Here is a 57953-nt window from a genome sequence, read left to right on the forward strand (position 1 = left end):
TCTCCCATTCATTCTAAACTATCTTGATCTGCCAATAAGAAAACTCTCTAGGCTCCAACCACTTCAGCTTGAAGCCTGGGGAGGGCCTGGATGGAACCTTCCTCTTGCCACCACTCCATCTGTCTGGCAAGCTGAGGAGGGGGGAGGGATGTTTGCACAGATGTGTGGCCCAGGGTGTGCAGATAGCCGGGGGAGGGGTATGGTGCTGGTAAATTCCTGCTCCACTAGTGCCTTGGCGATTCTGCACCCCCACCTCATCCCCACCCCCAGCTTCCACATCTGCTGGAGGACTGGTTCTACAATTCCTGGGAAGCCCTTCTCTCTGTCTCACCCTCCTTTCTTCCAGTCGCCAGAGGCCTCTCCTACAGGACTAGAGAAATAAAGACCCTCCTGCAACCCCCACCACCCCCTCACTTCCACCCCAGGGGATCTCTCGGCCCCATCCTCAAAAATCCCAGTAATGCAGTGGAAATTAAAGTTACCTTAAATGTTCTAATCTTATAACAATTTTGCTTCAATCAACATCTAAATGTGACCACATGTGCCCAGACCACCCAGAGCCCTGGTTGGTGGCTTGGTGGGGGGAGCGGGGAGCTCCTAAAGGGACGGAGGGCTGAGGGTTGCTCTCAAGCATGGCCTGGCTCTGGAAAGGCTCCCTGGCGAGGAGGTCTGCAGGTCACTGGGCCCTCCCTCGGCTTTCTCCTGGCCTGCCCACAGGTGGGTTAATCCCTCCCTTCCTCACCTCTCCTCCAGCAGGCTGGGAAGCATGGCGGACCATGGTTGGATTCTGCTTATACTCTCTCCTGGGTATCTGGGCTTGGGGACAGCTGGGGACTCAAGGCGAGTGGAGGCCAGGGCTGGCTTCATGGGCATGCCTGCCTGCACATTCACACAGAGCTCCTTGCTCAGACAGGCTTGGTTTACTGCTCTGCGGGGTCACCTTGAAATTCATAATTTTTGAACAAGGAGTTCTACATTTTCATTTTGTACCGAGCCCCATAAATTAGGTAGCTGGTCCTGGTGGAGGTCCACATACCCCTCTGTCTATGGACCCTCTCACTTCATCCTCACACTCAGTCGGCATGCAGGCAATAAACATTTATTGAGCACCCAGTTTGTGCTAAAAAGTAGCACTAGATGCTTGGGGATACAGCGATGAGCACCACGGACACAGCCTTGAGTTCACAAAATTACTCTCTGCACACACTCAGACCCTCCTATATCCACAAGCAGTAGTTTTGCAAGACGGTTCTGTACTCGCAATCACGTTAACCATAACTGCCAATTAGGGAACAGCCAGAATATGCCAGGAAATTTACACACTTCTTGTTTCATCCTCAAAACAGTCCATAAGGCTGGCATTATTATTAGCCCCATTTTAAACCAGATGAAGAAACTGGCGCTCAGAGTTCAAATCCTTCACTCTTGTCACATAACCAGTAAGGAGCAGAACCCAAACTTGCCTTTGTCTCTGGTCTACAACCTCTTCTGTCCCTTTCCTCCTCCCCGCCACTACACACACTGCATTCGGCTGCTCCCCCATGGACGGAAGCTCCCAGCATCTCCCCAGCTCCCAGCACAGGACTCTTTTTGTTAAGCGAAAGAGTTCACATACAGACACACTCCCCAAGGAATACACAGAAACAGACGCACACTGAAACCCAAACACACATGTAACACATAATTTAGAGTGTGGTATCCAATACTGGATTGTTTGGGTTCAAGTCCTGAATCTACAATGTACTAGCTCAGCGTTCCTCAGTTTTCCCATCTCCAGAATGGGCATAGGGATAGGGCTATTGGGAAGGCTAAATGAAAAATGCATGTGGGGCGCCTGGGTGGCTTGTCAGTTAAGCGTCGGACTTCGGATCAGGTCATGATCTTACAGTTTGTGGGTTCGAGCCCCGCATCGGGCTCTGTGCTGACAGCTCGGAGACTGGAGCCTGTTTCAGATTCTGTGTCTCCCTCTCTCTCTGCCCCTCCCCCACTCACACTCTGTCTCTTGCTCTCAAAAATAAATAAAACATTTAAAAATTTAAAAAAAAGAAAAGAAAAATGCACGTGAAGCACTTAGACCAGCACTGACCAGTGTGTAGCCCCTCTTCAACAAATATTAGCTGTTGCTATGAATAACATTTGTCCGCGCTCACTCACACACGCTCTCAAGCCCTCACATCGTCCCCCCCGCCCTCCTCAGCCCAGCTCAGTCCTACACGTCCCCACCGGCTGACAGTCCAGGCGCCCAGAGCCAGGAAGGAAGAGCGGCTGCTTCTCTGGGCGTCCCCTGGGGTTCTACCTGGGCTGGCCCACGTGTGTGGTGCAGAGTGAGGGTGCCGCTCCTCAGCAGCTCTGGGCCCATCAGAGAGGGCTTCCCGAAGAGGCCTCTGCCCAAGCCAGTGGCGGCTTACCAGGCGAGGTAAGATGGTGCCGCCCTATGCCTTGGCTCCCTCCACTGTCCCTCACAACAACAACCCCCTAACTTCTTCTGCAGCGCCCTCCCTCCACCCCCTTCCCCACAGTAGAAACTTTCCTCTCCTCCTGCCAGGAGAGTAAATTGCCCCCAGGAATGCGCTGTGTCCCACAGCAACCCTGGCAGTGGCCCTCGGCTGTCCTAGGGTCAGGCCTGGCTCTACATCAAAGGCTGGGGAGCCGTAACAGCGAGGCTCCTCGCCTGCCGCCACCCTCCCCGCACCCCCCCCTGCCCCCACCGGCCCTCTGGCTTCCAGGGAACAGCACATGGTAGCACTTAAGCTCCGAGAGAACCAGAAGATGCCTTTCCTGCACCAGCACCCCCAACCATCCACAATGAACTACTTGTTAGGAGACTATTTTACTTAATGCAATTTCTGTCCTGGGCCTCTGTTGCCACCTCCTTCTCTGGATGCCTAGTACAAATATAGGGGAGGCCAACCCACCAGGGGAAGGTATAACCTAAATATGGAAATGTCACGCGTGGAGGTCTAGGGCAGGAATAGGACTCTCTTACATCAGGGGAACAGTGCTGGTGCTCTGGTCTCCACTTAGGAAGACGAGGGGTTGATGAGAGGAGGGCTCAGGGCTAGCCTGTGCAACTGAGGCCAGCATGAGATTTGGGGTATGCACAGGGGCCACACACTTCTTTGCCAAAGTGCTTTAATGCCCTGGGTTCAGTAGCTAGGCCCTCGCCCTCACTTAGCCTGGCACGCGTAAGCTTTGCTGTCAGATCCTGTGGGAGTGACTGGGGAGAGGGGGGGAGCGCATCCACGTTCTAACCAGCTTCTGAGATTTGTCCATCAGGTGCATCTTCTAGCAAATTATGAAAACCAGGGGTCCAACGGTCACGCTAGGACAACAGAGTGGTGATCTGGAGACCTCTGGTGGCCAAAGGCTGAAGAGCAAGGCCTTTTCTTTGAGCTCTGCGGAGCCAGTGCCAAGCCCAAAGGCCACCAGCATGGACTCCGGCCCCAGGCCCCAGAATTTCGTTTCAACCCAGGCTGCTGACCTCATTATTCAGCCCCCCTGCCGTAAAGCCAGACAGACCTGCCCCATCTTGCTTGGGAGGGCATGCCGGTACATCCTGGAGAACGGGGAATGGCCCAGCCTTGGGGGGGGGGGGGGGGGGGTGCTCCCAGCCTCAGTCAGAGTAAAGGTGAGGGATATATAATCCACAATAAATTAATTCCAGGGGTGGGGATGTGGTAGGGGACCTCGAAGCTAGGTTTCTGCGACTTGTATATGTTTGGCTCATTTGGAAGAGATGATGAGGTGATGTTCCCAATAGTTCCATAGTCCCCACCCCCTCCCTTCCCTCAGCCTCTGGGTGCACATCACACAATTGTGGGGCTGCCACTGGGAAAAATCACTGAGGGGGCTTTGTTTCTACAGCTTGCCGACTCTGTAATGCTGCCCATGTTTAACTCTGGGAAAGGAAATATCTAAAACCTCATACCATACAAAGGGCTGCCGGGAAGTGGGGGTGGTGCTACAAGAGGAAGAGTGAGAGCCCCCTGGAGGAGGGAAGGGTGCTGTTCACTTTCCTAGGCAGGGCCCAGGCACCGCACAGCGCGTCCACATCTGGGCCCACATTCATTCTCTTTACCTCCTTGATTCACTCAAACTCTAGGGTGACTGGACCCAGCCCTATACTGGGTGCTAAGGATACCATTGACCAAAATGGGGTGCCCGCCCTAGGGCCCTAAATTGTATCTGGAGGGGGAGGTAAAGAGGCTCAGAAAAGACAGGATCCCAGAGGGAGCCTCCTTATACTTGGGAACACAAAAGTGACACCCCCTCCCCACCCCTGCTTGGTGGCCTAACCCAACTGGAGGAGGCAGGTCGTGTGCAAACTGCCTCTGTTACTGGCGTCCCAAAACCTTGGTTCTAACCGACACAACCAAGACAAACTTAACGCACAATGCATCACCTCAGGCCTGTGCACTAACCTTGAGAAAAGCCCAGAGGCCCCATTTCCCCCCAACAACCTGAGTATCAGGACCTCAAGGCCCTAGGCTGTCTCCAAGAACAGTGCTACCAATAAGGCCTGACAACCTCTGATCCCTCCCTTGAAAAGCTATCCTAACTTCTATAAGGCTGGGAGAGGGGCCCACAGGCCCGCTCCCCTCCCAACTCTCCATGTGAACCAGGCATCACAGTTAATATGGGCTTTGTTGGGAATGCAAGCTGGTGCAGCCACTCTGGAAAACGGTATGGAGGTTCCTCAAAAAACTAAAAATAGAACTACCTATGACCCAGCAATTGCACTACTAGGTATTTATCCACGGGATACAGGTGTGCCGTTTCGAAGGGGCACATGCACCCCCATGTTTATAGCAGCACTATCAACAATAGCCAAAGTATGGAAAGAGCCCAAATGTCCATCGATGGATGAATGGATAAAGAAAATGTGGAGAATGTACATACACACAATGGAGCATTACTCGGCAATCAAAAAGAATGAAATCTTGCCGTTTGCAACTACGTGAATGGAACTGGAGGGTATTATGCTAAGTGAAATTAGAGAAAGACAAAAATCATATGACTTCACTCATATGAGGACTTTAAGAGACAAAACAGATGAACATAAGGGAAGGGAAACAAAAATAATATTAAAACAGGGAGGGGGACAAAACAGAAGAGACTCATAAATACAGAGAACAAACTGAGGGTTGCTGGAGGGGTTGTGGGAGGGGGGATGGGCTAAATGGGTAAGGGGCATTAAGGAATCTACTCCTGAAATCATTGTTGCACTATATGGTAACTAATTTGGATGTAAATTTTAAAAAAGAAAAAAGAAAATTAAAAAAAAAAGAAAAAATATCAATAAAGCAAAAAAAAAACAAAAACAAAAAAACAAAACATGGGCTTTGTGACCTAGCTTCTCCCCTTAATGGCCATATAACTTCAGGCAATTTGTCGTCTTCCCTCTAAAAATGGACTTATTTTGGGGCACCTGGGTGGCTCAGTTGGTTAAGCGTCTGACCTGTGGTTTCAGCTCAGGTCATAATCTCACAGTTTCATGAGTTCAGGCCCTGCATCAGGCTCTGTGCTGGCTGCTGGTCGCCTGCTTGAGATTCTCTCCCTCTCTCTGCCCCTCCCCCACTGGTGCTGTCTCGGTCTCTCTCCAAATAAACTTAAAAAAAGTTTAAATCAAAATGGAGTTATTGTGAATAATGGAATTATCGTGGATTAGGTAATGCAAAGTGCTAGGACAACGTCTGACACACGGTAAGCACTCAAAAAATCGTACCCAACACCAGAGGTTTAACTTTCCTTTGACTTCATATCACCCTGTAGACACTAACCTACTTCTTAGCTCTTCTTTACAGCAAAACTCCTTGAGGGGCGTCTGGGTGGCTCAGTCGGTTGGGCGTCTGACTTTGGCTCAGGTCATCAACTCACGGTTCGTGGGTTCAAGCCCTGCATCAGGCTCTGCGCAGACAGCTCGGAGCCTGGAGCCTGCTTCGGATTCTGTGTCTCCTTCTCTCTCTCTGCCCATCCCCCACTCGTGCTCTGTCTCCCTTTGTCTCAAAAATAAATAAACATTAAAAAAAAAACTCCTTGAAAAAAAAATTTAGTACTCTTAGTCCTCTCCCTTTCATCCTCTCAAACCTCCCATCTGGCTTTCACCTATTTTTATTTTTCAGTATTTATTTTGAGAAGGAGGGAGAGCACGCACATGTGTGCACGTAAGCAGGGCAGGGGCAGAGAGAATCCCAAGCAGGCTCCGTGCTGTCAGCAGAGCCAGATGCAGGGTTCGATCCCATGAACCATGAAACCACGACCTGAGCTGAACTCAAGAGTCAGAAGCTCAACCGACTGAGCCACCCAGGCATCCCTATTTTCAAGTAAACTCTATGCCACACGTGGGACTCGAACTCATAACCCTAAGATCAAGAGTCACATGCTCTACTGAATGAGCCAGCCAGGTGCCCCCTCCCCATTCTTAACAAGGTCTCTCTAGCCAAGCCTTCCAAATTAGTGGCCAAAAAGCTCAAGGTAGTCCATTTTAGGTATATCTGCGGTAATGGTCTGCTTCTAGATTTTGCTAGATAATAAACCCAAAAGTGACTTTGAAGGAGTATTTGCTCCCAGGCTTCCCAGACTCTCTAGTCTGTGGGGAGAAGCCATTTCTAGACCAGGTAAAAGCAAGGCAGGGCCCAGGGATTTAGCTGGTCTCCTCACTCCACTGCAATAAAATTCCAGAAAGAAAACAGAACATGATTAGGATTTCACTCAAGAATGTGTCTTTATTGAAGAATTTGTAAGAAAAAAGGATGGACCCTCTGTAAAAAGAGGAGATGTTGCCTCCAACCAGCAGGGAGGAATGAGACCTGGGTGGCTTCCCAGAAGTCAGTGTTTCCAGCATGGCTCCCCTTTCCTGGCAAGCACTAGAGTGTGTCACACCATGACTAGTAATTCCTGTCCATCCCTATCAGCCTCTCCTCCCCCGTCCCACAACCCTGGATTCCCTACAGCCATTTACCAATGGCTTTCTGAAGGCCCAGGAATAGATGTGGGGTAGGCTTGCCTCTTTAATGGGATCAAAATGGGTTTTGCTTTGGAAAATTCAAACAGGAATGTAAAACAGTTGAGCTCTTTCTAGTCCAACCAGAGATGACTGCATCCAACCCCTCTGAAGGGAGAGGGAGCAAAGAGTTTCCCTCCTGAATGTGCACACTTGTGGGGTAAACGGACTAGATTGCAGTCTGCTCTTTATTAGCATGGAGAATGGAAACAGAAAAATATGCAACAACCATGTTAAAAGAGTCACTGAGTTCTAGAGGGCAGAGGGAGCTGAGGCTTCTGATTCCAACAAGTGCTCCTTCCTGTTAGCTACCCTGAAGTCCTGGGGATGGTCACTCCTCTCCAGCTGGGAGATTGTCCTCAATCCGCCTGATGAACCTCATCCGGATTTCTGTCACACCGTCTCCTTTCAGGGTGTCCTGGACAAACTTGGCCTCCACAGCCATCTGGACCTGGGGGACAGTGGGAAAATGAAGGGGCGGGTGCCTAGTTGCAGCCTCTGGGGAACCACAGGGGACAGGCTGTAGCTGACTCATCCATGGCAGTCCCAACAAGGGGGCTGGTTTCTCGCAAGGACAGGATTGCCAGTTCATGTCCCCTGTAGAAAGCAGTGACCCCGATCTGTAAGGCTGACTTAACAAAGAGCACCCACAAATGAGACCTTTACCCAAATAAGCCAATCTGGGAATTTCCTGGGCTTTGGGGGCTGACAGCACTACTATCAGCAAGAATCATCACCATGTAGAAACATCCACCTTGGATCCTATGCTCAGCAGCGTCACATCTCAGGTAGCAAAGTGCTGAGGGGAGCCAAAGGCCTTTCTTTTCTCTCCTTCTCTCATTCCTTCAAACCTTTATCAAGCCCCTACTACATTTCAGGTGTCCCAGGAGGTAAAGAGCCGCACTCACCATTTCCAAGGCTCCCCGTAACACCCCACACAAGAGATTGGAATAAATAAGGGATGAGTGGTTATCAGGAAGTTCCACAAAGTCCACCAAGGGATTATTTTCCAAAATGAGGGAGAATTCGTCACCAGCTGGGCTCCAATTGGTGATGCTTGGAGTGATGCCCAAGTACATCTTGAACGCCACCTGTCAGGAACACATGACAGCACTATGTGGAAGAGGAGTAGGGGCCGCACACCAGGGAAGGTGATGGGACTGGCAAAGGAGAACTAAGGGGCTTGGGAACAAAACTGTGGCCTTTGCAAAACACTGGAGCTTTAGGCATTCAGGGCAAAAAAGACAAAGCATCTGTGCACAATTCCACACCCCGCTCCTTCAAGGCGTCATACAATTAGGCAACTTGCTGCCCACCTACACTTCTTCTGACGGGGTGGCTTCTCGGAACCAGCACATGAGAGGCCCGGTCCACTTCCTCGTCCTCTGTGCTACCTGAATCCTTCTTGAAAGCAACTATGAGTCACTGTGGCAGAATTATTCTGAAGACATCCTTCCCTCTATCCACCCTCCTGATTCCAAACCCTCACACTGTCTCTTCACTATCAGCTCTCTGTAGGATTGGGGCCGGCATGCTCTACAACAGAAAGAACCAACCTTTAGGCAACGGACGCCACAAAGCTAAAGGCGTTTTATCATTTATTATTAATTCTACCATACGTAATGTTAATATTATCAATAGTGACCATTTACTATAAGCACACTAAGTTAAGTGTATTCGTTTTAATTGAATGCTCATGCTCATTATTTCCTTTACTTCTTACAATCACTCTGTGAGGCAGCTCTTATTTTCCTTTTTTAAAGATGAGGTAAGTGATAATTAAAAGGTTAAAAGCAACTTACCCTTAACTGGTAAGTACTGGAGCCAGAATTTGAAGCCAGGTTTGTCTGAATCCAAAGTCTGTATTCTTAACCCCCAGGCTGCTCTGCTACGTCTTCACAGTCAAGGAGACCTGGCTTTGACTTCAGTGGGGCTTTCACCCACACAGATGATCCCAACCACTCTTCCCTTTTCATAATCTGTGCTATTCCCAAACCACCAGGAAGACTCCTTTGACCAGACAGCTGCCTAACTAGTATTTTGGAATACTAAGGGCCTCTCTAAGGGAGATGGAGAGTGTGGTAAGCAGTGCCTCCCAATGACATCCCTCAGCACAACAAGGTGGCCCAGGATAATGACCTTGGCGATGACGTCTGCAGTTTCCCGAAAGTCGTGGCACCTTCCAACATTTGACCGTGCCAAGAAATCTTCTATCAGTCGGACTCCAATGTTATAGCCCCTGGGAAGAAAATAAGAGAACATACTGTATTATGGAGTGTGAATGTCTTACGTCTGAACATAAGGCTGCTGGTGGTAAAGGGAAAATAGGGGACAATTCCAAAACATCTCAATACATGAGCTCAGTGGAAACTGTATCCAAAATATTGGTTACAAAAGAGAATCCTGTTCTGGGCTCTAAAGGACCATGCGGATTGTGCACTAGGGAACCCCATTCTTGTCCCTCCCGCAGAGGAGCTCACTCACATTTTATCCAGCTGTTTATTCACATCTTCATCATTTTCATAGTCCTTGCATAGCTGGGTGACCAGGGCCCCATAGGTAAGGGTGAAAAGCTCGGAGCTCTAAAAGACATTCAAAAGACAGTCAGAACCAAGATACACAAAAAACAAAGTTTAGTGAGTCTAGATCAACCTCAATGCAGCTGTCAGGATTCAAAGGAAGGTCATCTGTGTATGGTGAGAAAGAATATCCTCCTCTATGGAGTGCCAACGAGTGTGGCTCCCCAGGGTCAAGGTGGCAGGGCTTCAGCCAGACCTACTACAGAACAGGTTGTAGAAGGCACTTCATGCATAGAGGAGTCACTCTTCCAACATATCAAGGTGGGTTTCTGCTAACCCAGGACCCCACCACAACCGCCAAGCTAAGCTTGGGTCACCAGAATCTGGGGTGGGAGCAGCAGTCATCCACTAGATACCATGAAAGACAGACCTGAAACAGACAGTTACAGATTAGCTTCTGTATGTTAGCAGGTGTGACCAATGGCTTCTCTACACCTAAGACTGTCTGGGGTGTCCTGGCCTCAACTCCCTCCCAGCGCCCCACCCAGGAGCAGCAAGGACCCAGGGGCCTTGTCTGTGGGGAGGAAAGGAAGTCCTAGACAAAGTCCGCTGCTCTGATAATCCCCCTCCTAAGTCACCAAAATAAGGAAAAATAATGTTCCTCTTGACACAGAGCGAAAATGTTTCCAGGAATGGGGTCACTCTGAAAGGAGTCCAATCTTTTGTGTACCTGGAACACAACCCTGATCTGGACTGGTTTCTACTACAACTATAGTTAACATCACAGAATGCCTGTCTCAGGTAAAGACTCCTGTCACCTACCTACCAAGAAACAGAGATGTGGAAGGGGAAAGGATGACAAATGCCATGACTACAGAATGAAAGCAGGAGGTCAGGAGCTAAACACAGTGAAGAACATGCTAACAGCACATCTGGAGCAATGGATCCACACAGAAGGCAGGCTGAAAGATCAAGTCAGCCACCCAACCGCTCCCTTCTGAGTGGAAGCTCGTCAGACTTGGGGCAGAGCACCTTTCTGTCCTCAAGTCTTCTGGGGAAGAAAGTCCAAGTAATGTTAAGGCCCAGGCTCTCAGGACCTCAGTGCTCCTCACCTCGTCCCCCTGGCCTGGTGCTGAGGTCACTGCAAGAATGATAATGTGAGCCTTCTGCTCACATACTGCCTTCTACTTTTCATAGTCTCATTTTCCACCCCACCACAATTCTGTAAGGCAAAAAGGGCAGGGATTAATCTCATTTCAGAGATGAGGAAAACTGAGACTCAGAATGATTAAGTAATCTGCCCAAAGACAAACAGCTAATTATTGACAAAAGTAATTTTGGGAGACAAAAAACAAGAGTTTCTAAGCCAATATTCACGCTACCCACTGTTCCCCATAAGTTCAATATTAATAGCCCCCCTAAAAAATAACAAAAAACTTACCTGCACTAGAGAGTCACAGAATCAGTTTCAGAACCAGGAAGCTTTTTGAACTAAACTAAAACAGTCAGATCAGGGTGCCTCCAAGAGACCATTTACCAAATATGGCAATTAAGGGGAAGCTATTAAGGAGGCCAATGATTTTTTAGTAAAGTTACGGGTTTGGCACTAGAATGGCTTGGACATGAATGGATGGAGACAATCCAGCAGTTACCAGTCTATCGAGTTGGCACCACTACATTAAATCAGGAGAGCTTTCCTTCCATTATTAATGAGCCTTTGGATAGAGACTCCAATGGCCTCAGCCCACCATAATGCCGAGTAACATGCGCATCACAATGTTATCAAGCACCTTATACACGCAGCAGCCCCCAATTTACCAATAAAAAAAATCAAGGTTCTAAACACATCTGTCCATGGTCACAGAATCAATATGCCTGGGATTTGGGAATGAGATTCTGACCCAGGTTCTCCACATTCTCTCTTAATTTGCAATTCTGTCTCCATCTCTGATTATGAACCAAGCCCACTTGAACAGTGTGCAATGTAAATACATCACTTAAAGGTCTTCATACTTTAAAAATAGGAGTGGAGCTGTGGCACAGAAAAAAGTCATCCATTCAATGTCTACTATGTACCAGAGATTATCTAATAGGAGGGTGATACATAATAAATTGAATAAAATATATGGTTTGCCAGATGATGATAAGAGCTATGGACAAAAAGCCAGCAAAGGATACACACACGCAGAGAGGGAGAGAGGGAGAGGGAGAGAGGGAGAGGGAGAGAGGGAGAGGGAGAGAGGGAGAGGGAGACAGAGAGAGGGAGACAGAGAGAGAGAGAGAGAAGAGGGGAGGGAGAGAGAAAGAGGTGTCAATTTTAAATAGGATAGTCAGAGAAGGCCTAGTAAGGTGATATTTGTGCAAAGACCTGAAGGAAGTAAGGATATGCCATGAAGAAACCTGGGTGAAAAGATTGTAGGAAGCAAGTGCAAAGACACTGACATGGGAGTATGTCTGCCATGTTTGAGAAACAGCTAAGAGACCAATGTGATTTGACAGGAATGAATAAAAGAGAAAACAGAAGAGGAAGACAGGTTACTGCTGACCTGGGTTTTCAGTCCTTGTGACCCTTACGACAAAAGGTTTCATGGGACCTTAAAGGTCAGCTAATGGGGCGCCTGGGTGGCGCAGTCGGTTAAGCGTCCGACTTCAGCCAGGTCACGATCCTGCGGTCTGTGAGTTCGAGCCCCGCGTCAGGCTCTGGGCTGATGGCTCAGAGCCCGGAGCCTGTTTCCGATTCTGTGTCTCCCTCTCTCTCTGCCCCTCCCCCGTTCATGCTCTGTCTCTCTCTGTCCCAAAAATAAATAAACGTTGAAAAAAAAAAATTTAAAAAAAAAAAAAAAAGGTCAGCTAATTCAATTGATCCAATTTCTTCATTGAACATAATAACCACATTCTCCTTCCCAACAAAAACATGAATCTCTTCTGCAACATTTTTAAGTGCTTGAATTATGTTTAGTAATAATGGCCATTTACATTTATAAAATCTTCAGAATGCCTTTCATTAATCCTAGTAACAACCATGAGTTTAGCAAACATCATCCATCCCCATTTTATAGGTGACAGGTTAAGTAACTGAGATTCAGTTTTCTTAATAGTTGAGCACTGCCCTGTAAAAAGTTATGTGATCGAAGCCATCACTTAGTATTTTGGAACATCAGTTTTTTTCACATCTGTACAATGGTGACAATACTATCTGCCCTTGAGGGCTGCAATGAGATATATATAGGGCACCTGCTGCATAGTACCTACACAAGAAGTACAGTACCTACAAAAGAAGTAGATGCTGTTATTTTTTATTCTTAAACTAGTTATCTGTAGTGTGCTGTCAGAGAGTACCCTGAATTGGTTTAAGGAGGGAGATTTTTGAATCAATATAAAGAACTTTGTAATAACGAATAAGGCAAATAGAAAGAACAATGGGTTTATGGGGCACCTGGGTGGCTCAGTCAGTTAAACCTCTGACTCTTGGTTTTGGCTCAGGTCATGATCTCGTGGTTGGTAAGTTCGAGCCCTGCATTGAGCTCTGTGCTGACAGTGCAGAGCCTGCTTGGGATTCTCTCTCTCCCCTTCTCTCTCTGCCCCTTTCCTGCTCATGCTCTCCCTCCCTCTGTCTCTCTCTCTCTCAAGATAAATAAACTTTAAAAAATTAAAAAGAAAGAAAGAAAGAAAGAAAGAAAAGGAAAGAAAGAAGAGGAAAGAAAGAAAAGGAAAGAAAGAAAGAAAGAAAGAAAGAAAGAAAGAAAGGAAGGAAGGAAGGAAGGAAGGAAGGAAGGAAGAATGAATACTGGGTTTGTAGTCAGAAGACCTGATTCTGAGTCTGGACTGCCACTTACTAGCTGTGGGATTTTAGGTAAGTCACTTTACTTTGCTAAATCTCAATCCCCTCACACAAACATGGGTAACAGTAAAATCTGTCATGCTGGAGGATCTAATGAGATAACAGACTTTAAATGCTTTGCAGACCAAGAAACCACAGAATAGCCAATACGATCTCCAAGTACTATAGGCACAACCTGAGCAGAGCAAGTAAAGCCAAGCCCTACTTCAGGTGAGCTACTGTACTTGATGGTTTTCAAAGCCTTTTCAGTTAGTGCCCCAGACAAACAAATCTTCCTAGGGGGGCCAATCTTTGGAGCTAATGCTCCAAGAGTCACATTTACTATTTTTATCAACACAAATAATTCAGTGTGACTTCCCCAAGCAGCTGGGAATGAAGGTCAGTAACAGGAGGGAGTTGATCCCTCTCTCTTACCCTCCGGCCTCCTGTATGGAGATTCTGAGTGCTGCCACTGAAGTAGTAACCCACCTGAGCACTGGACAATACAGCCACTGGGGTTGGGTTACTAGTAACACAACACAAAATAAAGTTGGGTTTGACTGTCCATGGAATTCAAGAACCAAACACTGTACAGACACATAAAGGCTAATATCTGTACAAACAAGGATGCTTGCTAGCTGACATTTACCGAGTGCCAACTGTGTTGAGGGGACTGTCACACTGCTAGCTTTTCATGCATGATGTCAATTAATGCTCAGAACAACCCCATGACAGATACTATTACTACCCTTTCGAATCTATTTTTTAAAGATGGTGAAACTGATGCTTACAACAATGAAGGTCACACAGCAAGTAAGCAGTTAGGCCAGGACAGTACTACACCCCTGTGTTGTATACTTTTCTGCCTCTCTCATAGCATGTGCTTCTCAAGGTCAGGGACTAGGACTGCATCTCTGCACTTCTCCCAACACCTAGCACAGAGCTACCCATATAGTTAGGGCTCAGGAAAAGTTTGCCAGATACATGGGCTGTTTCTGCTCGCACAGACTAAAAGCAGAGGTCTAGTTCTTTGGGTATATTAATCATTTAAGTCTTGGAGGGTTTAAGTGGGAACACAGTAATTAGCAGAACGTTGGGCCAACTGGGAAGAGGGATGCTAGAGGGAGAGACCTCCCCAGGAGGAGAGGAGCATACCAAAACCAGGTGGCCAGCAAGAGGATCATGTGACAGGCCCTTAACTAGGCAGCAGCAGGAAATGAATGAGAGGGTGCCCCAAACCTTCATGTCATTCATTCACTAAATATTGATTCCCTAGAGCCAAGCATCATCCCAGATGCTGGGAATAGAGCAATGGACAAAACAAATCTCTGCTCTGGTGGTTACATTTTCATGGGGAAGACTGAAAAGAAACAAGTATATAATTTATAATGGAATAGTGCCATGAAGAAAAACAGAGTACAGTAAGAGGACAGAAAACTAGTCAGGTAGTCAGGGAAGGTCTCTTCAGAGGAGGTGACATTTGAGTAACTGCGAATGAAGTAGGGAGTAGCTACATGAGGGTTAGGGTTACTCATTGGGGGAAGGAAGTTCTAAGCAGAGACACTAGCAGTTGCAAAAGCCTTGAGGCGGGAGTGTGCTGCTCCCCTCCCTAATTCTCCCCTCACCAAAGCAGAATGAACACGGAGGGGGTTGCTGCTGGTGTTAAGGGTGGAACCTGGAGGTTCCTGTTTAAAATGGTATTAAAAGGGTACCTGGGTGGTTCAGTCAGCATGGAGCCTGCTTTAGAATTTGTCTCCCTCTCTCTCAATATTTAAATATAAACAAATAAATGAAATGGTATTAAATATTTCAATAGGGATTTCAGGTTTAAAAAAAAGTACAAAACAAAACTAAGATGTGAAAACTAAGCATCTCCTCATATCTTAGGAAAAGAGGAAACAAACATTTACCATGTCCCATACATTGTACACTGTTATCTCACTTAATCTTAAGTAGGCATCATTGTCCCCAATTTATAAATAAGGAAATTGAGGATCAAACAAGACTTGAAAATTCCAACAATGTCCATGCTTCTTCCCCTACATGACAGTTTCCTAGTAAAATATACTTTTTTTCTTTTTAAGTCCTTGATATTTTCTCCAAAACAGGAATTCTTAACCTGTGATCCATGGAGGATCTTCAGGGACCCACAAATCCCCCCAAAATGTAAACAAGTGTCCATGTACATGTCTGTCAATTTAACATTTCTGGGGAGGGGCACCTGGGTGGCTCAGTTGGTTAAGTGTCTGACTCTTGGTTTCAGCTCAGGTCATGATCTCATGGTTTGTGAGTTCGAGCCCCGTGTAGAGCTCTGTGCCATTAGAGATTCTCTCTCCTTCTCTCTCTGCCCCTACCCTGCCCGTACTCTTTCGCTCAAAATAAATAAATAAACTTAAAAAAAAAAAAATCTGGGGAGGAGATCCATTGGTATCAGCAGCTTCTCAAAAGGGGTCTGAAAAAAAAAGTTAGGTACTACTTTAGAGTGTTAGGGCCTCCTGTGGCCCATTTTTGGTGGCTGTTCCTAGTGTAAGATGCCAAGGTATAAGGATGTTTAATCACCCCGCTAGAGCTGAGTGTCAACAAAAGGCCCCTGATTGAGTTTCCAAATCGGGAAAGAAAGATAGCATGGGCAATTCTGGAGGTAAGAATATGGCAAAGAAAAACACCTGGCAAGAGGTCCCCTTAATTTGGAGGAAAGCGTCATCTACCTTACTTTCCAGGTCAGGCTGCCACCTGCAACCAAACTTTACCAGACTACATGGTGTCCCACTATTCCCAGGGCAAGAAAGGAGTCCCCCCGCCCCCCGCCAGAGAGGTACCACTTACTGCCACCCTGCCTACTCCTCCAAATAAAAGTTCCTTTCTGGCAGGATCAGTATCGGAGCATCTCTTACAATCCCCAGAGCACAGTGTGAGAGACAGTAGGGCCTAGTAGTCTGAAACTTGGAAGTTCTACAGAGACATGAGTTCAAATCCCAATTCTTCCTAGATGTAAATTTGGGGAAGTTATGTAACCTCTCGGAGCTGTAAAACTGCGGTAACATTATCTACCTGAGAGAGTTACTTAGCGAATTAAATGACACCGTGTACGTAAAGTGCCTGGCTCCGTGCCTAACACACAGTAAGAGAGCAATAGTGGTAGTTACTATTACCGTCGTCGCTGTTGGTCTAGCACACGGCGGCTCTCAGGCGTCGGGGGAGGGATCTCTGAGCTACTCCAGCGGCCCTGCAACCTGCTTCAGGCCCGGTACGTCCCCGGCGTGACTCTCCCCTCCAGGCCCACAGGCAGCCCCCTCCTCCTTCCTTCCTGCGAAAGCACTTTGCGCTCATAGGAGGCCCTTTTCCAATTGCGCCCCGCGCCGGGCCCCTTCCCCAGAACGCCTCCATTCCGCCCCGCTCGCCGAGGTCACGCGCTCCGAGTTACCATTTTCTTGCTCTCGGTGCCACGGTTCGCCTGCCTAGACATGGTGCCGGCCGCCGGACCCCGCCTCGCCACAGACCTGCTCGGCGACCCCTCTGGACACCGCTCCACCCAGCCGCGTCCCCTCAGCCTTCGGGACTGACCGGCACCAACTCACCGCGCCTGCGCGGCCTACCGCAGGGCACCACGGGACTCGTGGTCCGGCGGATGAGGATAATTCCCGCCCGGTAAACGTCAGACTACAACACCCAACCGCTCCGTTGGCAGCCCCGCTGGACTACAAGTCCCAGAGTGCTTCGCGCGGCTGACTCGCTTATAGAGCCTGGCTCCCCGAGGGCTACATTATAGCCGCTGGGTGGCGTCCGGCGCTTGCGGGAATCGTGTGTAGTCCACACACTTCCCTTCCGCCCACCCCCTCACCCTCACAGATGCTCCGCAAATTCCTCTCTTGTTGGGTTGGTCTTGGAAAGTCCCCCTTTCGAACTAGCTTGTTCCGCTCTTGCTGCAATTCAGAGCCAGAAGCTCCCAGGATGTCCCAGAAAACTAGCTACGGCTCATACACAAATCTGGCTTCTTACTGCAAAAATATTTAATGAGAACCTATGTGCCAAGCATTTCACTAGTGGTTTTTTTCAAACTGTCATTTGTTCCCAAACTCCAAAAGCAGCCAGTACCTGCATCCTACCACTGTGGCCTCATGATGGAATATCCAGTCTGTTTGCTAAAATTCAGGTCACTTTGTCTCCCTCCCCTTCCCCAAGAACTACACTGCCTGGTCCCTGGAAAAGAAAAATCGCCAGCGTTGGTAGCAGCCAGTCCCAGATTTTAATCTCAGCTTTGCCATTTTAGGCAAGTTGCTGGATCTCTTTCAGTTGTTGTGGAGATTGGTGAGACACAAGTGCAGAGCACTTGGTCACAAAATAAATGTGCATTCCCTTTCTTCCAGACACTCTCTAAAAACAGCCAACAGGTCCCAGAAACACCAGGGGAATGTGCTGGCCACACCCTCACCATCACCAAGGGAAGTCCTACAGTCCCTGACCGTAGCTCTTCGGTTTCAGCTCCAGCCATCCCCTCTGGCCGGTCAGTTGTAAGCAGGCTGGCCTGGGAGTCCCTGAGCACCCTCTCCTCACTTAAGCCTGGTAGCCTGACTCTGTAAGCAGCTGCATTCTAGCCCCTAGCCTTCACCATGACAACCAGCCCGCCCAGACGTGAGCCAGCCCGGCTGGGGAAGACTGGGGGGGGCCCAGGCTGCTCCGGCTAAAGGCCAGTTCCCAAGATTCTCCCAGTCTCTCCCTCAGGGTGCAGGACCAATCCTTATTATACCCTTCTCCCTGTGACAAAGACATTCTGGGGCCTCCCTAGAGGCAGTGACCTTTGACTCTCCCTCCTGTGTCAGTGCCTTGGCTGAGAGTTCTGGGAAGGAACTGGAGGGCTGGGCTGTGGCAGGGGAGGAGGCAGGGGGTCAGCTAGCCCCCAGCGGCCAGCGCAGCCAGGGAAGAACCTCTTGCATTCCCAGGAGAGAGGACAGCTGAGGTGAAAGCTGCAGTTGGCTGGTCTGTCTGTCGGTCTGGGCTCCTCCCTGCCGGCTGCCCTTGGCTGCCCACAGAAACCTGAGTCACAGTCACGGCCAGCCGCCCCACCCCACCCAGCCTGCTGTCAGGCAGGGTGGTTCTGGAGAAGCTGAAGGCGGAGCCTTTCCCTGCCCATCTTATGACCTCTGAGATTCTTCTTCTGCCTGTGATTGCTCCTTTTGGTGTCTTTTTCTCTGGAACTCCTCCTTCCAGTGCCACAAGTCCTGAATTAAGGATGGGGGAGGGGGCCATTTTAAGCTGATTTATAGGGTCTCCTCCCTCACTCAGATGTGAACCTAAACCTCCTTAGACAGCTGCTCCAAGGGCTCTCGGTACAGCTCCCATCATTCCCAAATCCCAATCCTTCTCAACCACTGCTCAGGGCCAGACATCTCAGAACACTAGGCACCTACTCCTCACCCTTGTCTCCTTCTTCCTAGAAAAGAATGTAACAGGGACAGCTTCCCATTCCTAGCAGGGGCTCTAGGCAAAGACCCTTCCCAGGAATCCCAAACAGTGAGCCTGTTCGGTCCTGTATCTGAGTTCCTCCCCCTCCAGTCAGTCCCTGTCCCTTCCTGTCTCCAAGCTGGTGGGAGGGAGGCCTTATTGTCACTGGTGTCACCACTGCCCTTGAGGACATTCCCCACCCTCAGCCTCGAGGAGTGGGCCTGGAGGGCTCCCCAGGAGAGCGGGTATGGGTCTCTAACCCATTCACCATGCTGTGCCTTGGGGTGGGGTGGGAGTGAGAGTCTGGTGTCTGTTCTCTCTGCTGCCCCCAGTATGAGGCCCCTCCCACTTCCTATTTTGTGAGTGTGGAGGCAGCCTCCTGGGCCTTCCTCCTGATTCATATCTCTGTGTCAAATCTCCCAGTGATTTCCTTCACCCCTCCATCAGGTTCGTCCTGGACCCTGCCCCACCAAACCCAGGAGGTTGTAAATGCTCTTGCTCCTGCCCTCCCCCTGGGGGATCGGGAAGGGGACTTATTTCTGATCCCTGCCCCCTAGCCCAAGCCCAGCCTCGTGGTGAGAGGAACAGCTCATTCGTGCCTGTTTCCGAGGAGGAGGGACTGCCCTGGGTGGTAAGGGAGTCACAGGGGAGCCAACAGAGTTCCTTGCCCCTCACCAAAGCGGGCAAGGCATCCTGTTGGGGCTTCAGTCCTTGATATTTCAAGTATCTCACTTCTTCCTTCTCTGGGATGTCTAATATATGGGGGTAGAGGCACGTGAGGCTCCCAGATGCTGTCAACCAGCCCCAAACTTGGAGAGACACACATACTCTAAACCTTCTCAGTTGCTAGCGCTTGGGACCTGCCAGGGATCCTGATCAGCCAGGGAGTAAATGGAGAGGAGCCCACTCCATCTCTCCATTTGTTTGCTTTGACTTAATCACAGGACACTGGTGCACGCACTCCTGGTTCCCCTTAGCCATCCTCCCAAGACTCATCCTGGACCCATCAGCTGTACAGGAAGCCTTCTGGGGCTGGCTGGGAGAAACGTCCATCAGGTTGGCTAACTCCCAGATGGCCTGCTGGTCCCCACCACTAGCATCTTGTGAGGGGGTACGGGCGCCTCCACCCTCAGTCTAGAGAAGTGTTCCTCTGCGTTGGCACTGTCGACATTTTGGGCCTAATGATGCTTTGTTCTGAGCATTGTAGGATGTTAAACAGCATTTCTGGTGTCTAAGAACTAGATGCCAGTGATACCCCCAGTTCTGACAACCAAAAGTTCCCCTAAATATTGCCAAATGTTCTCTGGGGGACAAAATTGCCTCTGGTTGAGAATGACTGACATAGGCTAATACCACACACTGTCTCTTTGCCATGAGTTCCTCAAAGTCAGTCCCGGATCATTAGACACAATAGAGAATTTCCAGTTCTAAAGCAGTGCTCACCCCTCCCCTTGCAAAGAAACTTTCACGACTCCCCACGATCGTCACCTACATGATGTCAATTGGCATTCAGACCCTCTTATATAGACCATCCCTGGCCTCTCTTTTCATCTTTAGCTACCGTTTATTTCCTCCTCCACTACTCTTGAGGTCTAGCTAATGAAGGTACCTCACTGTTCCCACCCTCACTGAAGACCCAGGTTGTTCATCCTCAAGATCTACCCTAGAGGGCTCTCCCCCTGTTGGGTTCCGTTCATGAATCCTGGCTCAGGGTAGGCCTGTTCAATTCTGGAAGATGCAGGCCCTGAGGCCTCTGACCTCACAAAGAGCAGTCCTGGACTCCATCATCCACATGGTCCCCTCACTTTGCAGATGGGATGGCTGACAACAGAGATCTGCTCCTCCTCCTAGTCTGCTTTTATGCTTAAAACTCCACCACCACCACCATCATCATCATCATCATCATCATCTTTATTTATTGCACACATTTTATATGCCAGGCTCTGTGCTAAGCATCTCATCTGCATTGCCTTATTTAACCTTTACAATGACCCCATGATACCTCATGGTACTATCATTTTCCTGATTTTATAGGCGAGCAGACGGGGTTTCAGAAAAGTTAAGACACTAGCTTAACGTCAGCAGCTCCATTTGCAGGCTTTCCATCATCATCATCATGTTCTAATGATTTGGGGCCAGAGGGAGCACTATTCCCTCCCCCACCCTTCCAAGAGAGTTTATGTCCCCAGCTACTCACTCCTCCTAGTCAGGCTGCTCCCAGGTTGCCTGAGACCCAGACCCTTTTGTCCCTCAAACCCCCTTGAAATGGCTGCTTTCTGGAGCTGTTCAAAGAAGAAGACACTGGCGGGAAAGAGGGGCAGGAGGCTTGCATCTCACTGGACCTAATCTCTGGACAATGGAGAACCAGAGAACTGACCTTCTAGAGGTCAGGACAAAGGGCAGGGAGGGGGTGGCAGGGCTCAGCTGTGCCCTGAGCTGTGCCTCCTCGCCTCCTCCTTCCTCCCCTCTGTCAATCCCTGCAGCACCATCATCGATCCACCTTTCCCAGCAAGCTCCCCCCTCGCTTCTCAGGCTGGCCAGACTTGGCTTGAGGCCCCACCTCCGCTGGCACTAACAAGGGGATTGGGGGATCCACCGCGAAGAGCTTGTGAGCAGGACTATTTGGGGGAGGGGAGTCAGAAGAGGCTTACTGCCTCCTCGACAGGCCACAGGGAAGAAAATCCTTCCGGGGAGATCGGAGGGGTCGCCCGATAGGGGTGGGGGAGGTTCAGGGCCAAGACCACCCAGTTTGGAGCTGGGAGGGACCCAGCAGATTAGAGACCTGAGTAAAGCATTGGTGCAGGCCTGTAATTACCCCTGAGGAGCAGGGAAGACACCAACCATAGGATACTGGAGGAAGGGCAGCAGCAAGGTTCCGGGCCTCTCCCATCCCAGCCATCCCCAGGAGAGAGAAAGCAGAGTCCTTTTAGGGGTCTCCTTGGGACCCTCCTTCAGGTCTCTCTACACCCCCGGGGTGGATTTGGTTTGAGGTGGGGTTGGGGGAGAATTTGGATTTGAAGCTAGCGCCAAGGCCCCGGGGCCCCGGAGCCGGAGCCTCCAGGTTCCAGGGTGGGATTGGGGGCTCCCATGCGCGCTCCCCTCGACTCCCCCCAGTCCTAGCGGCGGGTGAGTCACCGGAGCGCTCCCTACATAGTCTTCTCTCGCTGTGGCGCGTACCAACGCGCGGCCGCAGGGGGAGTCACAGGGACCCGCGTCCTCAGGGAGCCGTGGCGTCCCCTCCGTCACGGCTGCAGGAGAGGCGTCCCCAGCTCGAGGGCCCGCGCTCCAGGGCGGAGGCGGGGCGGGGCGCGCGGGGCGGGCGCGCGGCGGCTCGGTCCCTGGACGCTGAGGCGGAGACCTCCCCGCGTCGTACTTGGTACGCGCCAGCGGGGAGGCCAGGCCCAGCCCCGGCGGTACAATAGGGTTGGGCCGCGGCCGGGACTGGGCCGGCGCCGGGCAGGGAGAGGGATCGCTGCCGGATCCGACAGCCACTGGGCGCCCGGCGACTCCGAGCCTCGCAGGCCACCAGCCGAGCCAGCCCCGACCTTCCCCGGAGCGCCCCCGCCTCCGAGTCTTGCCCGCCGGGCCGGGCCGGGCGTGATGCACCGCGGGACCCCTGTCCTGGCCGCTGGCCGCCGCCGCCGCCGCCGCTGAGACCCCCAAGACCCCCAGTGACGCCGCAGCCATGGAGAGCGGCTCACATGCAGAGCCGGGTGCGGGCGCACCCCCAGGTATGCCGGGATCCACGCACCGGAGAGATGGGGGGGAGGTCGCGGGGCCTCGGGAAGGCCGAGGAGAAGGCCAACCCGCTGGGCGGAGACCCCTCCCCCGCCGCGCCCTCTGACCACTTGGAAGTTTAAAAATAAAGGCTGCAGCGGCGGCGGCTCGGGGCCACCGACGCATCCTCTGACAGCTGCCCCCTCCCCCACTCTGGGCGCTGGGACGCACTGGGCGGCGGGCTCCGCGAGGACCCCGCGCCCGAGTTGCTGGAGAGACCCTTCTGCCCCGACCCAGTGCCACCTCGGTTTCTCCTCCTGCACCCCCTCCCCGACCCACCCCAGGCCCTGATGATCCTTTTCAATTGAGCTGGGACGTCTATCCCCCACTTCATCCCAGGTGGGGAAGTGTGACCCCAGCCTGAATGTGTGTGTTGGGGGTCCAGATTCTCAGGCCTGGAGCCCTGCATACCGAAACTTAGGCCCTGGCGCCCCGCGACGCCCAGGCCCTGGCCCAGACCTCGCCCCCACCCCATCCCTCCAGCTGCCGCGCAAAGGGCCTGTTGCTGCTGCGGGCCGGCCGGGAGTGGAGGGGAGGGCAGGGGGAGGTCTCTAGCTGCGGCTGCCAAGTAACCCGCCGGATAAAGACGAGGGGGAGGGGGAGGCGGCATTGTTTGGGGCGAGGGCGGGAGCTGGGAGGTGGGCCGCCTCCTCTGCAGCCTGGCCTACTCCGGAGCCCACCCAGCCCGATTTGGGGAGGAAGGGGACAGAAGTAAATCTGCGTATCCGGCCACCCTCCTTCCTACCCTCTTTAGGCCTGAGTCTCTCTCGAGAATGAGGTGAAGGCTCAAGGCCGCACTCCCGGGACCTGCCACATCATTCCTCACTCAGCCTGAGGCTCTGGATGCCTACCCCCGCCCCCCTACACACACTCCAGGCCCCAGACCATCAAAGCTACCCTCCCCTCCCCTCACCCCACCAACCACCAGTGCCCTGGACTTCTGCAAATCCCATTCGGATCTGGGAGCAGCTGATGAGGGGGTGGGGACAGGTTTCTGGTTGGGCCTGGTGTCGGAGGGAGGGATTTCTCTTTCTCTTTCTTCCTGGAAGGGGAGGGAAGAACATGATTACTGAGGACCCAAGTTCCGTTCCCACTGACTCAGGGGGGAGGCGGCCCCAAACTCACACCTCCATAGAGTCCTAGAGCCTAATCCCTGCCACCTCCCTGACCCCTGCGGCGTAGGCCCAGCATGAAACAGTGTCTGTGGGTGCGGAGAGCCCAAGAGGAGGCGGCACAGCTTGGCTGTGGGTGGGCTCCTCCCCATGCCAGCGTGGGTGCTTCCAGGGGACTGTGTGGGTGTGGGAGCTGGAAGGCGCAGGTGGGGGAGGGGGCTATCAGACTGTTGTGGTCGAGGAGGTTTGTAGCCTGTGCTGGAACAGTGGCACTTGGGTCAGTCTTGTCTCTCCTGAGCCTGAGAGGGGACACCCAGGGAGTCCTAGACTGGATCCATTTCATCTGCTTATTGGCTGTCTGCATCAGAGGGGCGCAGGCACTGATGTGTACATTGGGGCCTGAATGGGCCTGATTACTGGGCTGCAGATGAGGGCCTGAGTGAGTGTCTAGTTTAGAATTAGGGCACTTGGGTGGGATGCCAGGACTGAATATGAGGGCATGGAGGGGGACATGCTTGGCTATACCGCCGGGCCTGAGGGGGCCTGCATGCAGGGTCCTGGGTTGGGAAGACTCTTCTATACACAGGACCTAGACAGAGTCACAGGAGAACCTAGATCAGGCTGGTGGCTGATCCCTACACACAGAGAAGGTGAAGGTGACAGGAACCCCCTATAAGCCAAGGGCACTAAAGGTGGTGCCCGTGGCACGTACCCTGTCAAGTTTGAGGCATGGGGCTGCGACACTGAATGCACATGGCACGATCCCAGCCATCTTTGAGTGCCCTTTGCACCCTGAGCATTACTAGGAGGCAACATGGCGTAGGGGACAGGTGCGGACTGGAGCAAGTGACTTGCCTCCTCCAGCCACAGTTTATGCCCCTGGAAAATGGAGGTCATGTTATCAAACCTTGTGGGGTTAATGTGAGGGTTAGAGATGATGTACTAAAGGCACCTGGCACAGAGACGCCCGCAATACAGTATTATTACCATTATTGTGGTTATGCTCATCAGAACTGGTGCCAACAGGGAGGTACAAAATATGGGGGAGGTGAGGACAGGAATTGGGAGCTGGTTTGCTTAAGAATGTAGACTCTGGAATCAAACAGTTTAAGTTTCCCCTTCATTACTTACTGCTGTGCGGCCTCAGGTAAGTTGCTTAACCCGAGTCTTAAATTTTCCCATCTATAAAATGAGAATAGCGCCAGAAATTATCTCATGGAGATATTGGCATCATTAAATCAGATGAACACATGACACACTTAGCCCTGGCACATAGTTAGTGCTCAATAAACTCTAACTATTTGTTTCTTTTGTTTATTGTCTTTAATTCCTTTGGAGGCCTGAGGAGGAGGTGTGATTAATTAGAATTTCAGGAGGTCAGTATGGGACAGAGGGCCAGGGAGAGGGGAGTTCTAGATACACACGAGCCAGGGTGTATCGGGGGGACAGAGGGGCCCCTGTGCTTGAGGTAGGGCAGTGGAAGCAGGAGAGAGACCCAGGAGGTGCGTGCAGACAGTCATCCAGCACAACATAGTGATGCCTGCCATGTGCTGGCTATGCAGGTGGGAGAGAAGTGAATCAGACAGAGTCACTAGCCTCTGGGAGCTCCTGACCCAGTGACGGAAGGCGATGTGTTCACTGTAGGGGAACCCAGGTATAAGGGTGATACAGTGGTCAGTGGGCTCTACTTGTGGAAGGCTTCACAGAGGAGGAGGCATTTGAAGTGGACCTAAAAGGATGAGTAGAAGTTAGCGAGACTGACAACAATGAGCTGTCTCTACATATAGCAGCCAGCCTAGCTGGTGCCTCTCACTGACAGCTTCGTCCCTGCTTGGGCCACTGGGCCCAGTAAATGAGGCCTCTAATGAGCCCCTAATGTGCAGTCACGCATATGCAAACGAGGAGGAAGGGGCATCAGGCCAGTTTACTCCCCCTTTCCCTCAGGATGGGCATCAGCTGTTGGTGGGGCAGGGCCGAGGGAGGGGGAATGAGCTGAAAGCAGGGCCCTGACTGGAGTGGCGGCACTTGAGAGCGGCCAGGGCTGGTCTCGGGTCTACCAAGGCTGGAAGTTAGGCCGCAAGCAGCAGGGAGCCATGTCCTTGGTTCCCCACTGGGCCTTGGGACAAGTGAGGGAGCCAAGGAGCCAGGCCCAGATAATGCAGCTTTGTTGGCTGTGGTAGCGCTGCCTGGCACCCCGGGGCACAGCCTTCAGCATCTCCTCCACCACCCCTCAGCTGCAGCTCTGCCCTGAGTGGAGCAGAGAGCATGGTAGGGGGTAGATAGCGTGGTATTGCTACCTCCATCAGTGCTCCTCACCAATAGGAGGAGATTCAGGCTCTTACGAAGGATAAGTCCAACTTATCTCCAGCCTCCTATTTATTAAGGGCCTTCTCTGTGCCAGGCATGATGCTTTGCCTGTCATGTGCATTGTCTCATTTGATCCTCAAAACAATCCTTGAGTAGGGCCTAATGTTATCCTCCTTTTACAGATGAGGATCAGAGAGGAAACTCACTTGCCCAAAGTCCCACAGCTAGGAACTGACAGAGGCAGGATTTGAACCCAGGTCCATCTGGCTCTAAAGCCTCTGCACCAAACCTCAAGACTGAACTACCGTGGCTGAGCCAGCCAGTGATAGAGTCTGACATGCTTCCCTTGCATGACTGATCTTGGCATCTTGGCATCTTGGTCTTAGGGACCCCATGATCCATTCTCTGGCAGGCATAGTAGAGCCAGCAGAGCCCTGGGTCCCCTGTGCATCTTGCCCGGTTGGAGTCTGAGTAAGTCAGCTCAGAAGGAGGCCCTGGACCCAGGCAGTGGGGACAGTGCAGCCAGCAGGCCATCCCCAGGCCCCTGCCCTGAGCAGGTAGGCCCCAGCCCGGGCAGCCCTGCTGAGGCTGAGGGAGGACCCGTGGTGGGGCCTGAGCTGCGGGATGGGGTCATTTCCTGCCGCCTAAAATAACAGGAAGTGGGTGCTCCTGATTGGAGGCTGGGAACAATGGCCGCCAACCAGGCCAGAGAGCTCCTTCAGATCTGCGGTCTCAGTTGTGATCCCGGCTTTATCATCCACAGAGGCCCAAGGCCTGGCCCCAGTGCCCTGCCGCTAAGGGCCTGTGGCCCAGGTCCTGAGGACTGCTGGAGCAGGCTGCCCCGTTCTCTGAGCTGGCTCAGCTCTACACTGGCCGGGAGTAATGCTGCCCCCTAAGGGTCCCCTCTGTCCCAGCCCGGCAATTAGGCATCTCGCAGAGTTTGTCCTTCCTGCCTTCCCCTGCCCCATCCTCCCAGATCAGATCTTTCCAGGAGGGGAAACCCAGGGGGCTGTACCCCTTTGAGTGAAGGTACAGACTGTCATGCCGATTCGGGCCCAAATCCCAGCTTTGCTACTCACCAGCTGTGTGATTTAAGCAAGTGTCTTAATCTCTCTGAATCTATTTCTTCATTTGTCAAATGGGGGTAATAACATCTGCTTCGTAGGATTGTGGTAAAGAAGAAAGGGACTGATGCGTTTAAAGTGTTTAGCTGTGCCTGACACAGCATTAGCTATTGCTGGTGTTGACAGGACTTTCCCCTGGCCCGGGTAAAGGAGTGCCCAGAAGGGGCAGGGCAGAAGCGACCTGGAATGGGGCTGTATACGTGCGCCGGGAACACTGTGTCTCTGAGTGCTGTGTGGGTCTCTGAGGCTTCTTCTGTGCCTCAGAGGGATGCCTGGCTCCGTGTGTGTGTCTGTGTGTATCTGTGTGTCTGTCGAGTTCCAAATCCCACTAAGTCTGACTCCTGTGTATATAGAAGAGAGAGAGAGAGAAGGGAGAAAAGAATGTGTTCTGTCTCTCACCATTGTTCAGGCTCCGTTCACTTTGTCTGAGTCTCTCTCTCTCTCTCTTTCTCTCTCTCTCTCTCTCTCTCTCTGTGGTATGTATTCTGTCTCTATGGGTCTTTGCCCCTCTGTTGGCCTTGCCATCTTCATTTGTCTGCCACCCGAGGAGCTGCTGTGAGAGCCGGAAGGCTCTGGCTACAGGTGCCCATCTCTATCTTGCTTCCTCTCTCTGCCTCCCCATGCTCCCCACCCAGGGGTGCTGTCCATGCACCCCCGTCTGCTAGCTCTCCTCTGGGCACTCCTTTGCTCTGGCCCCTGGAGGAAGGCCACTCTCCCCCCATCTCCTGCCCAGGTGCCTCACTTCCTGCCTCCTGGTGGCCAGCCTGGGCAGGAGCCTGCCTTATCCTGCATTCCTGCCCTCTGAGCTCAGTGCCTACCTGCCACACCTGCACCCTTCACCATCTTGGGGGGAACCTCCCTGGGGGAACCACCGAATCACTTCCTTCTTCAGAGAACAGGCAGGAACCTCAAGGAGGGGTGATGTGACGCCTACCAGAAACACTGTGACATAAGGGTTCTGTCGTCAGATAGCCTTGGGTTCAAATCCTACCTCTGATGCTGACATGAGTAATTCACTGAACTTGTCTGAGTAAGTTTTCTCACCTGTGAAAGGGGGGCCATCCATAGAACTTTCCTTTTAGAGCTGTCATAAGGATGAAATGAGATGAGGGAAAGTACCTGGCATACGGTAGAGCTTCAGTACCTTAGCTTGTTTCCCTTCCTGGGCTTAGTTGCCGGCAGGGCGCACACAGGGCTCCGGTATGAGCAGGACCTTTAGGGTTCAGAGAGGCGAGGCTTTGGAGCAGCTCGGGGTTTGACTCTGTGCTGGCTAGGTGGCTTTCCACAGTACCCCCATCCCGTCCATGCGTGTATCCATCCGTGTGTTCATTAAACAGACACAGAACCCCTGCTCTGTGCCGACAGGTCCTATGTGAGGCCCCAGGCTGGAAGAAGGCATATGACCCAGTCCCTTCTCTCCATGATCTCCCTTGCTGGCAGGGACAGGGGCAGCAGGCAAACAGAAGAACCAGACTGAGTTATCAGCGTTGTGAGAGGAATATTTGGCCCAGCAGCAGTTGTTGGTATGAAGGAGGGAAGGACCAGAGGAAAGGGACTGCCAGCTCCCAGAGGGTGGAGATGGGGCGTAAGCAGGCACCCTGAGACATGTGACACACCCTCTGAGAGACTTGGCCCGGATCTTTCTGCAGACCCCACATGCGGTCCCTCTTGTGCTCTTGAGAAGATAAGACTTTCTGTGACCCTGTGATCAGCTCCTACACCTTTGCCCTGCTGGTGCTCTTTGTGCCAAGAAATAAATACAAACTATCTGTCTCTTATCCAGTTCTTAGCAAATACTTCTAGTAAATATCAGCAAAGCAAAATAAAACTAATAGTAGCTAAAACCTCACAATTTGACCCAGGCCAAAAATAAAGTGCGATGGCCGAAGGATCACATTTGATGAGTGAAAGTGGCAATAATCAGAAATCGGTTTAACCATACCGTATAGATAACCTACCAAATAATTTATTTGGCTTACTATGATTTGTTCTGGGTAACCCTGTCCCAGTGGCATTTCGTCAGTGTTGGCATACTTCTGAGGAAAATATTTGTATTTGGGGTCAATAGTCCACCAGGTCAAAAGAAGAGATCCAAATGTCCTGTTTGCCTCTCGAGAAGTCTTAAATTTTTTTTTAATGCGTATTTATTTTCGAGAGAGAAACAGAGAGAGCACGAGAGGGGCAGAAGGAGAGGGAGACACAGAATCCAAAGCAGCTCCAGGCTCTGAGCTGTCAGCACAGAGCCTGACGTGGGGCTCAAACTCAGGAACCATGAGATCATGACCTGAGCTGAAGTCAGACGCTTAACCGACTGAGCCACCCAGGCGCCCCTCTTGAGAAGTCTTTCTTGTTGAGCTGCTGGAGTCAAACGCTCATTATTATTTTTAACTTCTACCTGAGTGCCTCGTCCAGGAAGCTGCCCAAATGCAACTGAGATGGCGTTGTTTTGCTTCCCTTCAAGTGTTTATCCCTTTGCAATAAATTGCCACGTGGATTTACTCCTTTTCTGTTTGTTTTTGTTTCTTGGGTTTTTTTTGCTTGTTTTGTTTTTTGTTATTGTTGTTGTTTTGGCTCCTGAACAGGTACTCCTTTATTTATTTATTTATTTATTTTTAATTATTGGCCTCCTTTTTTTTTTTTTTTTTAATGTAATTAATTTACCTTAAGTAATCTCTACACCAAACGTGGAGCTCAAACTCACAACCCTGAGATCAGGAGCTGCATGCTCTTCCGACTGAGCCAGCCAGGCGCCCTGGATTTACTCTTTATTAGAGTAAAAATCTCCTTCTCTTGCACTGCGTTAGGCCAGGGTGGCTTTCTGGTATGGCATTTTATTCTCGTTCAGCAGCATCTCATGACTGTGTCTCCATGTACTTGGCACTCTGGTGGCTGTTACTGGTGTGGCAGTGAGCAAAACAGACATGGCCTAGCCCTTGTCGGGCTTCCTCCCAGTCTAAGGGGAGGCTGACAATAACAAGAGAGGCCCACAAAGAAGTTTGAAGTTGTATTAGTCACAGTGCTCCAAACAAGAGGCACACGAAGCCACGAAGGAATTTCTCCTGATCAGAGAAGCCAGGGAAGGCTTCCCTGAGGAAATGGTGTCTGAGCTAAGATCTGGAGGCTAAATGAGGTTTAACCAAGAAAAGGGCAGGGGCTCCTGGGTGGCTCAGTCGGTTAAACGTGCAACTTCGGCTCAGGTCATGATCTCATGGTTCATGAGTTCGAGCCCCGTGTCAGGCTCTGTGCTGACAGCTCAGAGCCTGGAGCCTGTCTCCCTCCTCCCCTCCCCTCCCTGACTCATGCTCCATCTCTCTCTCTCTCTCTCAAAAATAAATAAAACACTTAAAAAAAAATAAGTGTAGAAAGAGATTATGCAAAGTCCCTGTGGCAGGAGGGAGTATGAATATGGTTACCAGAATCAGAAGGTGACTGTAGTAGGAGCACAGAAAGCAAGTGGGGAACATGCAGAAGAGATTTAAGAGGTACGGGAGATGGGGACAGGGACTTCAGACTATGCCAGACTTGTAGTTTGCACTCAAGAATTCTGTTTTTATCTTTAGAGCAATGAGAAGCCACTGGGAGGTTTCAGGTGTCTAAAAGTACCATGATCAGATTCACATTTGGAAACAATTACTCTGGCTGCTCAGTAGAGAGCAGAGTGAAAACGGGTGGTGGGGAGAGCAGCGGGAAGACGTTGTAGTCATCCAGGTAAGAGAGATGCTGATATCAGCCAAGGTGGAGTCTGTTGATTATTTCATTCAACAGATAGTTGTGGAGCACCTATGTGCCGGCCCTGTTGGTCTTAGGGTTAGAACAGCTAACAAAACAGACACACACGTGTGCCCTCATGGAGGTTATCTTCTAGAGATGGGAGACAGTGTTACAATGGTGTTAATACTTGAGAGAAAAATAGTGTTGGAAAGAAAACGTACCATTGGAGAGGGGAAGGAGACTTCTATTGCAGTTTGTAATTTTAAATAGGGTCAGGGAGCGTGTAAGTGAGAAGTGACATTGAAGTAAGGGCATGAAGGAGAGGAGGGAGTGAGACACGCTGAATCTGGGGGCAGAGAATTCTCAGCAGAGAGCACAGCAAGTGCATAGCCCTGCAGCAGGGGAATGCCTGGAACAGTGGCTGGAATAGACTGAGCAGGGGGGAGGGAGAGGAGGAGGAGATGGGCCCAAGACGTAATGGGCCGGAGAGGGGAATCCTGACATTCTCAGAGGTCATTGTAAGGCCTTTGTTTTTTCCTCCCCACGAGATGAGGTGTCTTTGGAGGATTTTGACAAATCCTCCAAATCCTTAGAGCAAGGGATTGACTTGCTCTAACTTAAAAAAAAAATTTTTTTTAATGTGCATTTATGTCTGAGAGAGAGAGAGAGATAGCGTGTACGCATGCATGTGTGTAGGGGGTAAGGGGCAGAGAGGGAGACAGAGGATCTGAAGTGGGCTCTGTACTGACAGCAGAGAGCCCGATGCAGAGCTCAAACTCAGGAACCCACAAGATCGCGACCTGAGCTGAAGTCGGACGCTTAACTAACTGAACCACCCAGGCGCCCCTGATCTAACTTATTTTTAAACGGAATCACTCTGCTGCTGTGTTGAGAAAAGATGAAAGGGGAACAAAGAATGGCAGTAGGGAGTCTTTATTTATTTAATTTTATTTTTAAGATTTTATTTGTTAGGGGCGCCTGGGTGGCTCAGTCGGTTGGGCGTCTGACTTCGGCTCAGGTCATGATCTCGTGGTCCGTGAGTTCGAGCCCCGCGTCGGGCTCTGTGCTGACAGCTCAGAGCCTGGAGCCTGTTTCAGATTCTGTGTCTCCCTCTCTCTCTGACCTTCCCCCATTCATGCTCTGTCTCTCTCTGTCTCAAAAATGAATAAACGTTAAAAAAAATTTTTTTTTGAAAAGATTTTATTTTTTAAATCAATCTCTCCACCCAACATGGGGCTTGAACTTACAACCCTGAGATCAAGTTGCAAGCCCTGCCCGCTGAGCCAGACAGGCACCCCAGCAGGGAGTCTTTATAGGGGATGACAGTGGCTGAACCAAGATGATAGAAGTGGAGATGGTGAGAAGTGATTGGATTCAGAACATACTTTGCACACAGAGCCAGAAAGATTTACTGAGAGATTAGATGTGGGATGTGAGATAAGAAAAGACTCTACAATGACTCCCAAGACTTTTGGTCTGACAGACTGGGAGGACGGAGTTGCCCTTGGCTGAGATGGGGGAAACGGGGAGGAGCAGGGTTCTGGGAGGAAGATCGGGAGCTCAGGTGGGAATGTGTTAAAGCCGAGGTGTCTGTAAGACATGCAGGGGTGTCAAATAGGGAGTTGACACCCTATATGAGCGAAACTGGAACTCAAGGGAGAGGTCTGGGCTGGAGATACAAACTCGGTTGTCATCAGCAGAGCAATGGTATTTAAAGCCATGAGTCTGGATGAGGTCACCAAGGGAGTACATGCAGATGGAAAAGAGATGAACTCCTCCACTGAGCCCCGGGGCACCGGGCGCTAAGAGGTTAGGCAATTAAAGACGGATCTGCAAAAGGGACTGAGGAGTCAATGGCTAGCAAGGTAGAAGGAACGCCAGGAAAAGTGTGTTGTCTCCACAGCCCAGTGCAGAAAGTGTTCAAGGAGCAGCGAGGGATCATCTGTGTCAAATGCAGCCCACAGGTTAGCAAACCGAGGACTGAGAAACGGCTGCTGCTTTCACAGTGTGGAGGTCATTGGTGGCCTTGAGAAGAGCAGTGTCATGGAGCAGCAGGGGTGAAGGCCTGACCCAAGCAGACTCTTGTAGCAGAGATTTGGGAGAAGTGGACAGAGTCTTCTGGGCAGGTGCCGTTTCTTGAGCCCCTGCCAGGTGCCCGAGATGATGTACCCACTCGCTGTTGGAACCAACATCTCAGTGGGGAAACTGCAGCTCAGACAGGCTCAGGGCTTTCCCCAGGTTCCACAGCAGAGCTGGGATTTCCCACCCAGGCCTATTTGACTCTGAAGCCTAAGATCTTTCTACTCCACTGCATCTGACACTTGAGGGCCGGTCCTCCCAGGCCTCATCCCTCCACCTCCTCTCAAGCTGCACCCGGCTACTCAGGACCTAGTTGGAGATTCACTGTCTTGCCTGGTGGGTGTGATTTGCCTAGGTGTAGACAAACATCCACCCACCAGTTTTCCTTGCAACACCCATAGCACGCACAGATGCTAGAAGAATGACAGTAAACAGGCCTCACCCTCAGCCTTCAAGCTGAGTACTTCACACACCTAAGCTTTTTGGCTCCAGATGGTCCTGGGTTCAAATCCTGCCTCTGCCACACACTATTTTTCTTTTTTTTTTTTTAATTTTATTTTTTCAATTTACATCCAAATTAGCATATAGTGCAACAACGATTTCAGGAGTAGATTCCTTAATGCCCCTTACCCATTTAGCCCATCCCTCCTCCCCCACCCCTCTAGTAACCCTCTGTTTGTTCTCCATATTTGAGTCTCTTATGTTTGGTCCCCCTCCCTGTTTTCACATTATTTTTGCTTCCCTTCCCTTATGTTCATCTGTTTTGTCTCTTAAAGTCCTCATATGAGTGAAGTCATTGATTTTTGTCTTTCTATGACTGACTAATTTCACTTAGCATAATACCCTCCAGTTCCATCCACATAGTTGCAAATGGCAAGATTTCATTCTTTTTGATTGCCGAGTGATACTCCATTGTATATATATACCACATCTTCTTTATCCATTCATTCATCCATCGATGGACATTTGGGCTCTTTCCACACTTGGCTATTGTGGATAGTGCTGCTATAAACATGGGGGTGCATGTGCCCCTTCGAAACAGCACACCTGTATCCCTTGGATAAATGCCTAGTAGTGCAATTGCTGGGTCATAGGGTAGTTCTATTTTTAATTTTTTGAGGAACCTCCATCCTGTTTTCCAGAGTGGCTGCACCAGTTTGCATTCCCATGCCACATGCTATTTCTGTGACCCTGGGCAAATCACTTGGTGGGATAAGCTTTGACTGTCTCATCTGTATAATGGGGGTAAGAATCTCTACCTCTCAGAGCTCATATAAGGATGCAGGATAGGGATGCAGAGGGCTAGCTTAGTCCCTGGGATGCAGTAAGCACTGAGGGATAGCTGCTAATTTTCTTGCCCACTGGAGTTGGAAAGGAGTTTGTGGGTGGCTGGGAAGTAGACTAATAGTGGCCAGGCAGCCTTCCGAAGCTGGTGTGGGGAAAGCTGGGTGGGCCGTCACGGAGCCTAGAGGCTGGCAGACTTTTATGGGCCCTTAGGGACACAGGGCCTCTGCTGGGGCTCTCGCCTGAGCCTAGGAAGCTACAAGGGAAGGAATGAGGGGAAAACTGTGATCCTCAGATTTGGTTGCATAACACATACTACTTCGTACTGCCTTAAATTTTTTTGTTTTTTCAACGTTTATTTATTTTTGGGACAGAATAAATAAGAGAGAGAGACAGAGCATGAACGGGGGAGGGGCAGAGAGAGAGGGAGACACAGAATCGGAAACAGGCTCCAGGCTCTGAGCCATCAGCCCAGAGCCTGACGCGGGGCTCGAACTCACGGACCGCGAGATCGTGACCTGGCTGAAGTCGGACGCTTAACCGACTGCGCCACCCAGGCGCCCCAACTTCGTACTGCCTTAAACAGAGACAGGAGGCTGTGATTGCTGAGAGCACGGACGCTGGTGACAGGTGCCGGGTTCAAGTCCAGACTCCTTCACTTACCAGCTGAGTGACCTCAAATTGCTTTACTTTTTCCCATCCGTAAAAAAGATATTTATAGTGTCTCCCGCCTAAGTATTTTCAGTAAGGACTAAAACGAGTATCTGTAAACTGCTTTGAATACAGGAAGCTCTTAAAATATACGTAACTGTTAAAAGGTTATCGTTAGCACTAAAATCACAATCTTGCGAGGTAGGTACTATCCCCACAGGAACTGTGGCACAGAGAGGGTGTGTAACTAGCCCAACGTCACACAGTTAATGGGGAAGCCAGAATTCACATTCAGATAGTCTGCCTTCAGAGCTCACATTCAGTCACTGGATACCTGTCTCCCTGGAAAAGGTACCCACAGTCCCAAACGTGACTCCTTGGGAGTGTCCTCTCCCTACACACACGTTGTCACCCACAGAGATGGGGAGTTTGCCACCTCCTGAGAGGGCCAGATTTCCCAGAGGAGAGCACTTGGTCTGGTAGTTTGCTCTGGTAAGAGCGAAAAATGCTTCCTTAGACTCACCTTCCCGTGCTCCCTGCTCTCTAAGCCCAGGTTCAGTGGCTGTATCCCTTTGTTCCCTTCAGCGCTCAGAGGGTAGCAGCAGATGTCAACAGGACTTTTTGCAGAGCTTTATGTGACCCACAGGGAAAGGGCAGGAAGTGTTTGCTGGCACGTGAATCATGCCAGGTGCTTCATTGACATCCCTACTAGCTTGGGCTCATTATCCCCATTTTACAGATAGGAAAACAGAGACTTAAAGAGGTTGAATGGCTTCCCCAAGGTTACCTGCTGGGGAAGCATGCCCTCCTTTCCTGTGTTGGGGTGGTAAAATCAGAATTGGGCCTTCATCTGACTGATTCCAAAACCTGTCTCTCCACTCTCCATAACATGCATGTGCTCACATGCGTGCATATCCACGTACATACCAAATCATGTGGCTTCCTTACTTGGCACCGTGCTGTCTTTTACAGGGATCTTGAAATATTATTGTCTTAAAAATTTTTTTATTTTAATGTTAATTTATTTTTGAAAGAGAGAAACACACACAGCATGAGCAGGGGAGGGGCAGAGAGAGAGAGGGAGACACAGAATCCGAAGCAGGCTCCAGGCTCTGAGCTGTCAGCACAGAACCCGAAGCGGGCTGGAACTCACGGATTGCAAGATCATGACCTGAGCTGAAGTCAGACGCTCAACCGACTGAGCCGCCCTGAAATACTATTATCTTAAAAGAAGAAATCTATGTGTGTTTGGGAAAGGAAAAAAAGATTACAAAGTGAAAGTAGCTGGTTGCCCCGCCCCCACATTGGGGCTTTAGCAACATGGCCTCCCACTTGCGCCCAGACTCATGGCCTTCCTCTTGGCCAGTCCCCTGTGCCCAGCACTGGCACTTCTGTGTACCAGGCCTTGGGTTGGGCACCGTGACCCCGAAGTGAAGCAGAAAGAGGCGGGAGGCAGATGTGACCATTTGGTGCACCAACGAGTGCTACCAACTTTCTCTTAGTTTTTCCAGTACACCCTGCTCCCTCCTGCTCCTTTGCAAATACTCTTTTCTTTGCCAGAACCCTCTCCCCTTGGCTTTGCCAACTCCAGGTCACCCTTTAGCTCTTGGCTTGGTTGTTACTTCTTCAGGAAGCCCCCTAAATGCAGGTTAACCATCTCTGCTGGGTTACCCTCCGACATAGTACTTACTTATTCTATGCTGTAATTGCCTAGCTATTTATCTGTCTACCTGCTAGAAGGTAGGTTCCACGGAGGCAGGGACCATGGCTGTTTTCTCAGCACGATATCATTAGTATCTGGACCAGGGCCTGGTACACAGAAGGAACGCAATAAACATGTTGCGTGAATGAATGAGGAGTCACTTGGACGAGGGAGAGAGCTCCGTGTTGGACTGAGGGCACGGCTGTGCTATCTCACTCTCTCTCTCCTCTTGTGTTGGTCTTCCAGCTGTGGCAGCCAGGACCCCCCCAGAGCCAAGACCTTCTCCTGAAGGTGACCCCTCCCCACCGCCGCCACCACCACCGATGTCAACCCTGGTCCCTGACACTCCCCCAGACACCCCACCTGCCATGAAGAGTGCCGCTAGCTCTAAGCAGCTCCCACTGGAACCAGAGAGCCCCACAGGGCCAGTGGGGCCTAGATCAGCCCCCCAGCAGGAAGAATCCCCTTCCTCAGAAGGGAAGAGCAGGGGACCCACCCCACCAGCCACAGGCCCCCGGGATTCCAGACCTCCTCGAAGGAGCAGCCAGCCATCCCCGACGGCGGTGCAAGCCTCTGACAGCCCTCCCACCAGGCAAGGTATGTACGATGTGCCCAGTCCTGGGCCCAACTCCTTGGCTCGGGCTTCCAGGCATGGATGATGCCACTGGACGGAATCTCCTGGGCCCAGGAGGAGATGGGGAACAATGTGGGGATGAGGCCTGGGGGAGGGCCCTGAGGCTGACTCCCCATTTGGGGGGAGCCTCTGACCTAAGTCTGTTCTCATTCCCTTGTCTAAGATGTAAAGAAGGCAGGAGAGAGACACAAGCTGGCAAAGGAGCGGCGAGAAGAACGAGCCAAGTACCTGGGTGAGTGTTGGGGAAGCGTCATCATCCCCACCATCCTCGCCATCAGCCTCTTATCCACAGCACTAACACTTCTGAATGCTTCATTACGGGCACTGTGCTAAGAGCAGTACATGCATTATCTCATTATCTCAGTGGGTCTCTCGACCCTTCCTGAGGATGGGAAAACAGAGGCTCAGAGAGGTGAAATCATTTTCCTCAGCTGCACAACTAGTAGAATACCTGATATTCAGACCCAGAAGCCTGACCTCACCCTCAATCCCGTGCTCTTTTTTTTTTTTTAATTTATTCATTTTGAGAGGTGGGGGAAGGGGCAGAGAGAGAGGGAGAGAAAGAATCCGAAGGAGGCTCCATGTGGTAGGCATAGAGCCCTACATGGGGCTTGATCTCATGACTGTGAGATCGTGTGACCTGAGCTGGAATTAAGAGTTGGAAGCTTAGGGGAGCCTGGATGGCTCAGTCGGTTGGGCAACCGACTTCGGCTCAGGTCATGATCTCGCGGTCTGTGAGTTCGAGCCCCGCGTCGGGCTCTGTGCTGACAGCTCAGAGCCTGGAGCCTGTTTCAGATTCTGTGTCTTCCTCTCTCTCTGACCTTCCCCCATTGATGCTCTGTCTCTCTCTGTCTCTAAAATGAATAAACGTTAAAAAAAAAAAAAAAGAGTTGGAAGCTTAACCAACCGAGCCACCCAGGCCGCCCTCAGTCCCGTGCTCTTAATCACAATTCATGAAAATATGTCCAGCAGCTCCAAAGGCAGACAGGCCCTAAGGAACTCATTTCTCCTTTAGCACTGAGAGACCGTGAGGCCAATGGGGGAGAAAGAGACCTTCCATCAGGGAAATCTTGCTTCTGAGACCTGAGCCTGCCTTCAGAAAGCCCTTCAGTTTGGTTGGGGGGGGGGGAGCCTGGGGGCAGAGGCATCTCCCCTCCCAAGCAGGCAGGAGAAAGACCCACCTGGGGACACAGTAACCGGGAAGGCCACCCAGTTGGAGGAGACAGGCTTGGCCTGACTGCAGCAGAACCTCTCACCCCCCCACCGTCCCCCCGCCGGGGCTCCTTTCCCACAGCGGCCAAGAAAGCAGTGTGGCTGGAGAAGGAGGAGAAGGCCAAGGCGTTGCGGGAGAAGCAGCTCCAGGAGCGCCGCCGGAGGCTGGAGGAGCAGAGGCTCAAAGCCGAGCAACGCCGCGCGGCCCTCGAGGAGCGGCAGCGGCAGAAGCTGGAGAAAAACAAGGTGCGTGCGTGCTGACTTCTGGCCGGGCACGCATGGCCTGTGTACACGTGTGTGTGTCCACACATCCGTGTTCATGCCTCTGTGTCATCCGTGCCCACACGGTAATGTCTGTGTTCGTATCTGCCGTCATGTCCCTGAGCGCACAATCTGGGCACCCGTGCGGCCGCAGACGCGCTTGGTTCTGTGCATGCTGGGGTGGGCACCTGTAACGGTATGCTATCAGTGCGAGTGTCTGTGTGTGTGTGTCCCGTGTGTGCGTGTATGCAGAGGCGTGTCTATGTGATGCTGAGTTCCAGGACATGAGGAGCGCCCTGGCTTGTGCACTGGTGAGGAAAGGAAGGAAAAGGTGGCCCGGTCTTGCCAGGGGGCCCTCAGGCTAAAGGGAAAACATAGTCCCAAGGTCAGGACCCTCAGTGCCAGGGGGGACACGGCCCTCCCTGGGAGCCCCAGGGCAGGGGAAGTCCCACCCCATCCTCAGAGAAACAGCTCATACATCCAGGAAATGACTCAAGAACAGTGAAAAGCTCCCCAAGAACAAGTTGGAAGGGATCTGTTACAAATGGCCTTTAATCATAGCAAGCATTCAGTAACCTTGGTTACCTGCAATGAGTCAGGGAAAACTTCTTGGGTGGGGGAGCCTTTGTCACAGGCGAGAGAAGGGGCCTTTCTCCCAGGTATGATGGATGATTCTGAGCCCAGACCTCTCTCCTCTCCCCTCTCCCCACCAGGAGCGCTATGAAGCGGCCATCCAGAGGTCAGTGAAGAAGACATGGGCCGAAATCCGGCAGCAGCGCTGGTCCTGGGCAGGAGCCCTGCACCACAGCTCCCCAGGACATAAGACCAGTGAGTGGGCTGGAGGGCCTAGTGAGTGGGTGGGTGGGGCTGGGGCCTGACGAGTGGGGACAGGGACCAGCGTTGGTGCCAGGGGCTGGCAGCACCCTGCAGCAGGTATGCCTTGCTTCACACGACCTGTGTCTTCTCGAATGACCTTGTAAACCAAATTGTCCCTTCCCGAGGACTTCTGCTATCAAGTCAGAGGTGAATTCTCTTCATTTGGTTTGCTCTTCAAACCTCTGTCACTTTAGATTAGCCTTCTTTGCTCCCATTATTACTATCAGTTGATGATACAGAAAAGAACACTTGAATGCCTTGCAGACACTGGGTATTTAAGAAAACTACCACCCCCTTGTGTACCTGTCTTGGGCGGCAGATTTGTGTTTCTGAGTTTTCTTCATGTCGGGCCATCAGGATTGGGGTCTGATTCTTTGCTGGCATGTATGTACCACCGTGTTTGAATGTCTTTATGTAACAGCAGAGTCCAGTATTTCCAGCTGTGGACCTTCTGGTGTATGTGCTCGTGGATATGTGTGTGTTGTACGTCAAAATATGCGTCTGTTTGTTTGCCTTGGTGTGTTTATGGCCTTGTGTACCTCAGTGAGGGCTCCCAAGTCAGACGGAACTGGGCTAGGATCCCAGCTCTGGCACTTGCGGTGTGACCTCTAACATCTCGATGTCACTTTCTTCGCCTGTAAGATGGGGATAACGATACTACTTGCCTCCGAGGTTGTAGGTAGATGTTTGGGAGGATCAAGTGAGGTAACATGTGTGTGGTGCCCAGCACAGTGCCTGGTACATGGTAAGCATCCAACAAACGTTAGCTGTTACGAATACCGTGATTCAGTTGCTTCGATGTGTTTGTGCCTGTGTGCATCTGGGTCCGACCCACTATCTGTCCGTGTTTGTGTTTCTGTATCTGTGCATGTCTGCACACACATGTGCATGTGGAAGTGTACCTTTCACTCTACACGCCCCTGCATGTCTTTGTCTTTGTGTGCCCGTGTGAACGTGTGGATTTGTGCGAGTGACTGTGACTCGGGGTTCTTCTGTTTAGGAATGTCTGCATTTGTCCCGGTACGTGGGTGTGGTAGCCATAGCGCCTTGGCAGGGCAGTGCCAGCAAGCGCCGACACCGGGTGGCTGTGGGGGAGGGGTTGCAGCGCCCAGCCCCAGGGAATGGCTTCCTGGCCAGGAAGGCTATAGTTTCTCTAGTTCTGCTCCGTCCCCTTCCTCTGTTCCTTCTCCATTGGCTCCCCCAATCCAGGTTGTCTCTGGTCACCTATCCCCCATCCCCTCCTCCCAGAGCCAAGTCCGCCTTCTCCTCCCCTTCCTAGCCTGCCCACTCTTCCCTCTCCCACCCTGCCCGCGGAGCATCCTGCATGGAAGGCCTCAGTGCCCCCCCTGGCTCCTGTCCGGCCCGGCCCTAATGCCGTGTCTTTTCCCCTCCAGGTGGGAGCAGGTGCTCCGTGTCGGCAGTAAACCTGCCTAAACACGTGGACTCTATAATCAACAAGCGGCTCTCAAAGTCCTCTGCCACGCTCTGGAACTCCCCCAGTAGAAGTAAGAGAAGGCCCAGCCCTCCTCCCTCCAGAGCCCCTTGTAGCCCCCACCAAGCCTCTTCCAGAGCTCAGCAAGAACCCCAGATCCCAGGAGCCCTCACATACTCCAGGTCTCCATCCCCATTCTACCCCACCCAGGGCTCTGCACCCCTCAGGAGAGCCGGGTGTATGGGTCTGGACCCTGAGGACAGAGATGTGCCCTGCAGGGGAGGAGAACAGAGACAAAGAGCAGTGTCCCAGCAGACAGCAGGCCTGGCTGGGGCCTCAAGAGCAGGTGGAGGTGGGGGTGGGGGTGGTGTTGGGGGTAGGGGTGGAGAGTGGGAATGGGCAGGCAACCTCATCTCCAACCACAGCCAGCTGGCCTCGGCCCGCCTTAGGCAGGTGGCCTTGCCCCCAAGTACCAGACTAGCCTGGGTGCTGTGTGTGCAGAGCGGGCCCCTTATTCTGGCTCTACCCTGGGGGGCCCAAACGACCCCGCCCTCTCTGCCTTCAGAGCCCTAGCCATGGCCTCAGCTGGCTCCAGAGTTGTGGGCAACTAGGGTGGCATGGCCCCTGTGTTCCTACCATGCCCTGGTGCTCATATGTGAAGGGGCCATGGTAGGAGTTATTTATAAGTTTCTCCAGCTTTTATTTGGTTGTTCTGTTGCCTAGCAACCAAATCAGCTGCTGTACCAACTCCACCTGACTGAGGCTTAAAAATAACCCAGCAGCTGAGGGGACAGAGCAGGGTGGCCCAGGCCAGCCAAGTCCCCTAGCAGTCTCTCTCTGGCATGGGACACCCCTCAGTCAGGAGCACAAGGACCCTCACTGTCCCCCATCCATGGAGCCATGCAACCCCAGCCAGCCCTCTGATAACAGGAGGTGCAGGGTGCTACAGTGGGACGCAGGAGTGGGCAGGGTCTGTCACCTAGGGAAAGTGGTAGAGGGGGCCCTCAAGCCATGCAGGGCATTGCCCTGGGAAGCATCTTGTTGCCTGGGTCTGCAGTGAAGGTCAGGCCCCAGGGCAGACAAATGTGGCTCCACCGGACTGGGGTGAGGGTCCTGGGGAAGCCTCTCTGGGCTTAGCAGGGGGATGGCACCTGACAGTTCCCTGCGCTTCTGCCTCCCTGCTGCGACCCCCAGCGGTAACCCGCTTCTGGCATTCTCCCTCTAGATCGCAGCCTGCAGCTCAGCGCGTGGGAGAGCAGCATCGTGGACCGTCTGATGACACCCACCCTCTCCTTCCTGGCACGGAGTCGCAGTGCGGTCACACTGCCCCGCAACGGCCGGGATCAGGGTAGGGGCAGCGGCCCTGGGAGAGCCCCCACGAGGGGCGGGGCAGGGGCCAGATTCGCTCGTGGGCCGCGCCCCGACCGCACTCATCCCTCTGCAGCCGTGCCCGTGTGCCCGCGCTCGGCCTCCGCCAGCCCCCTCACGCCGCCGAGCAGCGCCCCCCGAAGCGTGCACCGCTGCGCCCCAGCTGGGGAGCGCGGGGAGCGCCGCAAGCCCAGCGCCGGGGGCAGCCCGGCCCAGGTCCGCCGCCGGCCTGAAGCCTCGCCGGTGAGTGGGCGGCACGCAGGGGTGGGGCAGGGAGCCGGCCAGGCCGGGGGAGCGCGGCGCCGTCAACTTCTGCTCCCCGCTCTCCTTCCCCCTCCTTATCAGGTGCAGAAAAAGGAGAAGAAGGACAAGGAGCGGGAAAATGAGAAGGAGAAGAGTGCCCTGGCCCGGGAGCGCAGCCTCAAGAAGCGCCAGTCACTGCCTGCGTCTCCACGCCCACGCCTCTCTGCCGGCAACGCCGAGCTCAGGTGGGCGCGCACAGTGCTGCCTGCACATCACCAGGCCATCCATCCATCCATCCATCCATCCATCCATCCATTCACAAATATTTGTTGGGCACCCACTCCTAAAGTGAAAATGAAAGCTCTTTGAGGGCAGATTTATTCTGTTTTGTACGAGTGTTTGGATGACTGAAGCACCTAGAACAGTGCCTGGCATTTGGTAAGCAGTCAACAAATACCTGCTGAATGAATGAATTGGACCCGCCAGGTACTGTTCTGAGGGCTGAGGACACATTGATGAGCCAAACCAGGGCTGGTTCTTGCTCTTTTCAATCTTCCTGGCTATTGGTGAGACAGACAGTAAAGACTCACAAATGAGAATGTGATCACGAACTGGGATATGCTCTAAAAGGAAATAATCTGGTTCTGTGAGAGCATATAAGGTGGGCAGGGCTGAGCCAGCCCTGTGGGGAGAGGGGGATACTTCCTTGAGGAAATGACATGCTCAGAGGGTGTGTAAGTGTGTGGCTGCTGTGCTCAGGGCCTAACTTTTCCTTTTCTCTCAGTCCCAAAGGCAAGGCTCGGCCATCCTCTCCCTCCACATCCTGGCACAGGCCTGCCTCTCCCTGCCCCAGCCCAGGGCCAGGTCACGCTCTGCCCCCCAAACCACCGTCCCCTCGGGGCACCACTGCATCACCCAAGGGGCGGGTTCGGAGGAAGGACGAGGCAAAGGAGAGCCTCAGTTCGGCAGGACCTGTGGACAAGAACCAGAACAAGGGCAAGACCGGTGACGAGAAGGAGCCAGCAGCCCCTGCCTCACCAGCTCCCTCACCTGTGCCCTCCCCCACCCCAGCCCAGCCCCAGAAGGAGCAGCCCACAGCCGACATCCCTGCAGGTGGGTTGCCAGGGAAGCCAACTTTGTCTGTGAGGCTGAGGTGGTCAGAGATATGGGCCCAGGGGTGCCTGGGGACTGGGTGTTGGCAGACAGGCAGAGGAGGCTCTTGCCCTCAGCAGGTCTAGGCCCAGAACACAGGCCAGAGAGGAGAACCACACCACTCTGAGTTGATGGCAGAAGTTGGGTGGGTGGGTCTCCCTGAGGTCCAGGAAGCAGGGGCATGCAGTGGTGATGGAGGTGCCTGAGCTGGTATGTGCTGACTCCTGGTCCTGGATCCCACTCCAGATACTGCTGTCCTGACCTCACCCCCAGCCCCTGCTCCACCAGCGACCCCTAGCAAACCCATGGCGGGCACCACAGACCGAGAAGAGGCCACTCGACTCCTGGCTGAGAAGCGGCGCCAAGCACGGGAGCAGCGGGAGCGCGAGGAACAGGAGCGGAGGCTGCAAGCAGAAAGGGACAAGTGAGTCAACCCATGGGGACTGAAGGGGCCCTTATGGAGGCTGTGAAAGAAGCGCAGGACGGAACCGAGTTTCCTCTGTCCCTCAGGCGCATGCGAGAAGAGCAGCTGGCGCGGGAGGCCGAGGCTCGGGCCGAGAGGGAGGCGGAGGCCCGGAGGCGGGAGGAGCAGGAGGCCCGAGAGAAGGCGCAAGCAGAGCAGGAGGAGCAGGAACGGCTGCAGAAGCAGGTGCCCCCGCGGGCCGGCTGGCGGGCGGGCGGTGCGGGGCTGGGTGTGGGCGCCTCCTGGTGGCGGGCTGGGGGGCTGGCCCGGAGGGAAGGCTGGAGTCCAGCTGCTTAAAGCTCGCGGGAACCTTGGGCAGAAAGAAGAGGCTGAAGCTCGGTCCCGGGAAGAAGCGGAGCGGCAGCGTCTGGAGCGGGAAAAGCACTTCCAGCGGGAGGAGCAGGAGCGGCAAGAGCGCAAAAAGGTCTGCAGAGCCGTGCTGTGTGCTTATGTGGGCGGGGCCATGCTCTGTGCTGGGTTCTGGCTTCAGTTACTGGGATAGTGGAGGCTGGGGGAGTGGGCCCTGCCTTGGGCTTGTAAAGGGTAGACCAAGAAGCAGGTGGGGTGAGTTCTGGTTCCTTGCCTGGAAAGGACTGGTATGAGCTGGAAGGGCCCTGACAGGATGAGGGGCTGGCTGGTGGGAGGTTTAGGAATAGGGCAGCACTTGGGTCTAACTGGTGTGGGGCGTCCCAACAGCGTCTGGAGGAGATCATGAAGAGGACTCGGAAGTCAGAAGCTGCTGAAACCAAGGTCAGGATTCCCCAAAGGCAGTGCTGGCAGCAGGGGAGGAGGGCGGTGGGTTTAGGAAAAGAGGTTGGGGGTGGGGCGCCCTCAGGGTCTGGGCCGGGAAAGCGAATTCAGCACCTCAGTCCCTTGGGGCCAGATATCCCTTGAGTCTGACTGCTCTTCCAATTCAAAGCAGAAGCTGGACAGAAAGGAGGCAAAAGCCAACAATTTCAGCCCAGGTAAATGCCCTGTTCCTCTCATCTCTGTCCCCTTGGCCACCCATCCTCAAACTTCCTGCTCTCCCCAGCCCCTAACTGATGGGCATTCCTTCCCTGTGATAGACCCTGTGAAAGCCGGGGAGGCTCGGCCCTCAGGGCTGCAGAAGGAGGCAGTGCAGAAAGAGGAGCTGGCCCCCCAGGAGCCTCAGTGGAGGTATCTGCTACGATCTGGATCCTGGAGGCCCTGGGCAGGGAGGCAGGATGACACTGGGGCTGTGGGGTGCCCGAGTGGTCCTGGGGTGGGAGGTGCCTGAGTGTTGGCCCTGCATCCACAGCCTGCCAAGCAAAGAGTCACCAGGATCCCTGGTGAACGGCCTGCAGCCTCTCCCTGCACACCAGGAGAATGGCTTCTCCCCTAAGGGGCCCTCTGGGGACAAGAGCCTGGGCCGAACGCCAGAGACACTCCTGCCCTTCGCTGAGGCAGAAGCTTTCCTCAAGAAAGCTGTGGTACAGCCCCCACAGGTCACAGGTAGGGATCCCCGACTTTTCTCCCAGCAGCCTTCCTCAGACTCCCCAGCCCTGCCCTTTCTTCCAGCTCTGCCCCAGGCCCTCTCACGCTCCTCCCTGAAGACCCCCAGACATCTGGGCTAGGAGGCCTGGTTTGCCTTGACTGTTTCCCCTCCTGCTTTTCCCTCAGAAGTCCTTTAAGGGGTCGCCTTGGATCCAGGCATAGCTATGAGGGCTCCTCTGCATCATCTACCAGGACGTCTGGAAGAGAAAGAGACAGAACAAAGCCGGAAGTGGCCTGGGCCCCTTGGGGTGGGTCCTCTGTTATTTTTAATCTGCACCTTATAGACTGATGTCTCTTTGGCTGGAGCCAGGCCCTGCCCCTCAGTGCATTCGTGTGCTCGCACGTGCGGACACCCCCCTCCCATACACACACATACACTCACAGCCTCTCTGGCCACCTCCCTTGGGGAAGGGCCGCCTGTAGTATTTGCCTTGGTTTGGTGGGGTACAGTGGATGTGAATACTGTAAATAGCTTGTGCTCAGACTCCTCTGCGTGGAGGGGGCGGGTGCAGGAGGCAGACCCTCCCAAGACTCCCTGGGGTGATCTTCCTCTCTCTATTTAACTGTAACTGAGGGGGAACCCAGGGCTGGGGCTGGGGGGGGGCACCTTGGGCCACAGAATACTGGTTGCTTTAGGGGTACCCATGCCCCCTGCCCTCGCCTGGAATCAGTGTTATTGCATCTGATCAAACTTCTCCAGAAATAAAGTGAGAATAATTCTGCCAGTCCTGTCTATCCTTGGGGCTGGCGGTGGGTGGGAGCAGGTGCCTTCTGCATTCTCAGAACTTTAGGAGCCAGGGCCTGGCGATATCCACCCCTGGGTACCAGTCCTAGACCTCCTGCCTGTAGTCTCCATCTTGTCACGAATTCATCCATTTAACACATATGGTTCCAGGCAGTGGACTACATGCTAGGGATCCAGTACAGGAAAAGACGTAGCCTCTGTTCTCATGGAGTTTACAGTCTAGCAGGTGAGTGTCATGGACACTGAGTTGCCTATGCAACATCCATTCCCATTGCCCGAACAGAAATGATTTCGTTCAGGTGGCCATCTTCCTCCTGGATCCTCCCACCCCCCACCTCTGTGCTTCGTTAGAGATAGATCCCAGGCCCAGGCGTGAATCATGATTGTAATGAGCTGAAAATGGTGGTCCCAAACCCCTCATGAATGACTGGTTTAGGTACGGGCATGTGACACAATTGTGGCTGGCAGATATAAAGAAAAGTCTCTTGGGCTTCTAGGAGAAAAAAAATGAGGACCTCCCAGTGTCCCTACCTCCTCGTGTTCGTACCCTGTGTAATCCCTTCCCATGTTGTGCCAGGGCTGGGTGACCAACTGAATACAGCAGAAGTGATGGCGTGTCATACGAGAGGTTAGGTCATATAAGACACGGCAGCTTCTGTCGTGGTCGCCCCTTGCTCTTGGACCCACTCTGGAGGGAGTGGCTGCTACAGTGCAAACAGCCTGAGAGGTCCGCATGCCAGGGGACCAAAGCCCCCCTGCCAACGGCCACATGCCAACAGCTTCTCCAGCCTCAGTCAAGCCTTCAGATGACTTCAGCCCTGGCCAACAGCTTGACAATAACCTCGTGAGAGACCCTCTGCCAGAACCAACAAGCTAAGCCATTCCTGGGTTTCTAACCCGTAGAAACTGTGAGATAATAAATATCATTTTAGACTGCTCAGTTTTGTGAGGATTCATTACACGGTAATCGTTAACTAAGACACATAACAAGGGGAAAACTCAGTATGATATGAAGTCCGACTGTGATGCCTGGAGTTGCCGCATCCATCCTGCTGACCAACCTGAGTACAAAGCCAACATCAAGGGTGGCAGAGCAGGGAGATGGGGAGAACCTAGGTCCTTGAGAAGACCACTGAGTTAACCAACCCCAAATCCAGTCCTACCACTGGACAACTTATTGTTTATGCCAACACAATCAGATTTTCTGTTTGATGTAATCAAAAGCTTCTAACTCTTCTAGGGACACAGACAATAAATGTAAAACGCATTTCTATTTCAACGAAGGAAATGAACTGGATGAAAGGCTGAGTGATACCAGGGAAACTTACTCAGATAAGGTGTCTTCTAAAGAAGCAGCATTTAGACTTGACCTGAAGGTTGAGGAGGAGCCAGCCATGTGAAAAAGAACAGGGAGAAGAGTTGCAGGTGGAGGGATCAGGATGCTGACAGCCCTAGAGGACTAGGGGCACAGGATCAGGGTTGCTGGGCGGTGTGAGCGATGGGGAGGGCTAGGGGCGCCACATCTCAGGTATTGGGGATCAGGAACCGCAAGGACGCCAGGACAGGACTAACAGCTTCTAGGCCCTCTCCTGGGAGAGAGATCCTTTGCATACCTCTCCAAGCCCCCAGCCTAAGCCCCAGCTCATATTCACACCTGGGCAGAGGCACCAACATTTTCCAAGCAGCAGTACCCTCTGAATACTTTTTTTTTTTTTTTAATGAGGAAAGCAGTATTTACTTATTTTATTTTTTTAATGTTTATTTTTGTGAGAGAGAGACAGAGCATAAGCAGGGGACGGGCAGAGACAGAGGCACACACAGAATCCAAAGCAGGCTCCAGGCTCTGAGCTGTCAGCACAGAGCGTGACGTGGGGCTTGAGCCCACAAACCATGAGATCATGACCTGAGCCAAACACTTAACCAACTGAGCCACCCAGGCACACTCCCCCTGCCCGCACCCCCCCCCCCCCCGGAATACTCTTGTAGAAGAATCATTTATTCACTCCTTTATTCAGTATATTGTGGAGCACCAGCTAAGCACCAGAGGGATATGATAGTAAGCAAAAACCAGACATGGAAACTCCTGGTGGGGAGGGTGGGTATTAACCAAATACACAAATCTAAAAATAGGAAATGCAGTCAGTGCTAGGAAGGTAGAATAGAGGGAGCAACTACAGCCTGTAACAGAGGAACCCTTAGGTTGAAGGTTGGATAAGATATCCCTGAATAAACGGTGTTTAATCTGAGATCTGGTAGGTGAGTAGGCGTTGACTGGGCAAAGTCAACAACGTGGAGAAAGGAAAGAAGAGAGAAGCACTTCCCAGACAAACGGAAAAGCATGTGTGCAAAGGCCCTGCATGGAAAGGAGAAGTATCTGGAGTATTGTAAGCAGATCTGAAGGAGTCTGTTTTTTTTTTTTTTTTAATTTTTTTTTTTCCAACGTTTATTTATTTTTGGGACAGAGAGAGACAGAGCATGAACGGGCGAGGGGCAGAGAGAGAGGGAGACACAGAATTGGAAACAGGCTCCAGGCTCTGAGCCATCAGCCCAGAGCCCGACGCGGGGCTCGAACTCATGGACCGCGAGATCGTGACCTGGCTGAAGTCGGACGCTTAACCGACTGCGCCACCCAGGCGCCCCTGAAGGAGTCTGTTTTTACTCACCACTAAGTCCTCAGGCCTGGGACAATAGGCACTCAATCAATATTTGCTGAATTAAGAAAGGTCTGTTGAGAAGGTGGTGTCTGGGATGAGGTGAGCCAGACCATGCAAGTCCTTGTAAGGCTGTGTTCAGGAGTTTGGATTTTATCTCGAGGGCCATGGGAGGCTGTAAAATGGGGTGGGAAGGGTGACATGGTCAGCCTGGCATTTTTATTAGACCACTCTGGCTCTTGGTTGGGAAACCGGTAGAGGCTTGATTGTAAACTGGGAAACCGCTGAAGAAGTGATTGCTGAGGTCCAGAGAGGAGACAATAGAGGCTTAGGCTCAGGAAATAGAGATCGGGAGAAATATGCCACACTAATTTGCTTATTTATTCAAGAAACATTGAGCACCTGGTATGTGCCCAGGCATATAGGTGCTGGAGACTTCCAGTGAGTGAAAATTGACACGGTCTTTATCTTCATAAAATTTAGAGTCTAATGGAAAAAAACAGACCTTAATTACATAATATTGCAAACAAATCAACAATTACAGCTATGACAAATATGTGAAGAAGAAGTATGTGGTGCCAGGAGAGTCAACAGTAGGGGATCTGACCTGGCCAGGGAGGTCAAGGAGAGTGTCCCTGAGAAAGCAATGCTGGAGCCTCTATCTGAAGGAGTAGGAGTTAACAAGGCAGAAAGGTGGGTTTCCAGGCAGAAGCAGAAACAGCATGTGCAAAGGCCCTGTGACGAGCACGGCCCTTGTAGTTGGAACAAAGAGAGTGAGAGGGAGGGTAGTGCCAGAGAGGTAGGAAGGACCAGGCCAAGCAGGACCCTATGTGCCATGCTAAGAATTTGGTCTTTATTGCAAAAGCACTAGAAGCGATGGAAAGATTTCAGCAGGTGGGTGGCCTGATCAGATTGACAACCTGGAAAGATTACCAGGGCTACCACCTAGAGAAGGGATGGAGCAGAGAGGGGGAGTAGAGAGACAGTAGTGAGTCCAGACAAGAACATAAACTCCGATAAGAAATGACCGGCAATTAGCCAGTGAGTGGTGGGAACCCAGACACAAGAGGAGAAAAACCGGGTTGGCCATGGGGAAGGTGAAAGAAAGTGTCAAGGATGATTCTAAGCTTTCCAGGTCAAACAACCAGATGGATGCTGGTCTATTAATCAAGAGGGAACTTGGGAAGAGAGCCAGGTGTAGGGGGATAGATCATGAGTTTGACCTGGAAGTCAGTGCATAACCATTTCTTGTACAGGTCTGGCGCTCAAGGGGATGGGTCTGATCCCACAGGCTGTGGGGGAGGAGCGAGGAGGGAGGGAGGGAAGTGTGGAGGGGAAGTTCCAGGGACGAAGCAGTGTTCAGAAGCCTGGGGATTGGAGCCTCTGACACCTCAGGGCTCTTCCGGGCAAGTCCTGGGGCAGGGCGGGCTTTAGAAGAACGGGCCCAGGCTGCAGGGAGGCTGGCCCCCTGGTCTATTTCCTGGTTTCCCGTCGGAGACTTAGGAATGTCCGGTCTGCTCCAGGCCCTTGAGCGAGCCTGAGAATAGAGGGGGAGGCAGCGGCCCTCCGCTCAGGAGACCCCTCCCTTTCTCCAACTGGGCCAGACAAGGCAAAGCCAGAAGGAGGCAACGAATGCCCTTCCCACCGCGTCCTTCCATCCCAGCCGCCAACGCTCCTGAACTCCTGCTCCCTTACAAAACTGCCCCCAACACACTACCCTTTCTTTACCGGGACTCCCCAGTTCCACAGCATCGGTCCGGGTGGGCCTCCTTCAAAGGAGCAGTCCCTGCACCCCAACACCGGCCCCGGCTTCCCAAGGAACGGGCATCTGGCGCCCCCTCCCGGTGAAACGGGCACATTGGCAAACTGGGTGACGTCGGAGCTGCCCCGACTGGACGCAGGGCTGTGGTGGGTTCCTGGCTGAGAGGTCAGTAAGTGTATGTCCAGAGCTGGCCACTGAGTCACTCTGTAGCCGTGAGCAATTTCTCCAGGCTCTGTGAGCTTCCATTTCTCACCTGCTAATTAGGGTTAGTGATGTGAGGAATAGAATAAAAGAATTTTGGGGCAGCTCCACACCACCTCCTGGGTACTACCAGCCCCTTCCTGAAAGCACTTAACTTGGAAACAGACATGTTAGACATATCCTGATGTGGCCAGAACCTAGAGCACTCACTGATTCAGAGGGTCCAGTTCTTATTTCCAGGGTGCTCAGCCTAGAATTGGGGACATGTAATACAATGTAAGAGGTCACTGACAGAACCGGCACAGGGTCCTGTGGGAATAGAATGGAGAAATACTTAATCCAGATTCAAAGGGGGAGAGAATGTCAGGGGGAGTTTCCTGGGAGGGTCCTTTAAATTAAGGACTGAAAAACTAAATGCCTCCAAAGGGCAGCCCCCGGGCATTCAGCTCAGGTCCACAGTTGCCAGGTGGAATTGGACCCCGGTGTTGCTGGGGGTGGCCTACCAAGTGTAGGATGATGGTAGGGGTCTTCCCTACCCAGCTGTGATCAATAAAGATGCATTGTCTGTAGAGAATTTAAGAGCCAGAATAAAAATGGCTAAAAATGGGTCAGCTTTTTATTTTTACCATCCATCAGCAATATTAAACAATGTCAGTTAGGGGCACCTGAGTGGCTCAGTCAGTTAAGTGTCTGACTTTGGCTCAGGTCATGATCTCACGGTTGGTTCCTGAGTTCGAGCCCTGCTGCACTGACCATGACAGCCCGCATGGGATTCTGTCTCTCCCCGCCCCTCCCCTGCTTACATACTTTCTCTTTCTGTCAATAAATAAACTTTAAAAAAAAGAATAATATTGGGGCGCCTGGGTGACTCAGTCAGTTAAGTATCTGATTTCTGCTCAGGTCATGATCTTGTGGTCCCTGGGTTGGAGCCTTGCCTCGGGCTCTGTGCTGACAGCTCAGATCATGGAGCCTGCTTCGGATTCTGTTTCTCCCTCTCTGCCCCTCCCCCACTCATGTGCACGCTGTCTTCCTCTCTCTCTCTCTCCCTCTCTCAAAATTAAATAAACATTAAAACAATTTAAACAATGTCAGTTAAAAAAAATGCTTCTCCCTAAAAAAAAAAAAAAAAAAGCTTCTCCCCGAAAAAAAGTTTATTGGTTTAAGTTCTAAATAGTTACTACAGATACTGTTGAGTTTATTAATATATATGCTTGTTTCAGATTAGCACAATGTATTACTTACCTTTGAATAAACATTGTGTTCTACCTGGAAGTTAATTAGGAGAAATCTCACCTAAATTGTCACCTCTTGACACACACAGATTTCAGATAATGCACATTCATTGTGATATCGCTCAAGCTTGCTTTGGGCTCAATAGGTGTCTTCAACTCTATGACACTACATATTTCTGAGTTGAAACAGTAGTTTCAGAAAGAACAATGACATAATCATTGTAAAGGCAAAGAAACAGACTTGAGTTACTTAAATCCTGTCGTTTTATGTGAACACTTGAGCTAATAACGTGTGTGTGTATATATATATATATATATATATATATATGCTTTTTGAAAATATTTTCTTAAATTTTCTTTTAAAGTTTATGTATTTATTTGGGGGGCAGGGGAAGAAAGAGAGAATCCCAAGCAGGCCCCATGCTCAGTTTGGAGCCCAATGCGGGGCTTGATCCCACGATCACGAAATCATGACCTGAACCAAAATCAAGAATTGCAGGCTTAACTGACTAGCCACCTATGTGCCCCTAAAGATTTTATTTTAAAGTGATCTCTACACCTGACATGGGGCTCAAATTCACAACCCTGAGATCAAGAGTCACACACTCTACCGAGTGACCCAGCCAGTCACCCTTAAACTTGTATATATAACATTAAAACTCAACAATAAACAGAATTTTGTGTTTAAAATTAAAACAGTGGGAACTGTAAGATATCATATTTTTATTTGGAAAGTGCAAATTTACTCAAACATGAAATGTCTTGCCACACTTAATATTATAAAAGTTAAAGTTATCCTTTTTGTTAATATTTTTTCAATTTTTTTTATTGTGGCAAAGTATACATAACAACATTTACTTTTTTTTTTTTTTTTTTTTTTTTTTTTTAAGTAGGCTTCATGCCCAATACAGAGCCCAACACAGGGCTTGAACTCACAGCCCTGAGATCAAGACCTGAGCTGAAATCAAGAGCTGGAAGCTTAATCAACTGAATCACCCAGGCGCCCCTAAAATTTACCATTTTTTAAGTGTATAGTTCTATGGCATTGAGTACATTCACTGTGCAACTATCACTAACATTCATCTCTAGAACTGTTCATCTTCCCAAACTGATGTTTTGTACCCATTAACAGGATGATAGTTAACTCCCCATTCCTTCTCCACCCAGTTCCCGGCAACCACCATTCTATTTTCTGCCTCTATGAATTTGAATACTCTAGGTACCTCATCTAAGTGGAATCATGTACTTCTCCTTTTGTGACTGGCTTATTTCACTTACCATGATGTTTTCAAGGTTCACCCATGTTGTAACATGTGTCAGAATTCCGTTCCTTCTTAGGGCTGAATCATGTTCCATTGCATGCTACATTTTGTCATCCATTTATCTGTTGATGGACATTTGGATTGTTTCCACCTTAGGCTACTGTGAATAAGGCCACTATGAACATGGGTGTACAAATAGCTGTTCAAGTCCCTGCTTTCAGTTGTTTCGGGCATGTACCCAGGCGTGGAATTGCTGGATCATATGGCCATTCTATGTTTAATTTTTACAAGGAACGGCCATACTGTTTGCCATAGCACCTGTACGACTTTATATTCCCACCAGCAATATGCAAGGGTTCCAATTTCTGCACTTCCTCACCAACACTTTTCTGTTTTGTTTGTTTAATGACATCATCCTAATGGGTGTGAGGTTGTTTCTCATTGTACTTTCAATTTGCATTAGTGAGAATCAACATCTTTTCATGTGCTTATTGGCCATTTGGATATCTTCTTTGGAGAAATGTCTATTCAAGTTCTTTGCCCATTTATTTTTGTTGTTGTTGTTGTTGTTTATTTATTTACGGGGGGGGGGGCAGAGAGAGAAGGAGGGAGAGACTCTCAAGCAAGCAGAGCCTGACGCAGGGCTCAATCCCACAAACCATGAGATCATGACCTGAGCTGAAATCAAGAGTCCGCCACTTAATAGACTGAGTCACCCAGGCATGCCTCTTTGCCCATTTATTAATTGGGGGTTTTGTTGTTGCTGAGTTATAGGAGTTCCTCATAGAGTGTGGATATTACCCACTGATCAGATATGTGATTTACAATTATTTTCTCCCATTCTTTGGTTTGTCTTTTCAGTCTGCTGATTTTGATGGAGTCTAATTTATCAATTTTTTCTTTTGTTGATTGTGTTGATTGTGATTGTGTGTGTTCAAAGAAATAATTGTCAAATCCAATGTCATGAAACCTTTCCCCTGCGTTTTCTTCTAAGGGTTTATAGTGTTAATACATACGTTCAGGCCTTTGACTCATTTCGAGTTGAATTTTGTATGGCGATTCATTTTTAAAAATGAAAACACTAAGCATTTCAAAGAAAATTTAAGAGCAGGACTCAGCCCCTGGGCTTTAGAGGCTCATATTCCTCAGGGTTGATTAACTGCCCTTCTCACTCCCTATCCTGAAGTTGATCTGACCCACTTCTGGGGCTCAAGCAACTGTCTAGGTGAGAGGCTGTATGGTGTGGTGAAAATCATGGATTCTGACTGGATAGCTGGGGTTTGAACCTCCCTCTGTTATTTAGTAGTTGTGCGACCTTGGTTATAGTACCTAACTCTTCTCCCCTCATCTGTAAAATGACAAGAGTGAAGACACGTATCTCACGAGGTTGTTGGGAGGAATCAATAAGTTAGTGCGTGTAAAGAACTTAGAAAAGTGTCTGACACTTGCTAAGTACTCAATGAAGATAGAATTTTTATTGTTATCTTTATGCCGATGGCTCCCAAACACCAACCTCCAGTCCAGACTTCTTTCCCGAGGTTGACAGCCTGTATATCTGTCTGCTGGCCATCCTGGCTTGGGCGTTTTGCAAGGACCACCAATTCAACAAGTCCAAAAGTGAACTCAGAAACCCTATCCTAGAGAACATCCCCAGGATCCAACAGTCTGCAAAACCAGAAGATACCTCAGAAGTTACTCCTCACACCACCGCCTCACCTCTAAATATGTCTGACTCTGCCACCAGTGCCGTCACACTAGCCCAGGCCATCCTGGAGAGGACAGCAAGGCTTCTCCTCCAGTCTAGTCTCTGCCCAGCAGCCATAAATCCACCCCCACACTTCTGTGCTTCAAGCCCTCCCAGGCCTCCTTGTCCTCAGGATAAGATGCACAGCTGTGTAGAGTGGCATCCTTGGGGTTTGTCACCCTGGGGCCCTCACATTCTTCCTCTCTTCTCTGTGTTCCCATTACCTCGCTTTTGTGATTCTCCTTGGCCTTTGCATGAACTGTTTCTTTGGCCTGGGATACTCTCCCCTGCCCACTCCCAGTCTCCCCCCATCAAGGTTGGCTGATGATTGTCCAACTGTCTTTTTTTCATTTTTCATTTTATTTATTTGAGAGAGAGAGAGAGAGAAAGAGAGAATCCTGAGTAGGCTCCATGCTCAGTGCAGAGTGCGATCGATGCGGGGGCTGGATCCCACAACCCTGGGATCATGACCTGATCCGAAATCAAGAGTCAGAGGCTCAACCCACTGAGCCACCCAGGTGCCCCCGTTGAACTCTTAAATACCACTTTTTTGAGGCTCCTGGGTGGCTCAGTCGGTTAAGCAACTGACTCTTGATTTTGGCTTAGGTCATGATCTCGCAGTTCATGAGTACAAGCCCCATGTCCAACTCTGCACTGTCAGTGCTTGGGATTCTCTCTCTCCTTCTCTCTCTGCCCCTCCCTGTTCTTGCTGGTGTGCTTGATCTTTCTCTCTTTCAAAATAAATAAATTAATTAAAAAAAAAAAGATACCACTTTTCCCAGGAGGCCTCCTTTGACCCCAGAGCTCTGTACCTACCCTAGCACAACGAATGCTTTATTGTAACTATTTGTCTATTTTTTAATGTTTATTTATTTTTGAGAGAGAGAGAGAGAGGGAGGGAGGGAGAGATGAAGCGTGAGCAGGGGAGGGGAAGAGAGAGAGGGAGACACAGAATCCGAAGCCGGTTCCAGGCTGTGAGCTGTCAGCACAGAGTCCAACATGGGGCTTGAGCTCACAGACTGCGAGATCATGACCTGAGCCGAAGTTGGACGCTTAACCGACTGAGCCACCCAGGTGCCCCAATGTTTATTTTTGAGAGAGAGAGAGAGAAAGAGAGAGAGCAGTGGAGGGGCAGAGAGAGAGGGAGACAGAGGATCCGAAGCAGGCTCTGTGCTGACAACAGAGAGCTTGACACGGGGCTCGAACTCACAAACTGTGAGATCATGACCTGAGCCAAAGTCAGACATTTAACCGACTGAGCCACCCAGGTGCCCCTATTTTTTTTTTTTTTTTAAGATTTTATTTTTAAGTAATCTCTACACCCAATAGGGGGCTTGAACTCACAACCCCGAGGTCAAATATCACATGCTTCACCAACTGAGCCAGCCAGGCACCCCAACTGTTTGTCTATTAAATGCTCCTCTGCCTGAACCTGAGTCACAAGAGCAGGAACATTTCAGTTCTGTCCTTCCTAGGCCCCAGTGCCTGGCACACACTAGATGCTGTCTGTGTACAATAAATGTCTGACAGAGAGAAACATGAGCCAGAGCGTGCAGGCCAGAACAGTTGGGGGAGTGAGAGAGGGAGACTAATAGGCAGGTCGTGTTTCACACTGGTGCAGCGTGAGACAGGAAAGAATGTTGCCAAGTGTCCCAGAAGCTGGACAGGAATCAGGCACTGAGTGCCTTGTATTCTGATTAGCTGGGACGTTTCTTCTTTCTCCTATTGCATGGAAAACTCACGGAAGGGTTTTAAGTTGGGAGGTAACATAATTGGAGGTGAAAATACCAGCCAACCACAGGATGGAGGCAGGTGGACAAGACTGGAGGCAGGAAGTTATGAGGCTGTGGCCATAAGATGTCTCTGGAGGGAAACTGAGGAAGGGAACTGGATGGCCAAGGGGCACGGGCGGAAGAGACATTTCACTGCATGTTCTTTGTACCTGTGGAAAATTTGAAGCATGTGAGTGTACTACTTGGTCAAAAAATCATTTTAATTTTTTTTTTTTTTATGTTAGAGAGAGGGAGAGAGTGGGTAGGGTACAGGGGCAGAGCAAGAGAGAGAGAGAGAGAGAGAGAGAGAGAGAGAGAGAGAGAGAGGATCCCAAGCAGGCTCCACACTCAGTGCGGAGTCCAATGCAGGGCTCGATCCCATGACCCTGGGATCATGACCTGAGCTGAAATCAAGAGTCGGATGTTCAACCGACTGAGCCACCCAAGTGCCCATCAGAAAGTCATTTTAAAGACTGAACATCAAAAAAAAAAAAAAAAAAAAAAAGACTGGACATCTACTCGAGACATGATGTCTATAACATTTGACTTTTTTGTATTATGAACCAATGTTGACCCCTTAAAGTAGATGAGATGATATATAAAAGTAAAAATAATAAAAAATAGGATCCCCTATGTTTCTTCTACCTGAAAGTGAGTAGTGATAGAAACCCTCCCTGTGTCCCCACCTAAAGCTGCTGAAAGATAATCTGGATGAGGGCTATGGGAGAGCCCTAGCCCTTGGTGGGATTGCTGGAGTGAACAAATCAAAATACAGGACCCCTGTTAAAGTAGAATTTCAGACAAACAATGGATAATTGTTCAGTATAAGTATATTCTAAATATGACATGGGACATACATTTAAAAAGTCTTTATTGTTCCCTGAAATTTAAATTTTC

At 51.2% G+C, this 57953-nt stretch overlaps 2 protein-coding genes across 5 annotated transcripts; one reads left to right on the plus strand and one right to left on the minus strand.

The window, feature by feature from the left end:
- Positions 1-6699: 6699 nt before the first annotated feature.
- TRAPPC3 (trafficking protein particle complex subunit 3) lies at positions 6700-16935 on the minus strand. The gene is made up of 5 exons (XM_025932573.2): positions 16767-16935; positions 9488-9585; positions 9143-9242; positions 7912-8094; positions 6700-7454 (listed from the first exon to the last, which is right to left on the minus strand). Exons 1-5 carry the CDS (start codon positions 16806-16808, stop codon positions 7335-7337), a joined length of 543 nt encoding a protein of 180 aa, XP_025788358.1. The 5' UTR covers positions 16809-16935; the 3' UTR covers positions 6700-7334.
- A 5230-nt stretch (positions 16936-22165) lies between these two features.
- On the plus strand, positions 22166-46412 carry MAP7D1 (MAP7 domain containing 1). 4 transcript variants are annotated; one of them, XM_025926183.2, is made up of 18 exons: positions 22169-22515; positions 36778-37128; positions 37329-37397; positions 38460-38623; positions 39352-39466; positions 40909-41019; positions 42172-42294; positions 42391-42557; positions 42660-42802; positions 43342-43670; positions 43956-44133; positions 44220-44358; positions 44492-44596; positions 44869-44922; positions 45095-45137; positions 45240-45330; positions 45452-45645; positions 45814-46412. In XM_025926183.2, the coding sequence occupies exons 1-18, from the start codon at positions 22470-22472 to the stop codon at positions 45822-45824; spliced, it is 2433 nt and encodes an 810-aa protein (XP_025781968.1). In that variant the 5' UTR covers positions 22169-22469; the 3' UTR covers positions 45825-46412. The 4 variants fall into 4 exon arrangements, with proteins under 4 accessions (XP_086572593.1, XP_086572592.1, XP_086572594.1 ...); XM_086716466.1 differs by having other exon boundaries at positions 22167-22515; positions 42172-42557; XM_086716468.1 differs by lacking the exon at positions 40909-41019 and having other exon boundaries at positions 22168-22515.
- Positions 46413-57953: the final 11541 nt, after the last annotated feature.

The sequence above is a fragment of the Puma concolor genome, chromosome C1 (genome assembly GCF_028749965.1).
Source record: "Puma concolor isolate L17-30 chromosome C1, mPumCon1.1.hap2, whole genome shotgun sequence".
NCBI classification, from domain to species: Eukaryota; Metazoa; Chordata; class Mammalia; order Carnivora; family Felidae; genus Puma; species Puma concolor.

Coding starts and splice junctions, on each gene's coding strand:
- MAP7D1 (XM_086716466.1), top strand. CDS start 22,470: ATGGAGAGCGGCTCACATGCAGAGCCGGGTGCGGGCGCACCCCCAG. Junction 37,398..38,459: donor AGAACGAGCCAAGTACCTGG/GTGAGTGTTGGG, acceptor CCTTTCCCACAG/CGGCCAAGAAAGCAGTGTGG. Junction 44,923..45,094: donor CAGAAGCTGCTGAAACCAAG/GTCAGGATTCCC, acceptor AATTCAAAGCAG/AAGCTGGACAGAAAGGAGGC.
- TRAPPC3 (XM_025932573.2), bottom strand. CDS start 16,808: ATGTCTAGGCAGGCGAACCGTGGCACCGAGAGCAAGAAAATG. Junction 9,586..16,766: donor GCACCGAGAGCAAGAAAATG/GTAACTCGGAGC, acceptor AATGTCTTTTAG/AGCTCCGAGCTTTTCACCCT. Junction 9,243..9,487: donor AATAAACAGCTGGATAAAAT/GTGAGTGAGCTC, acceptor TTTTCTTCCCAG/GGGCTATAACATTGGAGTCC.